The sequence below is a fragment of the Gossypium hirsutum genome, chromosome D07 (genome assembly GCF_007990345.1).
Source record: "Gossypium hirsutum isolate 1008001.06 chromosome D07, Gossypium_hirsutum_v2.1, whole genome shotgun sequence".
Taxonomy (NCBI): Eukaryota; Viridiplantae; Streptophyta; class Magnoliopsida; order Malvales; family Malvaceae; genus Gossypium; species Gossypium hirsutum.
This window is the reverse complement of record NC_053443.1, coordinates 12158974-12212599: the sequence shown is the minus strand read 5'-3', so window position 1 is coordinate 12212599 and position 53626 is coordinate 12158974. Positions and strand designations below refer to the sequence as shown.

General features: G+C 31.2%; 6 protein-coding genes across 8 annotated transcripts; 2 read left to right on the top strand and 4 right to left on the bottom strand.

Annotated features, from left to right (window-relative positions):
* Nucleotides 1-1273: 1273 nt before the first annotated feature.
* LOC107953991 (60S ribosomal protein L32-1) lies at nt 1274-16323 on the bottom strand. Of its 2 annotated transcripts, XM_041097496.1 has the most exons (10): nt 16186-16323; nt 15852-16096; nt 15223-15272; nt 13797-13858; nt 12717-12800; nt 4246-4612; nt 3233-4170; nt 3014-3109; nt 1670-1851; nt 1274-1593 (listed from the first exon to the last, which is right to left on the bottom strand). In XM_041097496.1, the coding sequence occupies exons 8-10, from the start codon at nt 3101-3103 to the stop codon at nt 1464-1466; spliced, it is 402 nt and encodes a 133-aa protein (XP_040953430.1). In that variant the 5' UTR covers nt 3104-3109; nt 3233-4170; nt 4246-4612; nt 12717-12800; nt 13797-13858; nt 15223-15272; nt 15852-16096; nt 16186-16323; the 3' UTR covers nt 1274-1463. The 2 variants fall into 2 exon arrangements, with proteins under 2 accessions (XP_040953430.1, XP_040953431.1); XM_041097497.1 differs by lacking the exons at nt 4246-4612; nt 12717-12800; nt 13797-13858; ... (1 more) ...; nt 15852-16096; nt 16186-16323 and having other exon boundaries at nt 3014-3112; nt 3233-3404.
* A 1185-nt stretch (nt 16324-17508) lies between these two features.
* LOC121203154 (60S ribosomal protein L32-1) lies at nt 17509-19698 on the bottom strand. The gene is made up of 4 exons (XM_041097498.1): nt 19527-19698; nt 19308-19403; nt 17959-18140; nt 17509-17881 (listed from the first exon to the last, which is right to left on the bottom strand). Exons 2-4 carry the CDS (start codon nt 19395-19397, stop codon nt 17752-17754), a joined length of 402 nt encoding a protein of 133 aa, XP_040953432.1. The 5' UTR covers nt 19398-19403; nt 19527-19698; the 3' UTR covers nt 17509-17751.
* Nucleotides 19699-21885: 2187 nt separating this feature from the next.
* On the bottom strand, nt 21886-23783 carry LOC107953994 (60S ribosomal protein L32-1). Its single transcript, XM_016889442.2, has 4 exons — nt 23624-23783; nt 23406-23500; nt 22275-22456; nt 21886-22197 (listed from the first exon to the last, which is right to left on the bottom strand). Exons 2-4 carry the CDS (start codon nt 23493-23495, stop codon nt 22068-22070), a joined length of 402 nt encoding a protein of 133 aa, XP_016744931.1. The 5' UTR covers nt 23496-23500; nt 23624-23783; the 3' UTR covers nt 21886-22067.
* Nucleotides 23784-27117: 3334 nt separating this feature from the next.
* On the top strand, nt 27118-30100 carry LOC121203038 (cytochrome b561 and DOMON domain-containing protein At3g25290). The gene is made up of 3 exons (XM_041097495.1): nt 27118-27997; nt 28629-28883; nt 29575-30100. The coding sequence occupies exons 1-3, from the start codon at nt 27350-27352 to the stop codon at nt 29884-29886; spliced, it is 1215 nt and encodes a 404-aa protein (XP_040953429.1). The 5' UTR covers nt 27118-27349; the 3' UTR covers nt 29887-30100.
* A 6442-nt stretch (nt 30101-36542) lies between these two features.
* LOC121219400 (uncharacterized) lies at nt 36543-45306 on the top strand. Of its 2 annotated transcripts, none has more exons than XM_041097492.1 (14): nt 36543-37023; nt 37254-37363; nt 37633-37695; nt 37778-37958; nt 38144-38248; nt 38327-38457; nt 38556-39129; nt 39667-39732; nt 39901-39977; nt 41287-41568; nt 42383-42722; nt 42806-42958; nt 43440-43976; nt 44828-45306. In XM_041097492.1, the coding sequence occupies exons 1-14, from the start codon at nt 36751-36753 to the stop codon at nt 45011-45013; spliced, it is 3078 nt and encodes a 1025-aa protein (XP_040953426.1). In that variant the 5' UTR covers nt 36543-36750; the 3' UTR covers nt 45014-45306. The 2 variants fall into 2 exon arrangements, with proteins under 2 accessions (XP_040953426.1, XP_040953427.1); XM_041097493.1 differs by lacking the exon at nt 44828-45306 and adding an exon at nt 44672-44821 and having other exon boundaries at nt 36581-37023.
* LOC121219401 (asparagine--tRNA ligase, cytoplasmic 2) lies at nt 45042-49443 on the bottom strand. Its single transcript, XM_041097494.1, has 8 exons — nt 49012-49443; nt 48697-48939; nt 48158-48613; nt 47258-47443; nt 46390-46454; nt 46150-46279; nt 46007-46065; nt 45042-45711 (listed from the first exon to the last, which is right to left on the bottom strand). Exons 1-8 carry the CDS (start codon nt 49441-49443, stop codon nt 45528-45530), a joined length of 1755 nt encoding a protein of 584 aa, XP_040953428.1. The 3' UTR covers nt 45042-45527.
* Between the last annotated feature and the right edge of the window lie 4183 nt (nt 49444-53626).

The window sequence follows — 53626 nt, the reverse complement described above, 5'->3', positions numbered from 1 at the left end:
ACACGTCCTGTGGCAAAGTCAAAAAAAAATTGGAGGGGCATAATTAAATTGTATATTTTTATGTCAGTAAAAATGTAATTTCATCATTTTAATAGCCTATATCTTTATAATTTATAAAGGGTTAAATCAAATATTTATCATTTTTAAGAAGGCCAAAGTGTAATTTTACCATATTAATTTAAAATTTTACAAATAGTAAAATGCCTAATTAAAAATTTACTAGGCTCCGATATTGAACACGTCATTTTATTCACATAAATATGACATTTAGGGGAAACTATTTAGCATACTATCAGAGGAGTTTTTAAATTTTACAAGTAGATTCCATTATAATCTAGCAAAAAAAATATATGAAAGATTACAAGGAAAGATTAAAGTGTTTTAACTATGTATTTATAAATCAAAGAGTAATTGCACATACATGCCTAAACTATAACATTCTTTTTAAATCAATCCCTAAACTTATAATATTCTTTTTAAATCAATCCCTAAACTTTAAATCATTTCAAATACATCGAGGTTATATCAATAGTCTTTCCATTATTAAAATTGATAATTTAATAAGTAAATGAGATGCAAAATCTTATGTTGTGTGGTTCAAAATGAAAATTTTAAAGAAAAAAGAATACTACAAGCAAAAATCTTGATTTTAAGCCTTTCAATGCTTTCATAAAAGCTTTATCATTACTCTCCTTTTTTTTTTATTTCACTTTGTTTTAACAATTAAATTAATAATTTAAATAATGGCAAGATTTAGTTAATATAATATTAATAATTTAGGAACACAATTAAAACATTTTAAAAGTTTTGAGGACCAATTTAAAATTTTAAAACATTATTTTTTTAATACTAAAATATAAAAAGTAATAGAATATTATAGAAAGAAAGAAAACGCATATTGCTGTGTGCCCTCTTTGTAATGGTCGTTATGAGAATGTGGAATACAATCTCCACACCTGTCTTTGTGCTATTACATAATCGATTTGACTTGAATTGTAGCTTTGTTAAATACGACTCCCGTGATTTACTTGACAAAACTTGCCTAGTGATCAACGAATATTTACCCATAAAACTTGTCCAAATTCAAGCTTACGGATTTTTGCCCGGTTCAACCGATTTGTACCAATTCTCAAGTTAATCGATTCAATTCCCTTCTCCAAACTAATACTCCGGACAACTCAATCAACCGGTCCGACCAGATGGACAGGTTCAAACAACCTTGCCGGTATCTTAAACCTTTCATTATTGTAGAAAAGCATGAACAAAGAAGAGATCCCTCAAAACATCAAGGATACATTAAATTAGAAATGGGGTTCTATACTCAAATCACAACCAAAAAAAAAAAGAGACAACGCTACTCAGATAAAAATATAACAATTTTAACATTGGACCAAAAGTTCTTACTTCCTAAACAAGAGAATATCATACTAAAAAGAGCAAAATCAACATTCAAGAACCGACCTTTACTCGTTCTCCTGGCTGCGCAGCCTAGCCAATTTGTTGGTAACGACAACATCCAACTGAGCTGCTCGCTCAACGATTTCCTTCCTCTTCTTCGTTGAAACATCATGTGCTATCTCAGCACAGTATGTCCTAAGAATGCAGTAATAATAAGAAACAATCTAGAAAATTGCTAATCAAAACAAGGGTTAAACATCATGTATTATACCTGTTGTGCATCATGAGAAGCTCTAGCTCTTGGACATTGTGCACCACGAATTTCTTAAATCCATTGGGAAGATAGTGGCGTGTTTTCTTGTCTGACCCATAACCGATGTTGGGCATCAAAGTGCATCCCTTGAACTTCCTCCTAACACGGGAGTCAATACCCTTGGGCCTTCGCCAGTTTGTCTGCACATATGTAAGTTTGTTAACAATATAGCTGAGAGCTAGTTTGTGTGGTTTTGGCTAAACGAGACTTCAACTAACAAGGATGCGCCAAATTGTCGTAATAAACATATTTAAAGACCATACAACATATAGGCTGAAGCATGGCATCGGACATCAAAATAACACAGAAGCATGAAAGAAAGAGCTTAGTTTCAACACAGCACTGAAACAAAAAGAACAATTATCCTTCGCCGCTACACCCTAACTAAATGTGAAGTCGCATAAGCATTATCTAAAAGGTTTACCCTGCATAAATTTATTAACACAAAAGGAAAAAAAAAAAAAAAAAGATTTCTATATTTATGTTTGCTTCACCTAGTTAAATAGAGAAGATAATGTGAGGCTAGGCTCATATTGTCAGAAATAAGTATCAATAAGATGATTGACATTGCTTCTATACAAATATTATTCCACTTACAACCAATAAAACCAGAATAACATATCGATAAAGCAATTTTCATATGCAATTCATAAGCTCGCCTAAAGGAGCCATGTCTAATCTTCACGATCTTAATGGAGAATAGTGATCATCGAGCAAAACAAGCAGCCAGAAGTGTGCTAATTCTGCTAACATTCTCTCATTGAAGTTAAATGAATTCAAACCCATTCTGTGGAACAGGCAACCCCAAAGATTGCACGTTCAGTGGCAGTCATGTTATACATCAACTTGAAAAAGTCTTAAAAAAATAATTCTAGGCTTTTAGGCTTCTACCAGTAAAAAATCCACATTAAAACAGCAGAGAAAAAGAAAACAGAGTCCACTAGCATCCTCTGTAATAATTTCTACAATGCAAACACGAATACACCATTGAAACATCCTGAATTGATTATATTTGGTCTTCTATATATACATACAATTCTTAAACTACACATTAACCCCCTTCAAACCTTAAAATTACGCTCGAACCCTCAGCAACAATGCCAACTGCGCTAGTACTCAATCGGCATTCATATTTTTTCTTTGTAACCTCAATTCTCTATAGCATTCTAAGGGAAAACACACATATTCTTCAGCTAGGGAGATACCCCAATTAAGATACTAAGATCACAGTAAAAAAGAACCCAGTAATACCAATTACAGCAAAATACTATAAGAAAGATAAGAATTATCTTTTGCTATAACCTTGACGGAGATCTTGCGATCACTTTGGGGCCTCTTGAACTTCTTAACACGCTTCTTCACAATCTTCTTCGACAGCAAAGGGACCGCCATTTCTTCCTGCTTAACGAATCAATTAAATGAAAGCCAATTTGCAAAGAGAAATCATTTCGAAGATTCAGACGACAAATTAAACTCTGGTATAACAAATTGAAGTAATAAATCGAATGAAAAATGAGTTACCTTATGGAAACGCTAGGCTGGCGTGCGGCTGTTGTAAACCCTAAAGGTGAAGAAGATAGGAGTTAAGCGGGAATTGTGTATATATGGGGAAGAGGAGCGATCTGGTGTTTAGGTTTGAGAGTAGAGATTATTGTTCTCATTTCAAAGTCCAGCCCTTAGGGGGTTGGATTCAAACCCGAACTTTTCTACTTGAAATTCAAAACTTAATATTTAGGCTTATTAAATTCGTTTATCAAATTGTATATTTAATACTCTGAGCTTAATTAAATTATTTAGTAATATTTATGCTCGGTTAAATTCATTTATCAAATTGTGTATTTAATATTCGAGCCTAATAAAAATATTTAGGTATGATAAAGGATTAAAGTATAATTTTATAATAAAATATTTATATTAAAATAAAAATATTTTTTTTTCTTGAGAGCCATTCAAATAAAATATTATAATACTTAAATTAAGCTCGATCTATATCAAGTTGTTCGATCAGTTAAATGAAACATTTAATAATTATAAAAAGAAAGTTGCCAATAGGAGAGAGAAATCGGTTTAATCGGTTAGTTTGGTCAATTTTTTGAACTGATTTAACTAATTTTAATATGAGAAAATTGACCCAACCGATTTGCGCTGAGAAAATTGACCAAACCGAACTGATTTGATTTGGTTTGGTTGGGTTTAGGGTTATTGGGTTGGTTTTATATGATTGCATATTTATCATATACTATAAAATATAAATATATTTAAAATATTATAAAAATAAGTCAGTTATGTTCTAGGATTCAAAAATGATTAATTGATCGAATTAACCGATTAAACTGAGATCAAAACTAACCAACTATTTGAGCATCTTTCCCAGTGGCTCGATCTTTTGCGTAAATGACAGTAAGTTGGTCATAATAAGGGAAACTACGATGTTTGAATTGACCGGCTTCTTTATGACTCTGTAAAAATGAGGAATTCATATTAGTTATAAGTTTGGTCAAAATAATATAATAAAGACTTGAAATAATTCTTACATTTATATATGAGTTCCACACCGCATCTTCAACAACAACAAGTTGCCTATGCTCATCCCAACCAAAACCGCTATTGTTTTTTCCACTAAGCATGTCATAAACGATTGACCAATCCCTTTTCAATGTCCTAATCCTCGATTCAAGATTAGGTTTAGCCTTATAATGGCATTGGGTAAAACTTTTTTTAACATTTTTCCCAACTCATTTAAATAACCAGCTTTGAATCCCGTATCAACATTGAAGGTTCCAACATTGTGCAAGTCGACCATACAGGCAACCAACGTAACATCTTCTTCTGGAACCCATTTCCTTTTGGTTCCTCGAGAATTTTGAGAAGAAACACTTGATTGTGAAAAACTTGACATAACTATCTTAAGAAAAAAAACAAATTAAAATTAAGTTCAATATTATGAATCAAAAGGTCAACACTTTATAAAATTGTAACACATGATGAATCAAAAGAAAATAAATTATAATTCAACAAGTCTAGTACAATACAAAAAACAATTCAAACACCACCAAAATTTCATAAACTAGATACATGAAATAACATAAACAAATTAACGTTTACTATTTTTACCCTAAACCTAACTAATTTCTAGATGCTTGCCATTCATCGAACATTTGGTTGGCTAGTTTCATCCTCCAAGTAGCCCATGCATCCGATGGATGAATATTTATGATATTCGGTTCATTGTCATCTATCACATTACTAGGTAATCCTTCTCCCAACTTCGCTTCAATAGGATCAAGACTCATATAGGTTCGAATAAAATTATGGAGCAAACAAAATACAATAATGATTATATTGTGCACCTTCACAGGATAGAATGATGGACTCCTAAGTATTCCCCATCTAAGGTTTAATAACCCAAAGCATATTTCAATAACATTACATGTTGAAGCATGTTTCATATTGAAAAATTCTTCCGGAGTACTTGGCTGGTAACCTTGACACCACACATTCAAATGATATCTTTGTCCTCTAAAAGGTGCAAGAAATCCCTCACAATTTGTGTATCCAGCATCAACTAGATAATAATAACCTATAAAAAAACTATTTGTCATGGTTAATTTCCCAAAAAAGTATGATATTAAAGATTAATTCAAAGTCCTCTAATTTTGCACTTTACCATGAGGAACTTTTAGTTCATATCTCCTACTAATGGCATCTCGAAGAACCCATCCATCAGCAACAGAACCTTCCCAACCAGGAAGAACATAAACAAAATGCATATCAGGTGTACAAACACCTAACATATTATACATGTGATGTAGAATTGCTTAGGTGCTTTAGATGGAATCCACTTCAAGATTAGGGTTCCAACAGTTGATAAACCTAGATATCGAACACGAAAAGGTGACATAACAATCTTGATGTGGGTTCCATCTAAAGCGCCTAAGCATTCCTACATCACATGTATAAAACACTACATCAAAATAGGTCTTTAGCGGTGTTTTTTTAGGCCTTTAGCGGTGCTTTTTAACGCCACTAAAGGTATTTGCGGCGCTTCCACAAGCGCCGCAAAAAAGGCCACTAACGAAAACGTCGCAAACGTTTGCAGCGTTTACAAACAAAAATGCCGCTAAAGACCATGTTCTTTAGAGGCGCTTAGAGAAAAATGCCGCTAGAGATCATGTTCTTTAGCGGCGTTTTTTCTTAAGCGCCGCTAAAGAACATAGTCTTTAGTCTTTAGCGGCGTTTTTTTCTAAGCGCCTCTAAAGAACATGGTCTTTAGCGGCATTTTTGTCTAAGCGCCGCTAAAGAACATTATCTTTAGCGGCATTTTTTTCTAAGCGCTGCTAAAGAACATGTTCTTTAGCGGCGCTTTTATACAAAAACGCCACTATTTTTGGGATTTTTTTATATTAAAGTTTTCATTTTTTCAGCCCTCCTGTAGCAACAAATCAAAAGCAACCAGATCTAAACCAGCCAAAAGCAATAAATTTATATAATATTTCAAATTAAACGAATAAAATAATATTAATATCAATAAATAAAAGTGAATTCATATTATTTTTGCGAAAACGTTAAATGTTAAAATGATAAAAATATTTATGCAATACACTATGACGGCGGAAGTTGCGACTAAAACATCTTCATCATAGTCTGAAGCTGCTGCTAGAGTTCGTCGTACTTTTTGCTCTGCTCTGCTTCTCTCGTTGCAGCCTCTGCTTCCCTCGCTGCAGCCGCTGCTTCCCTCGCTGCCGCCTCTGCTTTAAGTTGTAGGTGAAGTTCTTCATATTTCCTTTGAACTTCAACTGTGGTCGCTTGCATCTAAGCCATCTGGTCTTTTAACCTCTAAACTTCAGCTTGAGCCTGACTCCCCGAAGCCATGTATTGCTGTGAGTTGGATCCAAAATATTGGGTTGGGGTAACAAAAGATCATTGAAATCGAACCCGACCATACCTTTCAGGACCCAAAACTTCAGTAATAATTCGGTTATCAATGTCTTCAAGATGAACAGAACTATCACTAGAAGCAATCGAATCAAATTTTACTCAAATAATTTTCCATTTTTCCATACATGTTGAAATTAATTTCTTGTTTAATAAATTTATTTAAAAGTGGAGTCTCCATATAAATATTAATAAGTTATGTAAGTTATTATTATAAGTAAGTTATGTAAGTTATTATAAGTAAGTTATGAAAGTTATATATAAGTCATGTATAAGTTATGTAAGTTATTATGTAAGTTATGTGTTGTGTAAGTTTATATATAAATTTTATTTAAGTTATTTATGTAAGTTATATATAAGTTATGTGAGTTATTATATAAGTTATTATGTAAGTTGTGTTGTTTAAGTTTATATATAAATTTTACTTAAGTTATGTATGTAAGTTATATATAAGTTTATATATAAGTTATGTAAGTTATTATGTAAGTTATGTGTTGTGTAAGTTTATATATAAATTTTATTTATGTATGTAAATTATGATATGATTGATAAATTTTTCAAATATATATAAAATTTTAATATATATATTAAAAATGTATATAAATATATATATCAAAGATGTTTGAAAATATAACTTTTGCACGAATGTATTAAAAATGTATATATATATATATATATTCGGGCAACTACGGATTTTTGCATGAATGTAGTAAACCATATTCAAAGTCAACAAAAACAAAAAAAAGCGAGATAATAAAAAGAAACATCTTGGAATATGCATTATTTGATTAAAACTTAATTAATTGATCGAATTAATTAGTTCGATTAATTGGTTGGTCATTAAAATTAATTAATTACTGATATGGCATACACATGGATATCACATAAACAAAGTTAACAGACATTAACTTTTCCATCCAATTTAAAATAATTTGACAAAAAATACAAATTTAAGGAATAATTATTTTTGTCATTCCTTGAAACTTCATTGAAATAAAAACTAAGAAAAAGAATATTATCATTATATTTTCAATTAACCGACTAGAAATTAAGTCGTTGAAAAAAAAATTCTATCCAATAATAGTTAAGAAATCTGAAATTTCAATTAATTGTAGTTTAGTTCGAGTAAGCACTCCTAGAAATATGATTATGGCTGCAATTTCTTCCTATGATCATATCGTAATTAGTAAACAGCAGTCCAAAAAATAATCATGATAAGTGACCATCAAATATCAATGAATTGCCCTAATAAATAATGATGATGACGAAGAATTACTGAAATTTGAGGCAAGGTAACCAAATCACAATCAAAGGCAGCAATTCAGTCAACAAACTCGAAACTACTCCAACCTAAAACCAATCCGATTATAAACATGTAATAACTTGAATTTAATAATTGAACTCGTAACAATCTGAAAAACTCCAAATCCACCCAATAGATACCTTTAAACATCTACAAATCTAGAATCCCAGATTGGTTTAAAGCTCTAAAAGCATCTATAAGTTTAAAGGAGCTAATCAAAGGTACCCATAGCTTGTGAATGGGAAGGCCATAAGCTATAAATGAACAACTTTGAAACAAACCTGGTATAGTTTGTTAAAAGCATCCCAATCCTACTTTTTTTTGCTTCCCTAATGGAGCCTTATTCCACAAAGTCCAGGGAGTACACAAAACATCTGGGATAATTTATCATCACATTTGTTCTGTCATTGCATGTTCAAATGAATCAAAGCAAACAACACTTGCACTAGGATGTAAGGTAGCCGTAACCAAAGCACAAAATTTGGCAATAAATTAATGATAGAAGATTTTGTTGCCTTGAAAACCAGAGGGCGCTAGTATTTTCTATTTTGGATTAGTTCCAGTTCAATAAAATAGCATGTCTAAAAGGTCTGTTGAGTTAGAATGAAAAAAAGGACACCAGATGCAGGCATGACCCTGAAATTGTTACAGTTGATATACATACCAGGCTATGCTTCATATTCATACATATATTTTTTCATTCGTACATGGACTAAACATATTCAACATTCAAAGGTCTTTTTAGTCGTGTTATCAAAATCATCGATTTTAGTAAAGTATATATTCCAGCAAGTATATATTTGGCCATATATTCCAGCAAGTATATTCCAGCAACTGGAATATATTCCAACAAGTATATACTCCAAAGTTATAAGTAATTATTTTGATCCCTTTGCAGTGTTTAACAATGATATTTAATATTTAGTTTAATCTACTAATTGGGGCAGGAAGAAGAAGAAGCAAGTACGGACGGAGATTGTTGCAGCAGAGGATATCACGAAAACTTACCGATTGTTGCGGCAGAGGAGACCAACGGACGGAGACGGTGATGCGACAGAGGAAATGACAACGTTGCAAGAGGTCGGGTTTGGGGAAATCTGGATTAGGGGAAATTTTAGAGATTTAGGGGAGAATGGGATTTTGGGGGATAAGTCACGATAGTTGGGGATTTGGGGGAGAATGGGAATTTTGGGATAAGTTTCGGTAATATGTATGGGAAAAAAACGACGACGTTTTTTTATGAAAATGAAAACATCTGCGGCGCTTATAAATAAGCGCCACTAATATCAGTACAAACGCAGCCGTTTTACACACATTAAGCTAAAACTTGTGGCGCTTAGAGCAAAAACGCCACAAATACCATGGACAAAATGACACTGTTATTAGATAACCATAAACATTTTTAAGGCGTTTTATCAAAAGCGCCACTAATAAAAATAGGAAACGGCATCGTTACCTCAACCACTAATAAATATTTGTGGCGCTTGCAGTAAAAACGCCACTAATAACATGGACAAAACGGCACTGTTATCAGATAACCTTAAATATTTTTGCGGCGCTTTACCTGAAGCGCCACTAATAAAAGTAGGAAACGGTGCCGTTTCCTCAACTCGTAGTAAATATTTGCGGCGTTTTTAAAATCCGCCACTAAAAGAAAACAAAAAAGGGCACCGTCTTTGTTACACTTAAAGGAAATTTATGGCGTTTCTTCATTAAACGCCGGTAATACATCACCTTTCGCGGCGTTTTTGCTAAAGCGCCGCTAATGCCTTCCTCCAAGATTGAAGTCAAATTGATCCAAAATTAAAACAAAATTTATAAAATGGAATTATTAATTAATAAAAAATGGGTAAATAATGCACTTTTAAAAATTAATTTCATGTTCTATAAAAAATTTTACATCAATATATTTTTATATTGAATAAATATAAATATTTATGTATGCAACATATAAATGAAAATTGATGTTAATTATATCAATAATTGTGTTAATATTTTACAAGATTTATATCAAATTAAAGTTCATGTATACAATTGAACATTAAACCGTTGTTCATGTACGCTTTTGGGATTTAACCTTAAACCTTAAACCCCTAAACCCTAAAATCCTAAACCGCTAAACCCTTAAACCCTAAACTTTAAATCTTAAAACCAACAACCAAACCCCAAAATTCGACCACCAATATAACATAAACCTTAAATCATAATTCCTAAACCCTAAACTTGAAACTCTAAACTCTAAATCGTAAACCCCAAACCGTAATCCTAACGCCACTAATATTAAGGTTTTTTTTTATATATTTTATACATTGTTCTAGACATTATTTTTAATTGATACATTAAAATTATGACATTATTAATATTATTAATAATAATTAAAAATAATACGTATTTGTCATTTTTTTGAAATTGGTACCAAAAAAGTTATTAAACCCTAAATCGCCCAAACCTCAAAACCATGCATTGTAAACCTTAAATTATAAACTGCAAACCGTTAACCACAAGCATCAAGCCCTAAAACACTAATTAACCTCTTAACATGACTAAAGCGGCCTAAACCCTAAACTTTAAATCCCAAACTCCTAACCCCTAAACTCAAAACACCAAAACCTACATCATAAATGCTAAATTCAAAACTTTAATATTTACAAAATAATAAACATTATATAATGATTAACCCTAAAACCCTAAACTATATACGATAAACTTTTTAACTTATAATAATCACTGAACCTTAATCACCAAACTCTCAAACCCTAAGCCGAAAACACTAAACCTATATCGTAAACCCTAAACCCTAAACTATAATCCAAAAATACTAAACATTATGTAATGAACCCTAATACCCTAAACCTAAACCAAATATTATAAACTAAATATATAATAACCTACATTATATAATGCATGGTTAAGACCAAAACTCTGTTAAGATATTTTGTGGCGCTTTAACAATTTGCTTTCGCGGCGGTTTCCCGTAAGCGCCACAAATTTTAGTATACATCAAGACCAAAACGCTGCGTTTTGGTTAAGGTATTTTGCGGCGCTAGCCACAAATCGCCGCTAATACTATGCTTTAGCGGTGTTTCACCGTAAGCGCCAATAATTCAAATATACATCCAGACCAAAACGCTGCGTTTTGGTTTAGATATTTTGCGGTGCATCCAAAAAGCGCCGCTAATACTATCCTTTAGCTGCATTTTCCAATAAGCGCCACTAACGCTAACATACCTCAAGACCAAAACTCTGCGTTTTGGTTAAGATATTTTGCAGCGCTTTTACCAAAGCGCCGCTAATACTATCATTTAACGGCATTTTACTGTAAGCGCCACTAATTCTAGTATACATCAAGACCAAAACGCTGTGTTTTGGTTAAGATATTTTGCGGCGACAGCCACTACTCGCCGCTAATACTATGCTGTAGCGGCGTTTTCGGTAAACGCCACTAATTCTAGATAAGCAAAACCAAAACGATGCGTTTTGGTCCAGATATTTCACGGAGCTTTCAAAAACCGCCGCTAATACTATCTGTTTGTTGCGTTTTCCTATAAGCGCCACTAATTCTAACATACCTCAAGACCAAACTCTACATTTGGTTAAGATATTTTGCGGCGCCGCTAATATTATGCCTTAACGGCGTTTTCCCTTAAGCGCCACTAATTCTAGGATACATCAAGACCAAAACAATGCGTTTCGGTTAAGATATTTTTGCGGCGCATTTTGCAAAACGCCGCTAATACACTTTAGCGGCGTTTTCTCATAATCGCCACTAATTCTAGTATACATCAAGACGAAAACGTTGCGTTTTGGTTAAGAGATTTTGTGGCGCTTTGTGGTAAACGCTGCTAATTATGTTTTTTTACGGCGCTTATTTTGAAAACGCCACTGTTTGCCTGACTTTTGACGGCGTTTTCGAGAAGCGCCGCTATTGCTAGATCTTTAGCGGCGTTTAGTTCTTTGCGCCGCTAATGCTCGATTTTTAGCCGCGTTTGTAGTCCAAGCGCCACAAAATATGCCCCTAAAAGCCTGTTTTGGTGTAGTGAAACTTTGATTTAGGATATTATATTTAAATCTAAATCAACTAAATTATGTACAAGCTATATATAGAACTCACTCCAATACCTTGAACCATTTCCACCTTGGGTCTGTAGAATTAGTTGTAATTGGCTCTGCCTTGTTAAATAACACATCTTGTAAGCATATGATAGCATTTAAAACCTTGTGAAATAATCTGCTAACGGTTTCCCCAGACCTATTAAAGTTATGCTTGATAACTCGATTTTTAAGGTGATGAGATATGATTTGTAAAAACATTGCCACTTGCTCATCAACAAGCATGTTCCTTGACGACTTCAATTCCCTTAAAGTTTGTAACATCTCACATAGTTTAAAAAAGGTAATTCTATTCATCCTAACTTGTTTAATACAGGTCTCGTCACTAGCATATACTAGTCTTTTCACATAATCTTGTTTTGCATAAAAATTTAAAATATAATATCTAATCCTTGGTCTATAAGTATGTAGGCTATGAATGACACCCAATGTAACTAAGAACCAACTCGAAACTGTACACATTTGCAACCATATTGTCAATACAATACCAATTCTTTTATGCCTCACACTTTGTACTATTAAAGGCAGACGAGCCATTACTGTAAGATATTAAAGTGTTACATATCTTCAAATCGTAGTAAAAGGGTCACATTTCTCCAATACTAATTTCAATAACAGTAAAATAAAATCAAAGAATTTAATTGCCAAAGAACTTACAGTGATTCAGTGAATACAAGACGCTCAATTGTGGGTGGAGGAAGCAATCAAACAAGCCAAAGAAGAATAGGAAGCAATAACACACTATCAAAGAAAAATGAACAATACATATTAAGAATCTTTACAAAGCACAAAATAGAAATTACAACTATCTTTGCAAGTAAAACACTTGAAATTCATTTCTTTATCAATCACCCAAAAAAAAAAGAAAGAAAAGAAAAGAATGTGTTTTGTGGATTTGATTAATTGATGATTGACGTTTACTAATTATTTTTTAAAAAAAGTACCCATTTAATACATCCACATCCAAATAACATAGTTTCCAGTTCTATAGAAATATACATATATTATATGAAAATTTTTAAAATATTCGATCTCTAATTTACCTTCTAAAACGTTTGTATTCATCCTCACATTGTAATTAACTAATGTTTTATTTGAATTAATAATTGTGAATAGAAAAATATATATTATTTTGTTTGAATAGTTAAAATTAGTAAAAGGAAAAAAAATAATATGAATTTAATAATTTTTATGAGAAAAGAAAATAAGGTCTTAATTTCTTTTATTTTGTATTAACTCAATTCGATTATAGGTATATAGTGTGTTAAATATCTTAAAAATTATGTATTTTAAAATATTCGATTATTATTTGTATTTAAATAAAATCTAAAACTCCATATACATTACATTCTTACCATAACATGATTTGTTTGTAGCATTTTACTTTATTTTTTTTTGGTTTCGTTGGTTGAGATAATTTTTGTAGTGTTAATTATAATTTTTAATCAAATAATATAAGTAATACAAAATATTGTTTAATTATAATTTTTAATCAAACAATATAAGTAATATAAAACATTATTTGAAGACCAAAATTAAATATAACATAAATTAAAGATATCGAAAATAAAAATAGTTTAAAAATATATTAAAAGATTAAAATAGTTTTAAATGAAACATATCAAAAATAAAAACATATCGAAAATTAAATATAACCAAAATGTTCTTGTTTAAAGTAAAAAGATCAAATCTGAATTGTAAATGTAGTTTAACATGTATATTTTGTCTTGTTGCTACCTTAGCACACCCTTGAGTGATATTTTTCCCCTTCTTGTTGCTACCTTCAATCACTCATTTAGCTAAAACACAAACCATTCCATTATTTCAAGAGGATACACATTTAACACATAATGGTTCCAACTAAAAAAATCCAAATAAAAATAAACTTAACAAAAAACCAAAGGCAACATTAATGGAAAACATGAAACCAATAAACTAAAAATAACACATAATGTTACATAAGGTTGAACAATTAAAGCATACTCATCTAGCATATGACTAAACTAGAATAAGAAAAAGGCTTGCATAGATAACTAGACTAGAATGAGAAAGACAATGTTACAAGTTCTATCAAGCTGTTAAATACCCATTTTCCCTCAATTTTATGAACAACCAAACAAGGAAGAATGAGAAACACAATGTTAGAAGTTCAAAACCAAAATAATTCAATAATCATGATAAGATACAACATGCACTACTTACAACTGAACATGGCATCGAGAAACAGTGAAAAAAAAGTTGTCAGAACATGAACACTATCAGCTTCTGAAGAAATTAAATAGATGAAACCTGGAAAATGAGAATAGAAATGGATAAAGAATTAATCATTCCAATAAAATGTCCTTAGCAACCATGTAAATTCCAGATAAAATCTGCAACTTTTGAATCAATCAAAATAGATGAAAACCAGTGGAAAAATGAGGGAAATAAACGATTGCCTGCAACTCAATACAAAAATCTTACGATGGACTGGTGATCAAGTTATAATGTCTTTGTCCAATCAACTATCAACATTATGAACGATACCCTTAATTTAAATTGCATAAAACAAATGAAGATAGGTACAAAATATGATCATGCTTTCATTAGTTTTTAAGGAGAATTACTATACAACCTTAGAAAATAGAAACTCAATTATTTGTTGCCTTCAAAATGTAGAGACATACTAATAACAAAGAAAACTAGTAGAAAGTTACAACTACGAACTTAAATATTAAATATTCGAGATTCGTTGTGCCAATTCGATATTAAAAAAATTGAAACTTTGAAATTATAAATGAACGAAGCATACTAGAACAAATTATATTTAAATTAAATATACTACCATTGACTCACTGTGGTAAGCAATCACCAATGATTTGAGCACACATATATGCATAATATATATTTGAAGTCAATATGGTAAGATGGTCCATCCTCATGTAAATGTTATCAATACAAATCAGCAATGATTAAAAAAAACCAGCCCACATTAGCTGCAATCTCAGAGTCAGATCATACAAACAATTGACTATCAAATTATTAAGATGGACTAAGATTCATGCTTGTGCTAAGTAAGAATTGCAAAAGCACAAAGCCTGAGTAAGTTTTCAAATGCAGAGATACTAGTTAAAATAAATCCATATAATAAAGCAGAAAGTTATAAGTGTAATGAGTAACTTACTCTTCTTCACCAGAAGAATCAACAGATTCCATTGATGGTGTCTTTCTGGCCTGTATGACAAAGCAAATGAAGATTCAAGTGAGTATGGTTTTCCTCTGTCAACAGAAACTGTAAAAATAAATAAAACATCTCATTGCATTTTCGCATGAAACCAAAGCACATATACATCCACCAGCAAAATAGGGTACAACATTCAAGATGCACATATGCTTTACCGAGGAGCACAGTAATAGTTTGTAGAAATAGGCTTGTTCTATTATATAGTCCAAATATAATGATTTAATTAGTTGACTAACTTTGAAAGAATTTTTTTTGCTTACTTGCGGTAAACAACTTCATAAGAATTCAATTTAATTAATTAAGCTCGAAAAGAAACAAACTATAAGGTTTCAAATGCAATTCGATTTTCTTTTCAAATTTCTTAACAGGTAATCAATGACAATAAAGCTCAAAGTCTACACGATTCATGAGATAGGTACTGACTCAGAAAGAATCAAATTGTACCATATTTAGGTTAAAATTTTTATCTTTTCTAGGACTAAGAAAGAAAAATTAAATAACCTTGTTTTAAAGAAAAAGGTTGGAGGTGAGAGAGAAAGAGAGCCAGCAGCGCCAGAAGAAGTACTAACTCAGTTTAATCCCCCAGAGGTCGTTTGCTGCTCTGACAAGCCAACACCGCTTTTTCCTTTCAAGCTTCTTAAGCTAAGGATTAGCCTACTACCGTAACGTCTTACGGTTCAACCTCCTTACAGAGTGTTTCAATTTCAAACCAGGTCTGAAATTTCACCTCCCTCTCACACGCTGAGCTAGCAAGGGCCCACTCAACCCCTTCCCAAGCCGACTGGTTGTTCGATTCTCTCTCGTCTCAAGCCACCTTAATGCCCCCACTCGGCATAGAACTTGGGTAAGAAAAAAAAAGACTGACAGGAAAATGAAAGGAACAGTAGAAGGAAAATTGTTTACCTGACCTTGGATGAAGGGGAGGAATGCCGGAGTTAAAGGAAGCAAGAAATGGCTTTCGTTTGAGTGTTTTTGAGGTGAGAATTTGGTGAGGGTAAAATAGGATTCATTTGGCAACGAATGGGTAAACGATGAAGAGGGAAGGGAATAGAAATCAACAAATATCTCTACTTAAGCGTAGAATGGAATACACTCGTAATAGGGTATTCCCTTGAACCAAACATCTATTTAAGTGGGCTTGCAGAATAGGCTTGTAATAGGCAGGTAATGGCATAACCATTACCTTCAACAAAACATCCCCTAAATGAATACATATATATTGGCATTATAAATGTCTTATTAAACGGTCTCGGATAGAGTTATGGGTATAGTTGACATATCATAGGATTTATTATAAGGAGATACTTATTTCAGTTATATATCGATAAACGTTGGGCACATATTAATTCGTACATAGCAATGAGTGCTAGGCACACTTTACTTCGGTTATATACTGATAAATGTTGGGCGCATATTACTTTAAATGTACTAATGAGCATTGGGTGCAATTTGTATTGGTGTGTTGGTGGTTTAATCTGATAATCCAATCTTGAGTCCGTGTTTGGTTAATAGAGCCGAAAATATGACCATGAGATGGTATAAAATATAGAAAGAAATGTGAATAAACTATGAAAATAGAAAACAAACTATCTAAATTATGATCATGTTTATAAAACTTGAATAACATGTGAAAAACCATGCAAGATTACGAATTAAAAGTCTAAGGGCAAATTGATATGTGACCATACGAAGTATACTCAAAAAAACATATGAAAGACAATGCAAATTACAAATTAAAGGCTCTGGGGTCGTGCGATTTTCTGAATATCTCATTCAATTTTAAGAATTTTATCTCATTCAATTTAAGTTCAATTGATAATATTATTAATAAACATTTATAAATTTTATTTTAAATCAAATATTTAAATGATTTTGCTCGTATATCTATATTCAAGTCAAATGAAACCCATATCTTATTTTCTTACAAACTATTTTATTTGTTTGTTTTTAGTATTATTATCTTATCGATTGTAACTTAAGTTTTTTAATTTCAAAAGCAAAATTACAATTTATTCTTATAAAAAATTAAATAACGTATTTAATGGATTTGATCTCTGCATTAACTTGCCAGCGGATTTAGTATTTGTCCACGGGATCACAACCGTCCCAAATCCCAAAAAAAAAACCCAACCCTATCGAATGGTTGAACCGATCCGTTGGATTTGATTAAATAAATTATTTAAAAATTAAATAAATTATTAAAAATTAAAAACCAACCCTAACCAATGGTCAAGCGTATCTTAAACCTTTCATTATTGTAGAAAAGCATGGACAAAGAAGAGATCCCTCATAACATCAAGCATACATTAAATTAGAAATGGGGTTCTATACTCAAATCACAACCAAAAAAAGAGACAATGCTACTCAGATAAAAATATAATAATTTTAACATTGGACCAAAAGTTCTTACTTCCTAAACAAGAGAATATCATACTAAAAAGAACAAAATCAACATTCAAGAACCGACCTTCACTCGTCCTCCTGGCTGCACAACCTAGCCAATTTGTTGGTAACGACAACATCCAACTGAGCCGCTCGCTCAACAATTTCCTTCCTCTTCTTCGTTGAAACATCATGTGCTATCTCAGCACAGTGTGTCCTGATAATGCAGTACCAATCAATAACAATCTAGAAAAATGCTGATCAAAAGAAAGAGTTAAACATCATGTATTATACCTGTTGTGCATCATGAGAAGTTCTAGCTCTTGGACATTGTGCACGACGAATTTCTTAAACCCGTTGGGAAGATAGTGCCGAGTCTTCTTGTCTGAGCCATAACCGATGTTGGGCATCAAAGTGCATCCCTTGAACTTCCTCCTAACACGAGAGTCAATACCCTTGGGCCTTCGCCAGTTTGTCTGGAAATATGTAAGATTGTTAACAATATTGCAGAGAGCTAGTTTGTGTGGTTTTGGCTAAACGAGACTTCAACTAACAAGGATGCACCAAATTGCAGTAATAAACCTATTTATAGACCATACGACATATAAGCTGAAACATGGCATCGGACATCAAAATAACACAGAAGCATGAAAGAAAGAGCTTAGTTTCAACACAGCACTGAAACAAAAAGAACAAAAATCCTTCTCCGCTACATCCTAACTAAATGTGAAGTCGCATAAACATAAGCATGTATCTAAAAGGTTTACCCTGCATAAAGCTATTAACACAAAAGGAAAAAAGAAACAAAAAGATTTCTAAACTTATGTTTGCTTCAGCTAGTTAAATAGAAAAGATAATGTGAGGCTAGGCTCATATTGTGAGAAATAAGTATCAACAAGATGATTGACATGGCTTCTATACAAATATTATTCCACTTACAACCAATAAAACCAGAACAACATATCAATAAAGCAATTTTCATATGCAATTCATAAGCTCACCTAAAGGAGCCATGTCTAATCTTCACGATCTTATGGAGAATAGTGATCATTGAGCAAAACAAGCAGTCAGAAGAGTGCTAATTCTGCTAACATTCTCTCATTGAAGCACATTAAGTTAAATGAATTCAAACCCATCCTGGGAAACCCCAAAGATTGCACGTGCAGTGGCAGTCATGTTATATATCAACTTGAAAAAGTCTTAAAAAATAAATCTAGACTTTTAGGCTTCTACCAGTAAAAAATCCACATTAAAACAGCAGAAGAAAAAAAAACAGAGCCCACTAGCATCCTCTGTAATAATTTCTACAATGCAAACATGAATACACCATTGAAACATCCTGAATTGATTATATTTTTTTCTTTTATATATATACAATTCTTTAACTACTCATAAACCCTCTTCAAACCTCTAAATTGCGCTCGAACTCCCAGCAACAATGTCAACTGCGCTAGTACTCAATCGGCATTCATATTTTTTCTTTGTAACCTCAATTCTCTATAGCATTTTAAGGGAAACCATACATATTCTTCAGCTAGGGAGATCCCCCAATTAAGATATTAAGATCACAGTAAAAAAGAACCCAGTAATACCAATTACAGTAAAATACTATAAGAAAGATAAGAATTATCTTTTGCCATAACCTTGACGGAGATCTTGCGGTCACTTTGAGGCCTCTTGAACTTCTTAACACGCTTCTTCACAATCTTCTTCGACAGCAAAGGGACCGCCATTTCTTCCTGTTTAACGAATCAATTAAATGAAAGCCAATTCGCAAAGAGAAAGCATTTTGAAGATTCAAACGACAAATTAAACTCCGATATAACAAATTGAAGCAATAAATCGAATGAAAAATGAGTAACCTGATGGAAACACTAGGCTGGTGTGCGGCGGTTGTAAACCCTAAAGGTGGAGTAGAAAGGGGCTTAAGCGGGAACAGTCTATATATGGGGAAGAGGACCGATTGTTTGTGTTTCAGAGTAGAGATTATTGTTCTCATTTCAAAGCCCAGCCCTTAGGGGGGTTGGGTTCAAAGCCCAACTTGACTTGGAATTCAACTGTTAATATGAGTTGGATTAAATTCGTTTATTAAATTGCGTTCAGCTTTTTTAAAAATATGTGTGTTTATGTTTGTTTAATTGAGTTAAATGAATATGTTTGAGAATATATAATTGAATATTTTTACAAATAATGTTCATTAATAATAGACAAAATAAATAAGCATGTATCTTAATTTTTAGGCATAAAATAATCGAATGTAAATATTAATAATATATTATAAACAAATAAAATAAGCACACAAATAATAAAAATATTTTTATTGGCATATAATAATCAAATAATAAACAATTTTTAATCGAACATGAAAGAGTTTGTTCGTCAACATAAATAAACAGAATAATCTTTGTTCGTGTTTAGTTCATCTAATAAACGAGTCTTAAAATTTTTATTCATGCTCATTTAATTAGCTCAGTAAATGAACATAAGCGAACAGAGATTGAACTATTCATCAAACATTCTATTTATTTATTGTCTTACCGACCAACCCGTCCCACCGACTAAACTAAAATAGAAAAGAACTAAATAGGTTAATTTTTTAAAATTCTTTAATTAGAATTGAAAATTGCTATTACCATTGTGTTTGCCTAACATCTTAATTATATTCAATTCCGATCATCTTTCCCATTAACACCATATCCTCGGGTAAATTAGCAGAATATGTCAATTTTAAAAGTTATTTAGGATTTTAGGCTGATTCTTTTAATATTTAAGGAATTAGTTCAATTTTGGAAAGAAAAATAGAAAATGCATTTAGTAGGACTCGTTTTTAGTTGAGGTGGCAAAAAACACATCCTATAGGCCACGTTTTCTATTAACACATTAGTTCATTTGATTAGATAGTTAAATGTTAATGATTTTTTCTTTGAGTCTAGGGTTTGATTCATTTCCTACTCAAATTTGTATTTTTTTATTAAATGTTGATTTACATTTTTTTATTTTTAATTAATATATTTAATGCATTAGTTCTTCTAAATAGATGGTTAAATAATAGTGAATTTGTCCTTAACTCTCAGGCTCTATTCCTCTTCTAAGTATATTTGTATTTTTTATTCATGTTGTTCCAAGCCCTTTTTTATTTTTAATTAATAAATATATCATTTTTAAGTTTTTTATTTTTTATTTATCTTATAAAATCAAATCAAATAATAATCAAACTTGAGTTTAACCAGGAGCTAATAGACCAAAAATATTAATTAAAAATAATAAAAAGTTTAAAACAATATGAAATAATATATATATAAATTTGAGTAGAAGAGAAATCAAACCAAGTCTCAAAGAAAATACCACTAACATTTAACCATTTGACCGAACAAACTAGTTATTATTATAAAGTCTAAACCTTGATGAATTTATAAAAATAGAATATAAATATATATTGAAACACCTATTTTGATGGGTGTTACATATGTTTTTCCCCTATACATTTCAAAGTTATGGGCCTAATACCATTATTATTAGTTTCGATTTGAGAATGCATGATGTTTTCGTTTATGCATATGTTATTTTCCATTAAAATTTAACATTATTTTTTATTTTGTATATTTATCGTTCTTCTCTATACTTTTATTTTAAATTGTTTTGTAATATATTGATTTTTACAAATTTAACCCAATATATAGTATAAAATCTTTTGAATTTAAAAATTAAAAATTATAAAATTAAAATATATGTAACAAAATTATTAAATTAAGAAATTACAAATAAAAAAAACATAAAAAAACTATAAAATTATAGAAGTAGTTTCGTAAATATATCGACACGGCAGATATTACCCGAAAATTTTAATCGAAAAACCGATCCACCACTTCCCCAAACCCAAATTTCAAAAAATAAAAAGAAAATCAATAGGATCAGGCCAGATCAAAACCTATGATTTGGTTTAAGGTTAATTAGCTCATCAACCCAGCATCCAAAATTTTCAGAACCGAACAGCTAATTGAATCAATCAAACCATCAATTTAAATAGTTCAATTAAATGAATCATTAAACAAATTTTTAAAATTTAAAAAGTATATTCAATATTAAAAATCTGGTCAGTATGAGTTCCCGAATAAACCAATTCAATTCCCTTTTCCCCAACTGGATTCCAATCCAGTTCAAACAACTTTGCAAATATCTTAAACCTTTCACTATTGAAGTTAAAAACGCTGGTCAAAGAAGTCCCTTAAAACATCAAGCATGCTTTTAAATTAGAAATGGGGTTTTATATTCAAATCACAACAAAAGAGAGAATGCTACTCCGATAAAAATAACACTACAAAACATAGGACCAAAAGTTCTTACTTCCTAGAAAAGAAAATATCATATTAAAAAGAACAAAATCAACATTCAAGAACCGACCTTCACTCGTCCTCCTGGCTGCGCAACCTAGCCAATTTGTTGGTAACGACAACATCCAACTGAGCCGCTCGCTCAACAATTTCCTTCCTCTTCTTCGTCGAAACATCATGTGCTATCTCAGCACAGTATGTCCTGATAATGCAGTAACAATCAATAACAATCTAGAAAAATGCTGATCAAAAGAAAGAGTTAAACATCATGTATTATACCTGTTGTGCATCATGAGAAGTTCTAGCTCTTGGACATTGTGCACGACGAATTTCTTAAACCCGTTGGGAAGATAGTGGCGAGTCTTCTTGTCTGAGCCATAACCGATGTTGGGCATCAAAGTGCATCCCTTGAACTTCCTCCTAACACGAGAGTCAATACCCTTGGGCCTTCGCCAGTTTGTCTGGAAATATGTAAGATTGTTAACAATATTGCAGAGAGCTAGTTTAAGCGTTTTGGGCCTAAACAAGACTTTAACAAATCAGGATGCACCAAAATGTTGTCATAAACATATTTCAAGACCATACGATACAAAAGCTAAAGCATGGCATTGGACATCCAAATAACACAGAAGCATGAATGTAAAGAGATCAGTTTCCACACACCACTGAAACAAAAAGAACAATCAACATACACCGTTACAAGTTACAAGTTAAGACTTAAAGGAGAAATAACCCAGGAGCTTGGATGACATCCTAACTAATTGTGAAGTTACATGAGCATGTATTTAAAAGGTTTACACTGCATAAAATCTATTGACACTACAGAAAAAAGAAAGAATATTTCGCTACTTGTATTTGCTTCATCTAGATAAATCAAAAAAATTATGTGAGGCTAGGCTCATATGGTGTGAAATAAGTATCAATAAAAAGATCGACATTGCTTCTATACGAATCTTATTCCACTTCCAATCAATAAAACCAGAATAACTTATCGATTAAGCAATTGCCACAAGCAATTCATATGTGTACCTAAAAGGAGCCTTAAGGATCGTAACAGTGAATAGTGATCATCGTAAAACACAAACTGCAAGAAGTATGCTAATTCTGCTAACGTTTCTCACGTTGAAGCACATTTAAGTTAAATGAAGTCAAACCCGTTCAGCTGAACAGAACCCCAAATATTGCACATCCAGTGGCAGTCTAGCTATCCATCAACTTGAAAAATTCTAGACGAAATAATCCTAGGCTTTTAGGCTTCTACCATTAATAAATCCACATTTAAACAGCAGAGAAAAGAGAATTAAGGAGCCCACTAACATTTTAAGGGGAAAAAACACATTCTTCAGCTGGGGAGATCTACAAATTACAGTAAAATACTGTAAGATAAGAGTTTTCTTTTGCTATAATAACCTTGACGGAGATCTTGCGGTCACTTTGTGGTCTCTTGAACTTCTTAACACGCTTCTTCACAATCTTCTTTGACAGCAAAGGGACAGCCATTCTTCCTGTTTAACGAATACATTAAGTTAAAGCCAATTTGCAAAGAGAAAGCATTTTGAAGACTCAGGCGAGAAATTAAGCTCCGATATAAGAAATTTAAGTACTAAATCGAATGGAAAATTAATTACCTGATAGAAACTCTGGACTGGTGTGCGGCTGGTGTAAACCCTAAAGGTGAATAAGCTAGGGACTTAAGCGGGAAATGTGTATATATGGGGAGGAGAAGCGATCTGGTGTTTGGGTTTCAGAGTAGAGATTATTGTTCTCATTTCAAAGTTTATATAATCTAATTAGACTTGATCATGGCTCGGGTGGGACAGATGTGAAAATTTAGGATTGGTTTTAGGACTGGGCCTGACCTGAAAATGTATATAAATTTTCTCCAAGCATAAAATGTGCTAAACTCGAGCTCGACCTGGTTTACCCATATTAAAAAAATCATGTTATTTTTATATAAAATAAATTTAAAAAATAATATACGTCAAATACACTAAAAATATTAAAATAAATATTTCCCACCAAATTGAAAATACATTAAAAGAAGCCTTTATAGATGCTACTAAAATAGTTTCAACTTAGCAAGCAAATACCTAGAAAAATTAATAATAAAATATGAGTTATATAATATCCAAACAATAATAATAAAATAGTAGTAATATAATAGCAAAATGACAGAAAAAAATAGACAGATTCAGGTCAAGCTAGGTCTGGACAATAAATTTTAACTTGAGGCTCAACCCGTTTAGAAAATGAGTCTTATTTTTTGACCAAGTCCATTTTCCAAACCTATATTTTTACTCAAACCCTTCTACTTTTCGGATGGGCCTTTGAACTTGAACGAGTGTACTTGCCCATCAACATGTCTAAATCCAACTGAGCCATCCTCAAATGGTGATTAACTTGAAAATACTTAATGTTCAAGTAAATGTTTTTGAAACAAGATTTGTGTTTAAATCGGCTAGCCTATCGGTTTGTCAGTTCAATTGGTTAAATAAATTCAAATACTTCAATTAAAAAAATAAAATAATAATAAATTAAAAAAATCAGTTTAACAGGTTCAATAGCCCAATTCAACCAGATTATACCAATTCTTAGGTCAATTGGTTCAAAGTCTTTTTTCAAATCAATACTCCTATTAATTTCTAGTACAATCAGCCCATCCGATTCAAACAACATGAATTTAGATTATACATACATGTTTTAAATAGGTTTATTTATTTTTTTCTAAATTTTCTCAAATTTCTAATGGTGTTACAAATTTTGACAAATAACGTCACCCATGAATATATCTAAACAAAACTCTATCCTCAATTATAATAAAAATATAATAATCACAAAAAAAAAAGTAGACGATGATAATAACTTTTTCTTGTTAATACAATCGTAGATTGAAATATCTCTATGATTAAATAACGATCCCATCAATTCTTTTTAGTCATGTACCACATTATCTTTTGAATATTTTGAAATTTGATGTTACTTTGGACACAATTATAAAAAAAAAAAAAGGTGCACTGAAGAAGTCTATTAATTTGAAATTAGAGTGTTACTTCTTAATTTAGTTTGTGATCTCCTAAAAAAATCCCATAAATCTATATTTACATGGTAAAAGTATCATAAGACTCTTTATAGATTATATTATGAATTGAATTTTGGTACATCACTATAAAAATAGAAAATCTGACATCTAGGGGTGAAGCCAGAATATGTTTTTAAGGTCCGAAATTAAATTATAATTTTTACAACAGTAAAAATATAATTTTACCATTTTAATAGCCTATATCTTTATAATTTTTTTAAATGATTAAATCAAATTTTTATCAATTTTAAGGGGGTCAAAGTATAATTTTATCTTTATTGATTTAAAATTTTAAAAATTTTAAAGAGTCTAAATAAAAAATTTTCTATTTTAGAGGGATGGCCCCCTTGCCAAGCCCCCTAACTACGCTCTGCTAGTATTCCGTTAAATTTGTGTTGTTAAATGTTTATTTTAATCAAGGTATAGTAACAAATTTAACACTTGATCTCTACATTTTTTTCAAAATGGTTCTTTTACATACAACATAAACCATTTTCACTAACCTACTTTTTTTTTCACCATACATGAATCAATTAGCTATTTTTTCTTTAAAAGGACCAAAATTTAATTAAAATATAGTACAAGGGCTATTATGATGAATTTTACCATATTTATATTATACTTTAAATTCTTTGACTGAGTGGAGGTGAGAATCAGTTAGGCAAAATCATATTTCTTTGAACAAAATAAGTTACAATGATAAGGTTTAAAAACTGGACAAAATTCTTCTACCTCAATACTGTGGTCCTATCTGTGCCTCACCAATGGTTTTATAACACATGCTTCACTTAACCCCATAGCAAACGCCATTTATGCTAATTATTTTTGCGGCGTTATCTTTTTCTGTTTTACACCGCAAACTTGGAAAATAGCACATTTTTGTTGCTTACAGAATTATTTAAATTTTGGTTAAAATGTGCCACAATTCACCGTGGTTTTTGAAAATTGGGAATTTAATTATTATATTTTTATTTTATTGAATTTAATCTTTTTATTTTTTATATTTGATAAATTTTTTTGGTTAAATTTAAGTTTACTACAAAATATTTTTTAAGTAGATGAGTGAGTATTCTTTTTCTAAATTCAAATTACTTTGGATTTGGGTGATTTTAGATTCTAATTCGAAAGTATGAATTTAGGTTATTTTTTACCATTTAGTTTAAATTTAATACATAAATTATTTTGAATTAAATCATTTTAGATTTGAAGTTATTTATATATTTTACTCATTATTTTTTATTTGATTGTTAAAATTGATAATTTTCAAAAAAAATTAATTTTAGAATAAAATAAAATAAAATTTAAATAAATTATTTAATTGAATTAAATTTATTAAAAACATTAATTATTATAAATAATATAAGAAAATTTAACAATTTATTATAAATTTAGATTAATTAACATGTAATTAAAAGCAAATAATTTATATTTAATTAAAAAATTTATACTTAATTTATTTCGATTATTTTGGACATGAAATCAACTCATTCCAAATATATATTTTTTCTATAAAAAAAATACAATCAATTTATGGGCGGGGCACTAGGAAAGGGGACGATGTGGAGACGGAAGAAATTTATCCCAATCAATCGAATTTTTATTCCGTTTAATGTTTGTATCGATTTTCGGTTAAATTAGTTCATGGTCTAATTAATCTAATCAATCGGCTCAGTCCAGTTTAAATATCTCGATTCAATTAATTTTTAATTAATTTAATTAATTTATATTAGTTTTTAATCTAATCGATTCAAAATTATTTTACCTTAATCAATTATCGATTCAATCAGTTTAACTAATCAATCTAATTAAACATCCTTCAAAAAATTTATCAAACAAATGTTTATTGTTTTTTACTATGCCATTTGTGAAGAAAATAAAGTTAAAATATATTAGAAGTCCTTGAACTTTTTAAAAATTAAATATACTTTTATTTTATATTATTGTTTTTTAGCTCATATTTTTTGTTTGAATCGAGCAAATATTTAAAATTATTATTGTTGGAAGAGTTGTATTTAAACAGATACTGCCGACACTACATAATCTAATTATAAATTGAAATGGTAATTGAAATCTGGAAATTTCCCAAATCCCAGCAATAATCCAATCGTGGGTTGGTAGTTTATTGCATGTTTTCGTTCGGAAAGGACCTTTCAGCAAATTCATCCTACAATCTGATAACTTCTTTTATAAATCATTGCTCGTTAACGATCTCCTTTGCTTCATCAAGATTACTTCTTGTTTGAATAGCCAAAACCAAATTACATACACTAGTTGCATGTTACGTTTTAAAATGTCTCCGTCGTCTGCCGCCGCTTTTCTTCGCTTCACTTTTTGGACACTGCTGATTTCGCCGGCGGTTTCCCTCACTTGCTCCACCCAAAAGTTCAACAAAAACCAAGTTTTCTCCACCTGTATCGACCTTCCTTCTCTTTCCTCTTACCTTCACTTCACCTACGACTCTCCCATCGCCACCCTCTCTGTCGCCTTCGTCGCCACTCCTCCCAAGTCCGGCGGCTGGATTGCATGGGCCATTAACCCGAAAGCCACCGGCATGGTTGGTTCACAAGCCCTCGTAGCCTACAAAAACTCCACCACCGGCGTTCCCGTCGTCCGAACCTACGATATCAGCTCTTACTCTTCGATCGTACCGAAGGATTTGTCGTTCGCGGTTTGGGATAAGACGGCGGAAAGCAGAAGCGATGGGAGCTTGGTGATTTTCGCTAAAATCAAAGTTACGGCAGATTTAGCGGCGAGTGGAAAGATTAACCAAGTATGGCAAGCCGGTCCCGGCGTCGGAGACGGCGGCATGTTGGTAAAACATGAGTTCGCCGCCGCTAATTTGCAGTCTAAAGGAACACTCGACTTGAAAAATGGAGACACTAGTGGTAGCTCCAGAGGAGACACCACGATCAAGAAAAAAAACGTAAGCTTGCTTTACTACTGATAGTTTACGGTTTAATTCTAGTTTTAGTCCTTCTACTATGGTAAAATTTAATTTTAAATTTTTATAGAATTTTAAATTGGAGGATAATAAGCGTATAGCACTCAAAGTCACCTCTTCTTAGTTGTTGCAATAATAATGATATCAAGTGCGGTGTGATGCGTTTAATTTATTTTTTATTTTACGCTACAGTATCTAATCACACCGTCGTCGTTATTTTTACACTAACTGTAGGTAAACGCACTACCAATCCAAACTCACCCTACAAGTATCAATTTCTAACTTATTTTTATCTTAAAATACAAAATCAACCAATACAAATATGAAATTTAACGTAAGACGAATTGATAGTTTGATATTACTTTTGGAAAAAGAAACTCTAAGTACATGATTTATTTTTACAGGTAACAATAACAATTAACGATGTTCTTAAGTTGAATCTCTAGTAATAATATTATAAAGATAGAAGATAAAATTATGACCAATTAACATAGAATAGTTAAATTTCAAATTCAGATAAATAGAAGGACTAAAACTAGAATTAGACCAATGCTTTACTATATTTCCAGTGATTCATCTTTCTCACTAGAAAGAAAAAACATGGTGATGACAGATTCATGGGATACTAAACGGCGTGAGTTGGGGAATTTTGTTTCCGCTTGGAGCAATGATTGCGAGGTATATAAGAGCATTTGAATCTGCAGATCCAGCTTGGTTTTATCTTCATATGTTGTGTCAGATATCGGGTTACGCCATTGGAGTTGCCGGCTGGGGAACCGGCCTGAAGCTCGGAAGTGAATCGCTGGGGATTATGTATTCTGGTCACCGGAATATCGGCATCGCCCTTTTCGTTTTAGCTACTGTGCAGGTATTTCTTGAATCCCAATGCAAATAGTTTAATTAATATTAAAGTTTTGGGTTAATTTCTTCAAAAGTCCTCCGATTCAAATTCATCTTAAACTTCAAAACATTTTAATCATAGAATAGCTCATGAATTTAAGCATTAAAATATATATAGATCAAATTGTAAATGTATATATTTACACAAAGGCATAGCTAGGCGGGCAGGCATCGCCGGTGACTCCCTTTGATTAATTGAAATAATAACACTTTGGTCCCCAAGCTTTTTAAATTTTATTTCGACCCCTAGTATCAAATTCCTGACTTCACTCTTGTATTTACACTATGTCGGTCTAACATGTTAAAAAAATAATACTATTACAATTTAAGAGTGTTGTTTTTTTATGGAGTCCAAGTTTTCATGCAATAAGTATGTGTTTATAATTTAATGCATGTATTTAAATATGTTCCACGTCCATGCTCAAGTTATTATATAGTTATGTTGATAGAAAAACCTAATTGATGTAATATTGTTACTTTAAGAATTGAATTGGGATATTTTTGAAGTTTATGGACCAATTGAAAATTTGGATAATGATTGAGCATATATGGAGCAATTAGTCCTTAACCTTTTTTTCTTATACTCCAATGACCATAGCAAGTTTTTTCGTTTTTTGTTGTGGTCAACTAACTTTGAATTTATTGCTTATCTTTCCCAGATTTTTGCCTTGTTTCTAAGGCCGAAGAAGGACCACAAGTACCGATTCTACTGGAACATTTACCACCACGGTGTCGGATACGCCGTACTCGTACTCGGCATCCTCAACGTGTTCAAGGGTTTCGATATCTTGAACCCCGACCGCAAATGGAAGTTGGCTTACATGATCATCATTATCGCCTTGGGCGCCATTTCCTTCTTGTTGGAAGCAATTACTTGGGTTGTAGTTTTGAAGAGAAAATCCGGAAAATCCAACAAACCTTACGATGGATACAACAACGGCCAAGGTGGACGACAGACTCTTGCCACGTGATCATCGATCTCTCGTGTTCGAAAGTTTTGTTTCGGGTTTGATCGCTTCCAGACCGCCTATTTATAACGGTGGTGTTGTCACTTGGGTCATTTAGTATGTGTATATTCACGTATTGTATACGTTGGTGAGTTTTAGGTTAATGTTTGTTGTCAATATTGTTCAAATCTATCTAATTTTAAATTAATATTTCAAATTTCAAAATATTTTAACTAAATCTTCAAAATAACAGTATTGTTCGAGATTAAGTTATATACTTTTACGAGAGCTAGAATGCAGTTTTCACCATTGTATTGACATATATCTTTATAGTTTTCAGAAAAATTAAATAAAAAAATTATAATTTGAAGAACTATATTTTTACCATATATTTAAAGTTCTATAAATATTGAAAGGAATAAAACTGAAATTTTCCATTTTAGAGGGTCTCAGGTCTCTACCTGCCCCTTTTACTTTCACACTCGAGTATCATATTAAATATAAATCAAGTCACTCCATCATCTTAGACATTAATTTAAGCATTAAATATCAACTTAGATTTCATATGCTAATAAAAAGAAAAACCCCTCCTAAAATTAAATGATACATGTTAAATCCAACTTATCCGTATGTACTTTTAAATTTTATCTGTATATTTTAAAAATGTTCTATTTCGTATCCGAATGGACCATTTAACATATAAGCTGACAGTTAAGTTTATAAAATAATGTGATCCATGAATATAAACTATTTTATCAGATGAACTGAATTTGACCTTTCACTATACCCAAATAAACAAAGGATGAATTTGAAGGCAACCAAAAATTATGGTGAAAATGATATTCAAAACGAGACAGCTCAAGGTGAATTTATTAATGAGGATAATACCTACTTTAGTGCTTGCTTGTTTGTTTTACATGTCAATTCAAATTGATGCAATTTTGTCAAAATTTATGGTGTTAGGAAATTTCTTGAAGTTGTGGACAAAGAGACTAACTCTCCAAACTTGGATTGGATGAGGTTTCTTAATTATTAATTTTTCACCGGGATTCGATAGCAACACTGCCACCTTTGCTCGACAATTATGTCAACCAAAGTTGGGAATTATTTTAGGGTGGAATTGAATTATATAATTTCATGGGAGTTAAAATATTATTTTATTATTTTTATAATTTTTAAAAAATTAAATTAAAATTTTATTATTTTTAAATAGATTAAACTATAATCCTATCATTTATTGACATATGAGTTTATAAAATTTAAAGGGCCAATGTAATATTTTTTTCATTTTAGGTAGACCCTGGCCTTCTATTAGTTTTGAATTTCTTGAGATTTAGATGATTTATTGATGTTTTGTTGTCGTAGATATGGGTCCTCACATGTGAAAAATTAATATTTGTAATGTGTGAATGATAGTTATATTTTTCGTGTTAGACATATAATCCCATTAATATGTGGCCTCATAATGTATTGTGTTTGTAGAATCTTAGGCTATCTTAGGTGTCCTAGCTGCTTGCAAGATGTTCTCCTTAGTGAAGTGCTCTAACCCCCAAATGTTAAACTTCATATCATTACCAATATTGCATTAAAAATAATTCGATTACGAAATCATAGGTAAAAAAAATATAACGAATTAATAACATTAAAATTAAATGAAGCTTTAATTGAAATAAAAAAGTTAATACAGTGAAAATTATAATATATTTTTTTGTTTAAAATTAATTATGTGTAAATATTTTTTTAAAATTTTTTATAAACATAAATAATATTTTAATAATTTCACAGCCAAATTAAAATTCGATTGTTGAGAAACTTTATGAATCTTTTCAAACGAAAGTATAGATATCATTGTCTATAGTAGGTAGGATTTTATCTTGGATTATTAACGTCCCTAGAAGTGAGAGATTAGCTTTAGCGACAGGATATATTATAATATTTTGGAACAAAATTATTGTGTTGGTAGAAAAGCTGTTTGACGTGCATGCGAACCAATTTGAGAAGTCGCCATTCTTGGTTTTTAGTGTTCAAAATGGTGACGAAAATTAAAAATCTAACGATTTGGTATTTTATTTAAAGAAAAAAGTGGGGACATTATCCGTAAATCTGGAAAGGAAATGAACAAAGAAATGGATGGGTGTCATCATGATGTCAAGATGATCAAATATTTATAATTTATAATATATAATATATAAAATTACGAGTTTAGAAAAAATTTTAAATCAACGTAAATATTATTTATTATTCATTATATGAGTATTCATTAAATACCCTTTATTACTTATCATATTATAAAAATAATTTTTCAGATAAATAAATAATAATTGAACAAATTGAAATATTGAAGATATAATTGAAATTTATTATTAAATTGAAATTAAAATCAAAGTTATCAAATAAAATGGTATCAATATTGAGCTAGACTATATATTTATATTAAAATTTTAATTTATTTTTTAAAATTAATTATCATTTAATTAGTATTAGAATTATATTATAAATATATACATTGGCATCCAACAATTTCAAAAAACATTCAAAATAAAAAATGTTGAACTAGAACACTTTCATATCATACATATATATACACAATACTTTTTTATTCAATTACACTTTAATTATAATATAATTTATTAAGTTTTATCAATAAGTAATATTACTAATTAGATTCAGAGGTGAATTTAGGGGTTGGCAGGGACCGACCTATCTTAAAATAGAAAATGTTTTATTTTAATTCTTTAAATTTTAAATTATAAAGGTAAAATTACACTTTGTCCCCTAAAAATAATAAATTTTTATATAATCTTTTAAAAATTATATTTTTTTATTATTTTAAAAATTACAATTTAATTTCAACCTCCTAAAAATATTTTATGCTTCGCCCCGGTTAACTTAGTAATTATTTGTAATTATTTATTGTAGCTCTAAGAACTAAGAAATAAAAAGAAGCACAAGAATTCGGTAATTTCAAGTGTTAACTAAGCATTTATGTAGAAGATATCAGTAATTTATCTTCCAATTCTTTTTATTCTAAATTTAATTTTATATATTTTTTAAGAATTTGGATTTTAATTTATCTAGATATAATTTTATTATTTTCAGGAAGTTGAATTATTTTATTTGTATAATATAAATTTGAATTTAAGAAAGTTTAGCCTTTATCAATAATTATTTGAAGGATAAATTACCAAAATAGTCGCTTTTTTATGAATAATTATCAATAATTTTTTAATTTTTTTAGTAAATCTCGACTTTTTCATGAATTCTGATAAGAACAAATACATTGAAGAAGTATGAGAGTTAATAAAATAGATTTTCAACCGTAAGATGTAAGAAGCACAAATCGAATTTTCAATAATTTTTTTATAAAAAATGGCATAATTAATTTTTTGACCTTTTATAAAAAAATATTTTAGGCATTCATTTAAATATTTTTACACTTTTTAGTCTTTAAAATTTTAAAATTTCAAAAAAAATTATAAAAATTATTTTTTAAAACATAAAAATCATTAAAATTATTTTAAAAAAGTGTAAAAATTATAATTTTTTATATTTAAAAATTTAAAAAAATTAATTAAATGTTTATATGTGATCCACATGCATGCCACATCAACAAATTTAACAAGTGCTAATTTTCTCATCTATTTTAAAGTGATTCGCCAAAAAATATAAGTTTAAAGACTAAAAAACAGAAAAAGTTAAATAAAAAGTTAAAATTACTTTTTTGTAAACTTGAAGGGTCAAACATGTTATTATACAAAAAAAAAATTGAAGCAAACGGTGGATAACCAAATAATTACATGAACGTATGAGCGTTAATGAAACAAAATTTCAACCACGAGATGTAAGAAGCGCAAATTGGATTTTCAAATACAGTTTTAAAAAAAGTTTGACACAGACAATGGACAGCAAACTTAGGGCCAGTTTTTCATTACTTTTGAAAAGTGCTTTTGAGAAGTGCTGTGGAAAAGTACTTTTGAAAATTTTGAGTGTTTAGCATTGCTGTTAAAAAGTACTTTTGAATAATAAAATATCCATTTTAGACATGATATTATAAAGTAACAAATATGTATTTAAATAATGTTCAAATTAGTTAATATTATGATATTTTAGCAAAAATATAAAAAAATTTATTATAACTTATTGTTAATATTTTAATATATAATATTAATTTTAAACATTTCTAAGTAATTAATATTAATTATTTATTAAATTTAATTAGAATATATAAACTATATTTAAATATTTAAATATAATAATTAAATATTTATAATTAGATATTACCACAATTGTATTATTATAAAATTTATTTTTTATTTTTAATTAATGCTTTTAACACATTTGTATTATTATTTTATTTTAACACATATATTTGGATTGAAGTTTTAAAAAGGGATAATATTTATATATCAAATATAAATACTAAAAATTTTACAATAGCATTTATAATTTAAAGTAAAATAATAAAAATATATATATGAATATACATATATATGAATATATATATATATAAGAAAGCATTTTTCTCAGTTATGTGACACAAAAATGTCTGCTTTTTGGCTGGAGAAGCAGAAAGTTTCTGCTTTTTGGCTGGGTAAAAAAGTAAAAGTGCAGTTTAGAAGCACTTTTTGGCTGGAGAAGCAGAAAATTTTTGCTTTTTTATCTGCAGAAAAGCACTTCCCAGAAGTTAGAAATCTGACCCCAAATGAAGTGTGTTCTTCATTCCTTTTCACCCAAAAGCATTTTTATATGTAAAAGTACTTTTCAACAGGTCAGAAGAACTGGCCCTTAAATTTGGGATTAGGTAAAGAAATCAACGTTGAGAACATTTAAATATATATATTTAATATTATTAGTATTTATTTTTAATTATTTATAGGGAGTTGGAGTTTTTTTAATTTTTCCAAGTATAATTTAATTGTTCTTAAAAAAATTAAAATTGTTAAATTTATTACATATTATTTTTAAGATACAATTAGATGATCCAATTTCAATAATTATTATGGTAATATCGTCTCAATCTGATAAAACCAATTTTCATCATGATTCATAAAATTTGATTTGATTGTATTTGATTTAATCTTAATTTAATTTTCAATTAACAAATTTTTTATTTAAATTTAAAAATATGTGTAAGATATAAAATGTTTAAATCTAGTTTTTTTTGGATAAATTTAAAAATTGAAATTAATGTTTTGCCATTATATTTAAACTTAATATTTAACTTGATAAATTTTAACACATTAAAATTATAATATTGAATCATACTTTTATATTCGTCTTCAACTACAGTTATAATAATTTAAAATATTTAAATTTACCTATGATTTATTTATTTGTAGTTTTACTCAGAGCAATACTTAGAATTAACCTTTTTTTTATTATAGTTTAATGGATTAACCTTTAGTTAAAATAAACGTGGCTTTAAGTTTTCTTTTAATTTTATATGTGTATTATTATATTTAAAAAATATACGCAAGACAAGTTTGAAACAATTTTACTTTCAATTATTTATAAACTTAAAAAATAATTAAAAAATATCAATTAAATTTTATTATTAAATATTTTATCCAAGTATTTGTTAATAATAAATTTTATTATAAAAGTTAAATATATGGATATTATATTTTAGTTAATAAGGTTAAATTTGTAATTTTCTATTACATTCCTAGTAAAATATTTAATCAACCAAACATTATATAAATTTCTTGGGATATTAAATAGTATCTTTCAATGTATATCAAACATTGTAAAGTAATATTCCTCGTAATCATTTTCCAATAAATCACGTCCCATTATAACATGGGAAGCACCAACCATTACTTATTAACTATATTATTATATTAAAACTAAATAAAGTTTTTTAAATAAACAAAATATAATGAATATTGAATTATACTTTACTTTTATCTTAAAATACAAATATTTTACATTACATGAAATAAAATATTTGATCTTTACTTTACTTTTTATCTTAAACAACAATCTTCTTTGATATTTGACATTGATTGTTACATCGACTTGAATTTTAGGTATGTTATTTTATTCGTCGATGAGTATTGATCTACCGTACTGTTCGAAAATCGTCGCTTAGAGCTTGCTAGAACATAAGAAAAAACCCTTAATCTACTGAATTAAATAAAAATTTTAAAATAATTCAATAACAAAAATATAAACTTACTAATAATTTAACCACCTTTAATCTCGTTTAACAAAAAAAAATTGTCTGCTTTATTTTACTATGGCATCATTGGTTCTGCATTACTTGTGGTCTCCCTCACCATTGTCCAAATCCAAGGAGATCCAACATTATAATTTATTCCTTAATTGGTCCCTGGTTTCGGCCTTTTCGGCTTGGTGATGACAGTAATGATCTCAACTTTGGCCCATGTCATGTCCCAATAATGGTGCTCTTTTATAAATCGAGTTGAATCGAATCTAGACCTTTTAGTTAAAAAAAATTAAAATTATTTTCGCATAATTTATATATAAAATATTATTTTTATTACATAAAAATTACAAAATAATTATAAATAAATAAAAATAATTTAGTTCAAAAACCAAACCGAACCTAAACTGACCCTACAAGCCATTATCAGTTAATGGGCCTGAAGTCATGAAGTGCCAAAGCTCAGCCCATGGATACGAAATATCAGGCTCCGGCTTTGCCACATTTATGAACCATAAAGAAACCAATAAAATTTTTATTTTCTAAGAGAAAAAAAAGAAGAAAAAACTAAAACAAGGAGCACGTCATTAAGCATTTTTCATAGAGGCATATGCTTCTTTGGCTTCTTCTAAGGAAACTAGGATTCGCACCATATCTCTTTTCTTCCCAAATCTCAATTGTTTGTTTTATAAAAAAAAGGAAATTAAAATTATTTTGATCAAATGATGGAATCAATGCAGAGCAAAGTAGAGACGTGGATCAAGGACCAAAGAGCTAAGATCCTTAAAGTCTCGTGGGGACCGCTACGGTGGCGGATGAGGTGGCAGTGGCCACCGTGGAACACCGGTGGCAGAGAACACCGTCAGAGGCTCCAACAAGAGTACGAGAGACGGAAGCGACAGTTACAAGAGCTTTGCCGAGCTGTTAAAGTTGATTCCGTCTCCGATTTGCAGGACATTCTTTGTTGCATGGTGCTCTCTGAGTGTGTTTACAAGGTAATTTAGGCCGAGTTTGAATTTTAGGAAGTTATTATGGTTTTATGATTAACTTTTACGAATGGTAGTATTAATCAGTGTTTAATTTGAATCCTGAGCTAAAAGAAATTGAATAATTGATTACTTTTCAAAAATTTGAATAATTGATGCATAAGGCGCATGATTGCTCCCGGATGATGAATTTTATGTTATTTAATGCAAAATGTTTTTTGTTTTGCCTTACATGGTAGAAACCTGCTAGTGAGATGATGCGAGCTGTAAACAAATTTAAAGCTGATTTTGGAGGACAGGTTGTTTCTCTTGAACGTGTGCAACCTTCTTCAGATCATGTTCCGCACAGGTGAGTTATTTTTTGCTCTATAAGATGCACTCCTTGTTTTTTTGACGTCAATTACCTGGTCGAAAAGAATCTCTAGCAAGGAGTAATTATGTAATGAAGATGAAGGTAATTAATTTAGATGATTGCCTGCTTTACATTTAGTTTGGATTAGATCTTTGATGATACTCCACTTTGAATTACTACTAATCAGTTACATAGTCCGAGATAATAATCTTCGAATTCAATAGTTATTGTTCTCTTATTTTTCCTTTGCATCTTTCTTGTTGCAGGTATCTGTTGGCAGAAGCTGGTGATACGCTATTTGCTTCCTTCATTGGAACCAAACAGTATAAGTAAGCATGGTAGTTTTATAGTTTGACTGATTATTCATTACTTTCAAATGTTTATTCTTTTTTCTTTCTTGGTTTCATTAAGAGATGTCATGGCTGGTGCAAACATACTGCAAGGTGCTATATTTAATGAGGATGTTGACCGGATTGAAGTAACCGAAGCCAACCAAGGTGAAAGACAAAAAGGAAATGGGGAAAACAAGTCCATTTCATTGGGGTCAAAACCTAAGCAGATTAAAGATAGGCCTGAACCTGCCGCCCACCGGGTAGGGTGACAGTCATCATTTGCATATCAATAGAATTTATTTTCAAGGATTTATTGTTTGTGGTTTTGCATTGATAAAGTGTTGAATATTTTTGCTCTGTTCATAATTTTATGTAATAAGTTATCACGTATAGTAATAAATACTTCCAGATTTTATTTATTTTCATTCCAATTAATAAAATTTAGGGTTTCTTAGCTCGTGCCAAAGGCATACCTGCTTTGGAGTTGTACAGGCTGGCTCAAAAAAAGAAGCGAAAACTTGTATTATGTGGACATTCACTTGGTGGAGCAGTAAGTTTTACATAAAGCTTACCTGGCATGTTGCCTTTGACTATCTATTTCATGCCTTATTTGTGTCTGATGTTGTAGGTAGCAGCATTGGCTACCCTTGCCATTTTGAGGGTCATTGCTGAATCATCTTCATCAAAAGAAAGTGAAAAGGTTCATGTCAAGTGTATCACATTTTCCCAGCCTCCAGTAGGAAATGCAGCCCTAAGAGAGTGAGTGCTCCTCCCTTTTTCTGAAATAATTATCCTTTGATTTTTTTCTCTTCAGAAGCTAATGTGTTTGTTCTACTCTTTATATGCATCTTTGCTAGTTATGTTAATAGAAAAGGTTGGCAACACTATTTCAAGAGTTACTGCATTCCTGAAGATCTTATACCACGTATCCTTTCACCTGCTTATTTTCATCACTATAATGCACAAAGTTCACTTATGTCCTCTGGTGTGGAAAGTACCAGTTTGTCGACATCAAAGAATGAACAAGATTCACAGAAAGGAAAGACAGAAAAGCTAAATGAGAATGAAGGGGAGCAATTGGTTATAGGTGTAGGCCCTGTCCAGGGTCCCTTTTGGAGACTTTCAAAACTTGTTCCACTAGAAGGTGTTAGAAGACAATTTAAAAAATACAGAGGAAAGCAAGTTGATCCCATAGAACCATCTGCAGCTGACTCTACAACTGCTGCTTCAATTGAGGATGTAGTTGTTGGACCACAGTTTCTTGAAATTCAAGAGGGCACTGATGGCATATCTCTTAAACCATTTGCTGACACTGATAATGGTGCATCAGACCCAGGATCTGGCAAGTTAACAGGAAAAAACAATGGTAGTGAGGACAACAATAGATGGCGTAGGGTGCCTTCCTTACCTTCATATGTTCCATTTGGACAGGTACATATTATGAAGGAATACTTCAATCATTTGTTTCTTTGTCAATCATCTTATTTAGTGCATGAAGGTGGAAAATATTGATAATAATATGTCATTGTAGTTTATTTGCTGTGCATCAGTTAAATAGGCAATTTGAGATTGTTTAAAGAGACATTTGATAATCTTGTTGCTTTGGCATTCTGTGAAAGCTAATCCTGATTTGGACTGGTCCTGACTTCCAAGCTCTTAATTCTGCTGGCCAATCTATTTGAGGTTTAGAATTTGGAATTTCATGAAAGTTATGTAGCTTTCTTACACATCAATTTGCCTTATTGAGACATCTTTGGGAGTTCTGTAACCTTTTGTGATAGGTACAGCTGACAACAGTTCTCGCTCAACTATTATGATAGGTCACTATTTAACTTTCTTCAGCATCATGGCATCCTACTAAGCTGTTCTCTTAAATGTTACAGTGCATAATGGTTTCCACAAGTTTGTAGCACTGTCATTTCTATTATTTAGACAAATAAATTATTAACATAATTTCACTCATAACAGCTCTATCTCTTGGGCAATTCATCAGTTGAATCACTCTCAGGTGCAGAGTACTCAAAGTTGACATCGGTATGAGTTTCCTTTATTTATGCAGCCTAAGATTTGGAATTTTTTTTACTTCATAACTTAAGTGGTGCTATTTTCAGTGGCCATTAGCTTTTATGATTTTTGCGCAGCAGATTTTGTCTTCTTCAGCTTCTCATTTTGTTTGCTTTCTTCTGGCAAAGCCATTTTCAGGTCAGATCTGTGATTGTTGAATTAAAGGAGCGATTTCAATCTCATTCAATGTATTCATATAGGTCTCGATTTCAAAGGTAATGATTGATTATGCAATATTTTAACTCTCAATGCTGTTTATGTTAATGTTTAGTCTGAAGTTCTAGTTGTAATGTTGCATTTCTTTTCTTCTGTTGAATTAGGTAGATCTTTATTCTCCTACATTGCAAATTTTGACCTTCATGTTTTGAACTTCTTATTATCCTACTATTAATATATCATGGAAAATGCATAGCAACTGACAGAGCATCTGCCAATAAAGTGACCAAATAGGGCCTGTTTTCTAAACAAATTGAAGAATTTAAACATAAACTCCTGAACATATTGATTGTTGGTGAGTCCAACACTGTTGGGTCGTAATCCCTTGGCAGAGGTGTTGTTTAATCTAATTTCTTTATCATGTTCTCTACTGAAAATACATAGGCACTGCTGATTATTGGTGACCAGGTATAGAACTGGAGTTAGAACAAGATTGTAATTATGTACATTAACTACAAGTTTATTATTTATCCAAGCAACCTTTATTGTTTTATCTCCCTCCATGAAGGACATTAGAAGGAAAAATTGACTGGCCATTACTAAATTCTAGTTCCAGTTCTGGAAGTCTAATTAATTTCATGGTCACATCGGTTATCTGTTATGGTTATATAAAACGAATATTCTAATTGAAGGCGTTCCTTTATATAAATCCTTAAGAGCCTGGCCACCACCTTTGTTTCAGTTGTTGGAGTTGCTGCCAACATCTTCTTTGAATTTCTACTGCTATACTTATACCATGTTGCTAGCTGCCTTAAGCTTAACCAAGAGAATGTATATGCTTGATTGAATACTGAAAAACCATCAATGGAACTCTTGGCTGGTCGGCCATTGATGATCCCAGACAGCTTTTTTTGTGCTTATTATTGCTAGGTAGATTGGCCGTTTGCAGTTATCTTTTGCTTTGGTCTTCTTGTTGTAAACTTTTTTCACTCTAAAGCCACTTTAAATGATGACAGCAGGTCTAAATATATCTTCATGTGATGTTTTACAAGTCATCATGTACTTGATATTGTGCTTCTTATTATTCATTGTTCATTCTTATTCATGCTTATTTGTTCTCTCTATCTGTTCTCTCTCTCTGTGTCAACTTTGGCTAGTTTTATGCCTAAAAGTAATGAAATTTATGAAATATTTAAGATATGGACATGTGTTATAAGTTGAAATTTTGGGAATCCATAACCTGTTGAGCATTTCTTGGAGATAACAAATATCCTCATTTGGGACATGGCACTTAAATACTTCCTCCTTAGACAGATTTTTAGCAAATTATTTAAGTGATCCATCATAATCCTTTCTTTCTTTTGGCAGAATTTATAACTTGTGCATGAATGATAGTGCTTCAACTTTCTTTGGAATGGAGCAAGTGCAACAGTTCCCACATCTGCAACAATGGCTTGGGTTGTCAGTTGCAGGTGCTGTAGAGCTTGGGCATATTGTTGAGTCTCCTATTATTCGTACGGCTACTTCCATTGTGCCTCTTGGTTGGAATGGTATTCCTGGCGAGAAGAGTACGGAACAATTGAAGGTTGATATTACTGGATTCAGGTTGCATATGTGCACTCTGGTTCATGCTCAAGTAAATGGCAAATGGTACGGTTATTTGTCATCATTTTCTTGTTTTACTTTTGTGAATTTATTATGTCCAGCTGATATGGGAAGATGTCATCATAAATCTTCAGGATGTTATTCTCTGATTGAATCTGCTTCATGGTGCTTCCATCCTAAGATATTGTTTTCATTAATATTTTTGCTGACATTGAGGTCAACTACTATTGATGGTTCAAACCCTGTTATATTTCTGACTTGAAGCTAAGTTAACTAGTAATATATCAGCCAAGTACTCTTACCTAACAATAAGAATCCTGTTATAGTTAGGAATGCTAACCAGATTTGGGACATAGTGGTGAATCTTCAGATCAGTAAACAGCTTCAAACTCCAGTATAACGATTCTGCAGTTTAATACTAGTCCCCCTCTCTTCTTTTTCCTCTTCTATTTTCTCCCGTTCCTTGATAAAATATGAAGTCAGAGTCTTATAAGCAGAAGGAAACTGTGAGGGTTTCATCATCTTCGAATTGATTAAATGTATGGTTTTCTCTCTGTTATTTCAATCTGGGTTTGTTCAAGAATTTTCAAAAAAGAAATGTACTCGCTGCTTTTGCTGATCTGGAAAGTATCATTAATAAAACAACTCAGCCAAAATGCACACACATTTAAAATTCCTTATTTGATATGGGTCTAGTAAATACATGCTGGATCTTCTTTTCTGCACCTGTGACATTCAAATAAATGCGTGTAAAAATTGGTCACCTAGATCTATATCTTATAAGCCCAAAGTTGCACCAGTTTCTCTCTCAATCTCCTTGGTGCATGATAAGCACTTTTATATGATATTGCTTATTCAGGTGTTCAACTACCGTGGAATCATTTCCTTCGGCACCAGACTACTCAGCTGGGAGTGGGGAACCACCCGAATTACAAAAAATAAGAGTCTTAGTAGGAGCTCCCTTGAGGCGACCTCCTAAGCATCAGACACTAGCTGATTCTTTGATGACCATGTTCCCTTCAATTAATTCAGAGACAGTTAATCTCAATAAAGAACATGATATGGCATCATCTCATCAAGAAAAATACGTAAGGCCAGAAGGTTTGAGTGACTTTTTCATTTTCTGTACTAGTGATTTTTCAACTGCGTCAAAGGAGGTTCATGTTAGAACTTGCAGGGTGCAACTTCTTGGTCTGGAGGTATTCTATTTTCCCTTCAAACTCTTAAAATTTTATGTTGTTTTTGCTTTCTACGTTCCTGAATGTTTTTTTATGGTTACCAGGGTGCTGGTAAAACCTCTCTTTTCAATGCAATATTGGGTAAAGGCAAATTGACTCATATTACCAATACTGAAAATCTACAAGTGGAATCTGATTTTCAAGAAGGTATTGCTGGTGGTTTATGCTATTGTGATTCACCTGGTGTAAACTTGCAGGTAATTTTGCTGTGAAAATCTGAGGAATATGGTTGAAACTAGATCATGTTCTAGAATTCAAAGTATTGTTTCCTTTTTTGTGGAAAGTGATCTCAGATTTTATGCCCTTTATCACGACATTCGATATTTCTTATTCCACTTTTAATGCAAAATAGATTTATTTTGTTTGAAACGATTTGTAGGGTTCTTGAGTGACACATGATGCTTATAAGGTGGGATAGGAAATATTATTTCTCCTTTTACCTTGAACTTTCTTTCTGTGATTTCATGGTTGGTGGTGAAGTTGGGATGATCCTGCTATTGAGCATTTTAAGTTTATTGAGTATATAGCATTGAATCTTACGGTGCTAAAAAGAAAGTCAGAGTGGAATTAATGTAGCAGTTAGAACTGTATTGGTATTCTATAAATTAATATCCACCTTTTGTGTCTTTAAAGAAAATAGAAGTGTAATTTATTTTACTGTGTTTTTGTATGTTATAGGAGCTGGCCATAGAAGCTTCTCGGTTCAAAGATGAACTATGGAGGGGAATCCGTGACCTTAGTAGAAAGACCGATTTAATTGTTCTTGTGCATAACCTATCCCATAGGATACCTCGATACAATCATCCAGATTCATCTGAGCAATATCCAGCCCTTTTGCCACTATTAGATCAGGCAAAATCACTTGGAATACCTTGGGTCCTTGCAATAACTAACAAATTTTCTGTTAGTGCACATCAACAGAGAGCTGCCATTAATACAGTTATTCAGGCATATCAAGCATCTCCAAGTACCACTGAAGTTGTCAATTCCTGTCCATACGTGATGCCTGGTGCTGCTAGTTCTTCATTGCCTTGGGGTGTAATGAGTGAAAATTCTGATGGGAGAATGGGTGTTCAGAAGTTTCTATCTGCTCCAATTGACCTTGTTCGCCGGCCTTTCCGAAGGAAAGATACTGTTTTGCCTGTGGAGGGGGTTGATTCCCTTTGCCATGTTGTCCACCGTGTTCTTTGGAGCCACGAAGAGGCTTCCCTGGAGGTACAACTATAGATTATAAATAGCTTTGAATATGCATAGCAACTGATGGAGTTCCTTATCTGTAGGCATCAGATAATTTATTAAGAGATCATAGATTTGGGATATGCTTAATTAGTTGAGAAACATAGCTGAAATAGTAGTGAAGTAATAATAAAGCAAAGTACATGGTAACTAATCTTGTGATAAAAACTGAAACTTTTGCGCAGTACATATTTGCTTTGATAACATTGACCTTTTAATTCCAACTGAAATGATGGCAGGCAGCAGTTAACGACTGACCTTCTTATTGTCTGGCTGATATAATAGTTGCTGACAAAAAACATAATGCATATAATCTGAGGATCTATTTTGCTTCAATTAGTTGCAAAATGCAAACTTATTATTGTAAATGCCTTTGTTTTGTTGTCATCATACTTCTAACTGGACGGTGGAGTGGATTCTGGCCCATCTGATTACATTCACAATTTTTTGAACAGTCGCTATTTTCTTATTCATCATCAAATGATAATGATAATAATATTTCAGCTTATGTACTTATGGTTAATATAATATAACATAACATCTTAGATATGGCCCAAATGCAACTGATAAGCATTTATAACAGAACTACTTGGATATATTTGCCCATTATGAATTTTTTATAATTAATATTGGTAGGATGAACTTGAATAACTGTTATTGATATGTTTGTACAGTATACAGGAAATATGGAAACAGGACTCACTTGTTATTTGTGGATACTCAAGCATTTCTACAGTGTGCTATATGGTTTAGTTTCTTCTTGTTTTTCGTATTTAAGTTTACATGCTCATGAATAATTTTGTGTTTCTTGTTTCATTTCAAATTTGAAGGAGCTTGCTAGAGATAGGCTTTCATTGGAGTTGGCACGAGAACATGCTATGGCAATAGATAAGAAAGATTCTCAAGCCAAGGCGTCAGCTTTGACATCTGCCGCTGTAGGTGCCTCATTCGGGGCTGGTGTGGGCGTCGTTTTGGCTCTTGTCATGGGTGCAGCATCCGCATTGAGGAAACCTTGAAGGAACCTCAGGTATTCATAATTCATTCTCTCATTATTAGTTGTAATATTCAAAGCAGCAAGCCAAGTCCCCTTTGATTTGGTCATCAGGTTCTGCTTTCTTCACTGCTCTAAATATGTGTTGATGGTAGTCTAATGAAATCTTAGATGTCGCTATCGGGTGACGGCCAATTTTCCTTTTAGTTCTATCTATGTGTATTTATCTGAACTTCTTGCTTGTTTTTCGGGTTCAGCTGGTAGTCCACAATAGAGAAGGCATTTGTGATATTGAGCAGGTGAAAATGATTTTTTGAACTCCATTTATCTTTCCATTTGATTTAATGGCACTTCATTTTGCACAACAATGGTGAATTGGTGATAGTTCATCCATAGCCAGTTTGTTTAAAGCATCTTTAGCTATAAGATTAAGATGTATTGCATTTAGAATATCTTTTTACACGAGTTTCTCTGTATCTGAAACACAACCAAGTTGAAACTATGATCTCTCTATTTTTATGAACTTTATAGACAGTTTCTTAGTTGTTGGCTTTGCCATGAGTTCGGGGAAAAGGAACTACATCTCTGACATCAGTGAGGCCAGTCATAAGAAGAACCATAAGATCGAACCCTAGTCTAAACCCAGAGTGCTTGACTGTTCCATGCTTGCGAAGATCTTGGTACCATTCGTACTGATCTCTTGACAAGTCAAATTCCTTCATTCTGAAATCAGAAAACCATAGCAAACAAGGAAAATAGGCTTTGGTATCAATAAGGATAGTATTGAGAATAGTTCAGTCCTCAAGAATAGACCCAAATTAAGATGGCTTTAAAGTGATCATTAGAAGAATTGAGATAAACCTAGAGTTTAGATCAGGTTGTTTTGGGTTCAAGTAGTTTTAGGTCGGTTCATTCACATTTGAGATTTGGATTTTTCAGATCGGATCGTTATGGGTTTGAATCATTTCAGACCATTTCTGGTACAAGTCATTTTGAGTTCGAGTTGTTTTGACATTACCTTGCACTTAGCATGTCAAGCCGCTCTTCACTTTGGCTACCCGTAATCACTGTTCCCATCTGCATTACCATTTATCCATCTTTCATAACCAACTCAAAACCACCCACTGTTTCAATATATTTGTTTCAAGTTTTAGGCTTTACCTTGGGTACAACCATATCAAAAGCGGCCACTGTTTTTCCATCATCATTCAAGCGTACATAAAATGGCTTAACTGCTTTTGGATAATCATAAATAATCACAGGTCTCTTATAGTGATCATCAGCCAAGTAGCTGCCATTGAGTAAATGGAAAATAATAAGAACATTTTGTAGGAAAAGTCTCGTATTGTTTTAGGATATTTGCATGTGATAGTTCTTTGTTAGTAGCCAGATTATATGTACCTTAGATGTTCAGCTGTTAAAGGGACTCCCCATCGAAGTTTTGTTTCGAAAGTCTTATCTGTCACCTGGTGTTGAAGAATGAAACACTTTGATCAGACATAAGTTGCTAAACATATGGCAGTCATGTTGGCCGGCTTAATGTGGGTTAATTGCACCAAACGTTCTTAAATGATTGCTTATATTATAAGTTGGTTCTTATTGTTGAAAATGTTCTAATTGAGTTTTTAAACTATCAATATTGTATCAATCATATCTTTCTATCAATCTAGCAGTCAATTTAGGCATTAAAGGCCAATTTGGATCTAATATGGAGCATATTTAGAATATGTGGATTAAATTATAAGTTCATGTACTTATTACATGAATGGATTTTATGTGTTAATAAAGAAGATAGTGCCAAGAGGTTTATTTATTAGTTGATTATGTAGTAGTTACACAAATTTTTTCAATTTGATTCACGTGTTTTAAATATGCCAATATGCTTCATGTTAGATTTGAGTTGAGCTGATATTTAACATTCACGCTAATGGTTCGACTGATGAAAGGGCCTAAATTATAGATACTAACCATGGCAGATCTTGGGATTAAATTTTGGGGCTTAGGAGTTTAATGAGAAAATTTTAAAAACTCTCATTAATCTAAAAGAGTTTAATTAAATTTTTTTAAAAATTTCAATAGAAAAAATATTTTTCCAAAATTTTGGGGGGCCAAGGCCCCCTGCCACCATTTAGCTCCACCTCTGCATACTAATACTTTGAAAACTCGACTAAACTGTTTTAAAACTTAAAAATTAATTTAAAATCTGGGTTATAATTCGAGTAATATAAAAAAAATAATATATAGAAAATTTATGTAGTCTCGGGTTTACCTTTCTCAAGATATCTACTGCCTCTCTATAAGAAATCCTTTCATAAGAAATTGACATCATATATTCAAGACGGTGAACAATAGTCTTGTCAATTCTTTTTGTGACAAACTTCATGTCGTGTGGACAGTGATCCAATATCCATTTGCACAGAAATTTGAAGCAGTCCTCTGCACATTTCATTGAGTCCTGGAAAACTCCAATCAAAGATATCAACCAGATCTTCAAATATGAAAACACAATTCACATTTAAGTTGATTAAGTAATATGATTCATTTCTTTTTTCGATATATTTTTCACTTAGGGAGGGAAATGGAGTGCAACAGGCATGGTTATTTGAACCGAATTGGACTGGTTGGTTGAATTGGGAACTTGCCAAGATACCGGTCCAAAGAAGCATTAGACTGATTGACCCGTGAATTGGTATAAATTGATTGAATCGGGCTAAAAAACTTGTTGAATCAACGATAAGTCGGATTTTTTATAAATTTTTTAATAATTTATTTAATCGAATTGGCAAATCGATAACTTGACTTGTATGACCATTAGTTTGATTCTAAAAATTTTGGCAACAGGGTGAATATTAAATCCAAAAAAATATATATTTCAACATAAAATGCAGTTTTTTCTCCCTATAATTTAGTTATATATAAAGATAAAACAATAATTTAATATAGTGAAGAGGCAGAATGAGACAAGATAAATAATATTTTATCCTCAAATTGTGACTTATTGGTAGGATGTTAATTTTTCTTAGAAATAGTTTAGGTTGTAATTATGGTTGTCCCAAAAAGAAACTATTTGCCCCACCCGCATTTACTTTTTTTTTAAAAATCATTTCTTTCATGGATGGATTCAGGTTTTGCATATGATGCATGAACTCAGAAGCAAACGAAGTATTACCTCTAGTTGTGAAAATGCTATTTCGACCTCAACAACCCACATTTCAGCCACTTGTTTGATTGACCCTGTTTTCTCAGCCCGAAATCTGGGTCCAAACGAGTAAACATTCCCAAGAGCACATGCATAGCTCTCTAAATGTAGCCGACCTGAAACACTTAAATAGCTCTGGCGACCGAAGAAATCTTCTTTGACCTCAGGCTTCACTCCAGTTCCTAGTTTGGATTTGTCTCTTGCTTCAATATGTTGTTCAGCCTTAACAGTTTCATGCCGAACATCGGCATCGGAACCACTCCCCAACCCCCATTTCTTGCTTGTTGTAACCTGAAACTTTTCACTGAAACCTTCGGAGTCTATTGTTGTGATTATTGGCACTTGTACATGCAAAAAACCATGGTTATGGAAGAATGTGTGGGCCGCGAAATCAAGGGTGTCGCAGATTCGTGTTATAGATGCCACCTGCAATTCAAAACATGGTAATGAAACAAGTACATTAGGTGCCTTTCATATGAACATTGAATAGCAATGTATGCAGAGAATACCATAGTCGTCCTAGGACGAATATGGGGATAATCCCTTAAAGAATCAAGGGGTAATCTTTTTCTTGATAACGGATATGTATCCGGTTCGACTGTTCCAATGTGAAGAATTTTCTCGACTTTAAGCTCGATTGTTTGTTTTCCATGTGATGATGATTTTTCTAAAACACCTTGGGCTAATATACATGTTCCTGTAGGTAGAACGTGGCCTGCAGATACTGGAACTACAGCTGAATCTATTACAACCTGAGAATTTTTCAAGTACCAATTAGGAATTTGCATAATTAAAGAGGGAAAAAATTCAGGGTTTTAGAGTACCATAAGACTTGAAATGGAAGAGCCATCACTAATTTGTAGAAAGAACTTCGAAGGCGGTGGCGGCGGCGGTTTAGGAACTGGCTCGAACTTTTCTCGAACACCTGGATAACTGTCAGAAGAAACACCGAAAACTCTTATAATTTTCTTGAAAAAAGGGATTCGAGATTGAACCACTTCGACGCAACTAAGTTCTTTACGGCCCGGAGAAGGAGGGAAGGCTTCAGCTGCCGTCGGTGGCTTCAATGCCGCCGCCACGGGCTCCCTTTTAACTTCCTTAGAAGATTTAACCCATCCTCCAACCACCACTGTCTTACCAAACAACCCTATCTGATCATCACCACATTCCAATATCGTTTTCAACATCACCCGGTTCGAGTACTCCAAAGGGATCAAAGGGGGGATTGTAACCTTGGGTTCTTGTTGAGACTCCATTTGTTATGAAAAGAGAAAGGGAAAGAAAGAGATGAAATAAGAAGGAAGTTAGTAGAGGTTGCAATGCTGAATTTGGCAATGGGGGTGAATATGATGATGATGATGATGATGATAAAATGGGATAAATGGGTGCTTTTTTGAGAATATGAAGGAAAAGAAAGGGATTGTTTGCATCAATGGACATGGTTGTTTTGGTATAAGGGTAGATCAACGAAAGTGGTGAAGGCACAGATTATACAGAAAGAAAAGAGAAGAGAAAGGGTTGGTGGTAACGTTAGGTATATTAGTAAAGTTGGGTTATTCGCGGGAGTTTTCCTCAAAACATTTTAACGGTTTTTCAAACTAAATTATTGGAAGCTTTATTAAATTCAACCCTCTGGTTGAATTAGTCACATCATTGATTTTTAACTCGTTGAATAATAATTAAATAAGTAATTAAAAAATTTATGTAAATTAAAATTTTATAAGATCGATTCGGATGTGGTTTTTTTTTGGTTTTTTTATTTATACATGTTCGGAGTGGTTCGTGCAAAAATCAATTCAACTCCTATATTTAGATTGATATATCACCATCTTGATCCAAATAGTTCGTCCGACTAGTCTGATTTGACTTAAATAACGCCGATTTCAACACAATGCAAAAATTAATTTGTTTAATTATTTATATTATATCTATATTTATAAATTACAAATTAACTTTCAAGAAAAGATTAATTACAAAATAATATATCTTTTTAAAACTGGGAGTTAAATTAGTACTGAAATTGAATTATAAAATTTATTTGGTATATATTAATTAAAATTAAGTACGAGATATTATTAGACTATTTGATAAATTTAAATTATGTAAGTTTTATTTTTACAATTTTATTCTAATTTTTTTGAACATTTTAAATTATATTAAATAAAGTCATACTTTAAATGAATTTAAATATAAATATGAAATATTTGAAATAAATTTTACTAGCTATTAATATATAATATTATAAATCTAAAAAGAATAATAATTAAGAATAAACTCAAATATTAGAAAACACAAGAAAATTTCACCTATTTTTGAGAAAATTTTATTGAATAGAAGAAACAGGAGAAGTAGATGTAGAGTAAATGTAAATCCTAAAAAGGATAATATAATTTTAAAAGAAAAAATAAGCAATAACTGTAATTACAAACATATAGCTTATTAAAATAGAAAATGTAAAATTCATCTCTATTATACACACTAATCTTTTAAAAGCTCTCCGTAAGTGACATTAATGGTAAAAAAAATAAAGTAATTATACATAACAATAATTTCAAAACTCATCATGTCTCGATACACATAAAAAAGAATGAAATATTGATGTGAAATGTCTTAAATGGACCGACCCAAATTGGTATTTAAAAGAAAAAAGGATAAATATCAAAATAATACATGAACTATGATTTAATGTGTAATTGTATACATGAAATTTTGATTTGATCCAATTCTTATAAATTATTAGCACAATTGTTGATATAACATCATTTTATAATATAATATTGCATGCATAAATAATTATATTTATTTTTCTTTAAATATGTATGATTAAATCAAAATTAAAGTTTCAGGTATATATTTGAATCACAATTAATATTTCATGTATAAAGTTACACCAAATTAAGCAATTACACATTAAATCAAATCAAATTATATGTAAAAGAAAAGATAGAAGTGTTGTATCAATAACTCAAGTCTTAATTGTGCAAAGTCTAAACCTCCATTGTGTGGACATAAGAATGGATAATGACAGTTCACATGGCATCCAGTCCGTGACTAAATCAAGCAAACCTCTTAATTACCCACCAATTAAACTTTGATTTGTTTTCAACAAATTCCCTGAACGCAACGCAACGCAACGCAAAGCACTATAACTTCTTCTTCACCTAAATCTTTTGTCTTTTACAAAAGGAGCCGTATTTGACCCTGACCTTTACTTACCTTGCTTCACCATCATCAACGACGAATAAACTCATTAAAATCGACCAAGACAAGTTCAAGACTGTAGGGATCACTATCTTCATATTTAAAATTGTCAACATGTCATGTTTATTACAGTTGCATGCATAATAATATTATATTACTGAAAAAATAAATAAATCCATCCCATATTGATATATATCTCTATAGATTTTAAAGGGTTAAAATATAATTTTTTCTATTTTAGGGGGTTTAGGCTACCGCTTGCGCCCATAGTTATAATGTCATTCTCATCAAAATTTTAATAATTCAATCAACTTATCCGAAAAAAATAATTTAACTAAAATTTGATAGTTAAGATCAAGATAATAAAAAAAAATTATGATCAAATTGACAAAAAAAAGGGGTGAACCGCATTAGTAGTTATGAAAAGTTCACTCAACTATTTAATTTTGTCTTTTCTAGCCACCAATTAGCTAATATAAAAATGAAAACACCCAAAAATTTAAAATAGTTGAATGGCTAAAAAAGACAAAGTTAAATAATTGAGGAACCTTTTTGTAACTTTTCATAATTAGATGATAAAAAAAACATAATTAACGGACTACTAACACAATTTATCCTTTAAAATGATAAATATTAATAATAAAGTTTATTATTATACCTATTTTTTTAAAAATAAATTGAGTTTAGTATTGAAATTTTGGAGATTAGGACAGTTTTAATAAAATTAGGGACACGAATAAAGGAGGTTTGGAATTTCCTAGGACAGTGTTTGATATCATTTGATAGTACATCCACTTTCGGTCTTATATATAATTTGATGGTAGTGTGCTACCGAATCTGATTTTGGTGACTTTCCTTGAAGCTCATGTGTTGAAATGCATAAAAATAAATGTGAAATAAAATTCAATCCAGTAGGACCAAATTAAATACATTGAAATTTCGGGTTAATTGCTTTAGGGTGGGTTTGGATGGGCGGTTGGGTGCGGTGCGTTTAGCTTACTTTTTGTCTCACGCTACAGTATCGCTGCAGTATCTAATCTCACCGCCACAGCTGTTTTTACACTAACCGTAGGTAAACGCACCGCCCATCCAAACTCACCCTTAGAGTATATAATAACTATCCTATATATTGGTAGTGAAGTAAAAAAAGTTACTACCAGATTTAGGGTGTTGTTATGTATTCTTTTATATATATGTTGTAGGTAAAAGTATTATACAAGTCTTGATATTAAGAGTCAAACTGCATTTTGGCTTTTTTTACTAAAAATAGACGAATTAGTCCGTATATTTTTATTAAAAATTTCATTCATTTTTACTATAAAAATTGGTCTATATACATCGTAATGAGGTATATGTGGCACGCCACATGTATCTCTTTGATTAGTCCGTCAGCTACATCAATTTTTAATAGTAGAAATGAATGAAAATTTTAATAAAAATGATCAGTTTGCTCTTTAATATATTAAGTAACTAAAATAAAATAAAATCTAATTCTTAATATAAAAACTTTCACAATAATTTTACCTGTTTAACTACGCAACTATTTATGTTCTCCTTTTTCACTTTGTCGGTGTTAAATATTAGTTCAGATAATACAAAATCATCTTAAAATTGTATCTCCAATTCAACATTTAATACAATCAAGAAAGTCACCAAAATTATTTTAACTGCTTGATTTTGGCAATAATTATACCCTCATTCTTAGCATTAATATAGTTGTGATTCTAACTTTGCAAAAGATTTCATCTTTTCTTTTTCTTATATATTCTATCTCTTAAAATTTATAATAAAATATGATTTTTAGTTACAAGTCATAATCAAATTCAATCTTTAACTCATTAATTCACACATATTTTTTGAATGGTAGAACTCGATCTTAGGCACTTAAAGTCCCAAAACCTTCATCAACAATGCAAAAGTAAGGGTGCAAATGAGACACTAGTGCTTGTAAGCTACTAAGTTCAATCCGAAGAAATTTTGAATTCTATTTGGTCATTATCGAGCTGAGCTTGAGATTGAGCTATCGGTCAAGCCAAATTCAAGCTTAATAATACTCGACTCGAACAATCCACAAGCCTTTTCGAACTTTTCATAATTTTATATTATTAAATTTCATTATTACCCTTAATTCATTTTATTAACCTTAAGTTAAATTATCAAGCTCGAATTCAAGCTTGAGTATAAAAATTGATAAACAAACTTAATCAACCTTAAGCTTGTATAACTTGAATATTTCTC

Coding starts and splice junctions, on each gene's coding strand:
- LOC107953994 (XM_016889442.2), bottom strand. CDS start 23,495: ATGGCTGTCCCTTTGCTGTCAAAGAAGATTGTGAAGAAGCGTGTTAAG. Junction 22,457..23,405: donor ACCGCAAGATCTCCGTCAAG/GTTATTATAGCA, acceptor ACATATTTCCAG/ACAAACTGGCGAAGGCCCAA. Junction 22,198..22,274: donor CTTCTCATGATGCACAACAG/GTATAATACATG, acceptor CTGCATTATCAG/GACATACTGTGCTGAGATAG.
- LOC121203038 (XM_041097495.1), top strand. CDS start 27,350: ATGTTACGTTTTAAAATGTCTCCGTCGTCTGCCGCCGCTTTTCTTCGC. Junction 27,998..28,628: donor CCACGATCAAGAAAAAAAAC/GTAAGCTTGCTT, acceptor TGGTGATGACAG/ATTCATGGGATACTAAACGG. Junction 28,884..29,574: donor TCGTTTTAGCTACTGTGCAG/GTATTTCTTGAA, acceptor TATCTTTCCCAG/ATTTTTGCCTTGTTTCTAAG.
- LOC121219401 (XM_041097494.1), bottom strand. CDS start 49,443: ATGGAGTCTCAACAAGAACCCAAGGTTACAATCCCCCCTTTGATCCCT. Junction 48,940..49,011: donor CTTCCATTTCAAGTCTTATG/GTACTCTAAAAC, acceptor AAAAATTCTCAG/GTTGTAATAGATTCAGCTGT. Junction 46,280..46,389: donor TTAACAGCTGAACATCTAAG/GTACATATAATC, acceptor ACTCAATGGCAG/CTACTTGGCTGATGATCACT.
- LOC121203154 (XM_041097498.1), bottom strand. CDS start 19,397: ATGGCGGTCCCTTTGCTGTCGAAGAAGATTGTGAAGAAGCGTGTTAAG. Junction 18,141..19,307: donor ACCGCAAGATCTCCGTCAAG/GTTATGGCAAAA, acceptor ACATATTTCCAG/ACAAACTGGCGAAGGCCCAA. Junction 17,882..17,958: donor CTTCTCATGATGCACAACAG/GTATAATACATG, acceptor CTGCATTATCAG/GACACACTGTGCTGAGATAG.
- LOC121219400 (XM_041097492.1), top strand. CDS start 36,751: ATGATGGAATCAATGCAGAGCAAAGTAGAGACGTGGATCAAGGACCAA. Junction 39,130..39,666: donor CATATGTTCCATTTGGACAG/GTACATATTATG, acceptor CACTCATAACAG/CTCTATCTCTTGGGCAATTC. Junction 39,733..39,900: donor AGTACTCAAAGTTGACATCG/GTATGAGTTTCC, acceptor AGCCATTTTCAG/GTCAGATCTGTGATTGTTGA.
- LOC107953991 (XM_041097496.1), bottom strand. CDS start 3,103: ATGGCGGTCCCTTTGCTGTCGAAGAAGATTGTGAAGAAGCGTGTTAAG. Junction 1,852..3,013: donor ATCGCAAGATCTCCGTCAAG/GTTATAGCAAAA, acceptor ACATATGTGCAG/ACAAACTGGCGAAGGCCCAA. Junction 1,594..1,669: donor CTTCTCATGATGCACAACAG/GTATAATACATG, acceptor CTGCATTCTTAG/GACATACTGTGCTGAGATAG.